This window comes from Nicotiana sylvestris, chromosome 12, assembly GCF_000393655.2.
Source record: "Nicotiana sylvestris chromosome 12, ASM39365v2, whole genome shotgun sequence".
In the NCBI taxonomy this organism is placed as follows: domain Eukaryota; kingdom Viridiplantae; phylum Streptophyta; class Magnoliopsida; order Solanales; family Solanaceae; genus Nicotiana; species Nicotiana sylvestris.
In genome coordinates this window covers 145,646,259-145,718,347 of record NC_091068.1, presented here as the reverse complement: position 1 = coordinate 145,718,347, position 72,089 = coordinate 145,646,259, and the positions used below count along the sequence as shown (strand labels likewise).

Below are 72,089 nucleotides of genomic sequence, written 5' to 3'. Positions count from 1 at the left end.
TTATTTACCACCGGTTGGGTAGTCATGCATACGCATTTACCATCGAGCTGCGGCCGGTTGGGCAGTTACACATTTATCACCGAGCTACGGTCGGTCGGGAAGTCATGCATTTACCACCGTGCTACGGTCGGTCGGCCAGTTACTACTGATCAGTTGTGCAGTCATGCATCATACGATACGGATGATAGAAATAGTCTTAAAGAGAAGCATTATATAGGTAAATATAATAAGTATGCATAAATGGTTGCACTTTAGATATTAAGGTTGATTCTTATATGTTTTTAATTAATGTTGACTTATTGTTATGTTTCAGTTCTGCCTTACATACTCAGTACATTATTCATACTGACGTCCTTTTGTTGGGGACACTGCATTCATGCCTGCAGGTATAGACAATCAGTTTGACGAGCCCTCATAACAGACAAGATTGGCATTCAACGAAGGATCGGTAAGACTCCACCTCATTCGGAGTGCAGCCGAGTCTATGAGTCATCATGTCAAAGTTTTGCTACAGACTTATGGGTAGGCCGGTACCCTTTCCCATTTGATGTCAAATAATCTTAGAGGCTTTGTAAACAGAGGTTCATTTTTTTCCAGTATGTCAAAGGCCTTGACGACCCATATGTATTCATATTTTAAGAAAAATGGTCCGATGAAATAGTGTTTTTCACTTACAGTTGTATATTATGAGTTGTGGTCATGTGAGCGCATGATAGTTACAAAAAGGAATAAGTCCAGCTAACTCGAACTATGTATATTCTAGTTTTGGTCGAACGATAATGAGTTACAGAGTCGTTCGCTTGGGCCAGCACGACACCGGGTGCTAGCCACACCTCCCTAGGTTTGGGGCGTAACATGACATAATCGAGAAAACAAATTATTTAACTCTTTTTGAACGACTCTTTTTGTTGTTTTGTATTATTGGTTTTTTTCTTTTCAATTTTCAACATTTTTTGAAAATATTTTGGCAGAGTTTCGGGACATTTTCGAATACCGGGGTTTTTAAAACCGAGTTTAATTTTTCTCCTACCTCACTCTTGGTTTTTCTCTTGATGTTCTTTTCCTAGCCGATCAACATGCAAGCCGAAGCAAATAAATGTACGAATAGCACGTAAGATGCATCATGATGGTCTTTTATTTCGGGTACACCTGTTCTAGACGGACCCAACCCCTGTGTTAAGTCCCTAAAGTCAAATGCACGTGATGCAAACAAGCATTCCTACTAGAGATCCGTCATGGAATTATGTTATTATAGGTTTAAACTTGGGGGTTGTGTTCTAGATATGACTTACCCAAGCGGATAGCTTAAGGCGAGGGGGGGCAATGTACAAGGAGCATGAAAGTATACCCAGCCTAGTTGTTGACCCAACTCCGTTATATTTGGTATGACTTCTAATAGAAAAGTGGGTCACGCGTACGTACGCACCATATTTTTAGAAGACTCAGAAAGAAGGCGTAAGAAGACAGTATAATACAGTTCAGATAATATCAAAACGGTAAATGAGCAGCAATTCACACATTAGGCTCACAAACATGGTAATTTCAACAAACAATAAAGCCAAGTATAGATTAATTAACAAGCTCGAATTCTGAACCCTGAACTAGAAATTCTGGGTTCGACCCCCAGCAGAGTCGCCAAAGTTGTCACACCTCTTTTTTCTCGAGGGGGAGATATGAAGTTTTTTCAATTTAAGTGATATTAATCGACATGGAACTAATTATTTAATTTCATAGTCGCCACTTGGAATAATTATGGTTTCCCAAGTCATCAGTTTATTTTAAATCCCAAATCGAGAAAAATTGACTCTATTTTTGGTCCGCGAACACAGAAGACCGGGTAAGAAATTCTGTTAACCCGGGACAAGGTGTTAGGCACTGCCAAGTTCTGTGGTTTTAGCACGATCACTTTAATCATACCTGATTTAATTAAAATTATTTAATTACTCATTTTATGAACCTATGTATATTTTACCTTTTACCGCTTTTAATTATGGTGTTTATGAATTTAATCTTTGAAACATGCTACATGTGTGTAAGTCCGCTTTATTTGAGGTGTTAAAATCATATCCCGCATACGTGTACACAGTTGATCATGCTTTATTAATTTTAAGGTTGTTTGACCGAAGTTTCGCGAATGCATGCCTCGATTTAATTTTGGAAATTGTAACTATGTCACGCGAACGTGTACACAATCTGTCACGACCCCTGTTCGCCTTTTGTAAACATGTCGTGACGGCACCTAGTTCCTACGACTAGGTAAGCCTATCAATGCGGAACAACATAACTTGCAGAAATAAATAATTAAAACTAAACAACTAGAAGAAAAGTTGTATATAAATGTCGTTTGGCATATACAACTCAATATCGCGAAAGTCTACAATATCATCCCCCAACACCCGGAAACTCACGGGAACACAAGCTAACAGAATGTAATACACTGCTCTAACTCCAGAATGTCTAAAAACAATAGTACGAAAGGAAGGCTAACTACTAAGAGGTAGAATAAGATATAGACTCCTTGGTCTGCGGATGTGGCAGATGTACCTCGAAGTCTTTGCTAGATCTCTCCGCCTCGGGGGTGATACGCCTGGGTGGAGGTACTTGGATCTGCACATGAAAAACATGCGCAGAAGGGGCATGAGTACACCACAACGGTACTTAGTAAGTGCCAAGCCTAACCTCGGTCGGGTAGTGACGAGGAAGGTCAGGGCCCTACTGAGATTAAACATAATAATAAATTTGCAATATTATAAATAAACAGTATAAATGAGTACAGTTATGAAGTAAGACAGGGTGCACAAGGCAACAAATAATACATAGAGAATAAGGTAACACAAAGTAAAACAGCTCAATACCAGTAACAACAACGAGGATCTCCCAAGATACCTTCCTGTAGTCCATTTCATCAACTGTCCAAGGTTCTCAGGATACCGTCTCGTAGTCCATCATATGTGTATGTCCGAATGATCTCCTGGGATACCGTCCCGTAGTCCAACTATCAGTGCGCGAGGATCTACCAGAATCCGTTTCGTAGTCCCAAAGTAAATGTACAGGGTGATCTACCGGGAATCTAACCCGTAGTCCCAAAGTAAATGTGCAGGGGGGTCTACCAAAAATCTAACTTGTAGTCCCAAAGTAAACAAACAAGGGGGGAAGCTACCGGAATCCGACATCCGTAGTCCCAATGTAAATACGCAGCCACAACAAGAAAATATTTAGAAATGGAGTACAAAAATACAAGGCAACAGGTAGTTCTAGCCTAACATGCTTCACTTAATACAAACAAAGCAACTTCAGCAAATAGGCAATTTAGTTCAACTAGGCATGATTTTCTAATCTAAAATAGGCTATATTTGCAAGTGGGATAAATCAGGTAAGAAAGAAACTCAGTCTGAATAATTAAAGTAAAACCGGATTTTCAACAATTAGCTCAAGTACGCGACCGTCACCTCGCGTACAAGGCATTCAATTACCAAATATCATGTCATAAGGAGAAAGGTCCCCCACACAAGGTTAGACAAGCCACTTAACTCAAACCGGCTCCAAAATCAACTCGAAACCACACGTTTGCCACGCGTCTACGACTCCTTATGGCCCAAATCTATTCAATTCAATTACGTATCATAAATAACATCTCAAGCAATTGATTCTATGATTTAATTCAAAGTTAAGACGCGAAATAAGATAAAATGACCAAAACGCCCCTCAGGCCAATGTCTTGAAATCGGATGAAATTAACATTTTCAGAATCCTCGTACTCTCACGGGTCTAACCATATAAAAAACTCTCAAATCGGAGGTCAAACACCCAGTCAAAACTCAATAATTCGGTCTATGAAGTTTTACCAATTTTTCATTCATAAATCCAAAATTAGAAGAGGAATTCATGCTTAGATTAGTGGGTTACAAGAAAAACGAAGTCTAGACTTGTTACCCAATCGTTGTCTCTGAAAAACCCTCGAAATCTCGCTCAAATCCGAGCTCTCAAGCTTGAGTTTTGATAAAAATGGCTAAACCCTCGGTTTTGAAATGTTTATAACTGCCCAGATATTTTATGCATGGCGAACGCGGAGGAAGTCACGGGTTCGCGAAGAAGGAAATTGAAGGTTACTAAATTTTGCTTCGCGAACGCGGAAGCAGACTCGCAAACGCGGAAGAGGAAAATATGGTGGCCCAGGATTACTCTTCGGGAATGCGTGGAACTATACGCGAATGTGAAGAGTGGACTTTGCAAAGTACGCGAACGCAAGAGTGGGTATGCAAACGCGATGAGGAAAATAGTGAGAGCCCTCAGCGCCAAATAGAACTACGCGAACGCGAGGGCTTGGTCGTGAACGCGAATGAGGAAAAAGGTGAAGCTTCACGAACGCAGGAGGCTTCATGTGAACGCGAAGGGTTAACAGGTCCTCCTCCAAGATTACTCTACGCGAATGCGTGGAGGAGGATGCGATCACGAAGAAGAAAAAGTCTGCAATAGCTGAAGCCAAAAATCTGTAATTTTAAACAACTCCAAAATGCCCCGTTGAGCATCCGAAACACACCCGAGGCCCCCGAGACCTCAACCAAACCTACAGACATATCCCATAACATCATTCAAACTTGTACCAATCCTTAAACCACCTAAAACAACGATGGAAACTCAAATTAATCAATAATTTAAGCCTAAGAACTTCAAATTCTCTCAAAACATGCTTTCGATCAAAACCCTAACCAAACCACGTCCGAATGACCTGAAATTTTACACGCACATTCCAAATGAAATGATGGAACTACTGCAACTTTCGGAACTCCATTCCGACCCTCAGATCAAAATCTCACTATTGGACCGGAAACTTCAAAAATTCAAACTTTGGCATTTCAAGCCTAAATTAGCTAGGGACCTCCAAAACATATTCCGACCATGCTCCCAACCCCGAAATCACCTAACGGAGCTAACAGAACCATACAATTTCCATTCCGAGTTCATCTTCACACTGTTCTGACTACGGGCAACTTTCCAACACTTAAGCTCTCATTTAGGGACTAAGTATCCCAAAACTCTCTAAAACTCAAAACCGAACATCCCAACAATCCCAATTAGCAGAAAAAGACTTGGGGAAAGCAGTTAATAGGGTATCGGGGCATTAATTCTTAAGACGACCGGTCGGATCGTCACACAGTCACAATAATAAGTTAAGCCTCACCTAAAAGCATTTCTACGTACATGATCACGATGGTTTGATTAATTAAACGCGTCTAAAAGCATATTAATGTTTAATTTCCTCGAATGTCGGATTATAAGAGGGAATTTCAAACCAAAGGCATTAAAGTAAGAAAGGTTGTTGTAATTAACTCACTTAGAAAATAATCGGGCTTAGTCGTAACATTTTATTTTTAGCCAAACTAATGAGATATACAACGTTCCTCCTTCTCTTTATCAAGGTTAACAATTCTTTTTTTGGGGGGAGGGGAGAAGAGGGGTAGATGACATTAAATTCCTACAACAACATGGTCAAAGTCCAAATGGGTTGTCCAGGTTTGTCTACCAGACAGGCTTTCGAATCGGACTCGCTTATGGAGTTTGGGCTCATCCAGCTAAGCCTTAAATAAACTATCAGTTGGGTTCACTATTAGAGCTCAAATTCAATTTAAGGGAGCTCTACTAATTTGGTCTTGCAGAGTTACCGGGCCCAATGCACAATTTTAATTCAGAAACAGATTTCTATAGGATTATCACTCTAAAGCTATAGAATCAAATATGCATGTATTTAACTACAACAGGTTTAGAATAATACAATATGATCAACTATTGAATTAACTTATCAATACAAAAGAGGTATAGAAATTAAATCATTACAAGTCATTAACTAACTACAACCCAGCAAGTTCCATTCATTTTATAAATAAGGAAGCAGATTTGTACATCACTACTCCTAACAACCTTCTTCAAATAATATCCAGAAAGAAAAAAATTATTTAGGCTAGTGACTTTTTAATTCTCTTATTGATCTTGATTTACAATGAGATATCCACTAGGCTACTCTCATAAATCACTTGGCCACCAGCAGTAGCTAAAAACACAAATGCAAAAAAGAATAGTCTAACTGTTGAGTAATTCCTGAGTTTAATTAAAGAACAATTCCATTTAAAAAATCAAAGAGATCAACACAAACTGATTTCACTAATCAGCCCCGCAAACACCATTTCAAATACGAACCACCTATTTCAGGAAATAAGTCATTATACAGGGAACAATCAATCAAACATGGAGATGTTTTGAGCATGAAAGAACCTTTAAACTAGATCAATGACCTATCTATGACATTAGGCTTGAATCATGACTAAACTAAAAGATAACATGTAATTGAAATGATTTAGGAGCACAGTAGGATCAACAAAGTAAAACTCCTCATTTCAGGTTGTGTAAACGTAAAAGCATCACACCAACGCCTCTGAACTTCTTAAGCTCATATTGACACTCGAATTAATAATGACTTTGAACCCAACGAGTCAACATAGCCTACATATTTAGCTTAAAATGAATTAATATAATCATATAACCATCAAGAGAAACATAGATGAATCAGATCTAAGTATACCAATATCAGAAACACATAAAAATAGATGTAGACATGGCATCAATATGTTATTTCTGCATGTCCACATTCACAAAAGTTACAAGAAGGAATCTCACATACCTATTTGTGAAAGACAATCAACAAAAGCCAAAAGGGCTGAAAACTGAAGAATAAGCTCAGCAAACTCAAAGAAAACAGCAGCAAGATAACAGAAGATCAATAAGGAAATCCCAGAATAAAACTTGACCTCAATTCCAAATCAGCTTCAGAAAACCAAGGTTGATCTAGAAAAGAAACCAAACATATGAAACCATTTTTTTCCAATCAGTATATGAAAGAAACTGAAACTTGTAAAAGAAAATTTTTAAGGTAAAATTTTGCCTCCAAATCAGTCTAAAGGTGAGAGAAAAGAAGCTAAATTTCAGAGAGAGGTTTTCGGTGTGTGTAGTCTATATGTAAGTCTGTCTATGTGAGTGATATATGGCCCTTTATATAGAATAAGAGTGTGACTTTGTGAGAAAAATCAGAGGGGTGTGAAAGAATCTTTTGGGAATTCTGTCAGCTGAAATTTAGGGATGGGGCATCTTTTCTATCAAAAAATGGAGATTTTTCTCATGTATTTTAGGTCCATTTACTTCTGAACTTACTCATTTTTTTTACCCCAATATGACGCAGTTTTCAGTTATTTTATTACACTTTAGTCCTTTTTCTAGAAACTTCCTAGACAATTCCAAACTTAGGCTCCTTGATTTTGTTTCCAATTAACCATCCTAAAGTTTCTGTTATTACCCTTTCACTCTCCCAGATTCTAATAAGCATTCAATCATCAGAAATCAAACAATTAAGAGCTTAATAAAGATTAAAAATAACAAAAACAACTTATTAAATAAACCTAGTTAAACCAACTAAATTGATTAAGATTGATTTAATTAACCTAAAGCAAATGATTGAACTAGTGCAATGAACTAATTATTCCTACTTTTACTGAATTTAATCAAATTACTAAACTAATCTAAGAACAAATTAACACGTAAATTCAAAATACAAACAAAAAGAAAAATAGCAAAAGAAGAAAAAGAAAAGAAAAACAGAAACAGAGGAATATGGAAAAAAGGATAGTGATTTTTTCCGAGATGAAGGAGCGATTAAGGCAAATCGATGAACTATGATGGCGACGAGGCTTAGGCCGGTGAATGGTAAGTTGGCCGGAACTCGATGACCTCGAAATGATCCAAAATTGGTATCAATCGGTTGTTCTTGTTGAATAACAGTCGATCATTACGAATTTTAGGCCAAACGGGCCAGAAACTCAAAGAAAACAGAAAGGGAGGCGGATTAGAGTTTTTATTTATTTTTTAGAATCTCAGATTTGAAATTGAATAAAATGGGTGGGGATTTTGGAAAAATTGGTGGTAGGATATTGATGAGGGGAGGTTGAAGATTGTGTGGTTAAAATTTTGGGTGATTTGGGGTGTCCCGCCGCCGCAAGTGATTTCCGACGGTGGTTCAAGGCCGAGTGAGAGAGAGGGGTGAGAGAGGTGAGAGACGGAGAGTGAGGGGTTATTTGGGGGATAGGGGGTCGGTTAGGACATATATAAGGGGTGAAAAATCAGTTCACAGCCATTAGATCTTAATTAATCAACGACAGAGATTAGGAGTATAGTAACGGGGTCGTTTGGTTAGCTGGGGAGACAGGCTAGGAGTGGGGATTGGGTTAGGTGAATGGTTAAGGATTTGGGTAAGTGGATTTAAGACTTTGGGCCATTATTTTTGGCCTATTCCGAACAAGACTAAAAAAAACCCTTTCTTTTTCTTTATACATTTTTTTTAATCTTAAATCCTAATTAATTAAAACATAAATCGATTCCTAAATTAATCTAATTTGTAAAATTAAAATTGTTTATCTATTTTGTACAACTAACTAACTTAAAACTAAAGAAAAAAATACTAATTTTAAAGACTAAAAGCTAAATATGTGAAAATGACCATTTTTGTGATTTTTGCTTAATAATGCAATTAAATCAATGTAATTAATTTCTAAATACAAATAAACCTAAAATGTTATGCAATGAATATTTTAGATATATTTGGTATTTTTTTTAATAATTTTAAAATATTAAACATGCAACTAAAATGCAAACAACAATAGCAAAAAATTCCTAAATATTCTATAAAAATTAAAATAATTAAAAACAAATCTATTTTTTTGTGAATTTGTAAGAGTATTTTTTCATCGAGAAAAATTACGCGCTCACAGTTGTCGTGATCTTCGATACTGGTTCGTAATCGGCCTTCAACTCTAAGTTAGCACGATTTACTGTTGCCTCGTTTAAAACCTTTCCAAAAAATTCATTTGGGACAAAATCGATTCAAGGGAAAAAGAGTGCAACGCGTGCTTTCAGACCTAAAAAATTGTATCATTCTTTGACAGTTGCCTGCAAGTGTTAGTTCGAAATGCAAACAAGTAAAAAGAAAGAATGGGGTCGTACTTTAGCAGTAGTATCGCTTCAAGTGATTTACGTTCCAGTTGTTCGATAATCATTCACCGTTCATTGCTCCAAGTTTGTACGATCCTTTTCCGGTGATCTCAATAATTTGATATGGTCCTTCCCATTTCGGCCCCAGTTTACCTTCGTTCGGGTTTTGGGTGCTTAGCGTGACCTTCCTTAATACTAAGTCCCCGACATTGAAGTGTCGAAAGTTGGCCCTTCGATTGTAATATCTCTCAATCCGCTATTTTTGGGCGGCCAATCAAACAAAGGAGGCTTCGCGCCTTTCATCTAATAGCTCAAGCTTGTATTCATGGCCTCGTCATTTGATTCCTTGGTTGCATATCTGTCACGACCCCGGTTCGTCCTCCATGATCTGTCGTGACGGCGCCTAATCTCTACGACTAGGTAAGCCTAACAAATGCGGAACATAAATGAAACTTGTGGAAGAAATAATCAAAACCAAAATAACTGAATGGAAACAATAAATATAATGTCGCTCGGCATATACAACGTAACATTCTCAAAACCAAGTACATTATCCCAAAAACCGGAAACTTACGGAAACACAAGCCTTTGGAATGTCTAACAGTCTAACTCCAGAATATCTAACAAGAAAGAAAATACAGAAGGGCAATGTTTAACAGCTAGAATAGAAAGGGACTTCTCGGTCTGCGGACGTGGCAGATGTACCTCGAAGTCTCTAGAGTAGTCGCTTCCTTCAAGGATGGTAGGCCTGAGTAGTGGTACCTGGATCTGCACATGAAAAACATGCATAAGAGAGGCATGAGTACACCACAACAGTACTCAGTAAGTGCCAAGCCTAACCTTGGTTAGGTAGTGACGAGGAAGGTCAGAGCCCTACTGAGGTTAAATAAAATAATAAGGTCAACAGTATAGAATAAAACAGTATAAATAAGTACATCAATGAAATAACTCAAGATGTATAGGACAACAACGAGCATACAGAAATAAGGTAAACACCGAAAGGAAAATACAGCTCAACGCCAATGATAACGATCGGGGATCTCCCAGGATACCGTCCTGTAGTCCCATATGTACATATCCAATGGATCTCCCGGGATCTCATCCCATAGTCCAACTCATAGTTCGCGGGGATCTACCGGAATCTTGTTCCGTAGTCCCAAATATAAATACCTAGTACTGGGAAAATCTTCCGGGTGCATTCCTGTAGTTCCATATAACTGTGCAGGGGGATATACCGGAATCCGACATCCGTAGTCCCAAAATAAACAGGCAAGGGGGAGCTACCGGAATCCCACATCCGTAGTCCCAAAACAAATACACAGCAACAACAGGAAATATACAGAAATGGCAATATTTCATATTAAGGCAACAAGTGATTCTAGCCTAGCATGCTGCACATAATTCAAGTAAGACAGGTTGAACAAATAAAGCAATTAAGTCACTTAGACATGCTTTCCTAAGCAAACAACATGCTTAATAGTGTAAGTAATAGAAACAGGAAAGGAAACATGCTAGTAATTACTTAAAGAAAATCGGATTTCCAACAATCATCACAAGTACGCACTTGTCACCTCACGTACAAGGCATTTCAATTACTAAATATATCAATCCTAAGGGGAATGTCCTCCACACAAGGTTAGACAAGCCACTTACCTTGAACCGGTTCAAAGTCAACCCGAAACCACGCTCTTGCCACGAGTACTCAACTTCAAACGGCCCAAATCTATTCAATTCAATCGCATAATGTAAATAACACGTCAAGTAACTGATTCTACAATTAAATTCTAAGCTAATACGCGAAATTAGGTAAAATGACCAAAATGCCTCTCGGGCCCACGTCTCAAAATCGGGTAAAATTTATAGTTTCAGAATTCGTACACTCCCACGAGTCTAACCATATCAAAATTATCCCAATATGATGTCAAATCACCAATCAAAACTCAACTTCTTAGTGTAAGAACTTTTTCCCAATTTTCATACAAATTCTAAAATTAAAAGATGAATTCATATTTAGATTAATAGGTTACAAGCAAAAATGAGTTAAGAATCGTTATCCAATTGATATCTCTGAAAATACCTCAAAATCTCGCTCAAATCCGAGCTCTCAAGCTTAAATTTTGATAAAAATGGCTAAACCCCTCGATTTGAAATCTTATATCTGCCTAGGCGTGTTCTTCTTTGCAAACATGAGGCTACTATCGCAAACACGATGCACAAAAGTCCTGTTGGCCAAATTCCTCTTTCGCGAACGCGTAGCTTACACGGGTAGACCCTATGCGAACGCGAGGACCATGTCGCGAACGCGAAGACCAACGGGTCCTTACCTTCGCAAACGCGGGACAACATCGCGAATGCGAAGCACATTTCAGCTGCTTCACCTAGATGCTTTACGTGAACGCGAGACCCTCTCGTGAATGCGATGAATGTTTTCTCTGCAACACAACAACAGAAAATCTGTTGTCTTTCCAAGTCCAAAAGTGGTCCATTGAGCATCGGAAACACCCCCGAGGCCCCCGGGACCTCAACCAAACCTTCCAGTCAATCCTAAAACATCATTCAAACTTGTTTCAACCTTCAGAATGCTCAAAACAACATAAAAATACCTATTTTTCATCGGATTCAAGCCTAAGAATTCCAAAAACTACAAAAATACGCTTTCGATCAAAAAGTCTAACAAACCTCGTCTGAATGTCCTGAAATTTTGCACACACATCACATTCAACACTATGGAGCTACTCCTACTTCCGGAATTCCATTCCGACCCTCAGATCAAAATCTCACTACGAACCGAAAACTTCAAAAATTCAACTTTCGGCATTTCAAGCCTATATTAGCTACGGACCTCCAAAACACAATCCGAACACGCTCCTAACCCTGAAATAACCCAATGGAGCTAACAGAACCATCAGATTTCCATTCCGAGGTCGTCTTCACACTATTACGACTATGACCAACTTTCCAACACTTAAGCTCTCATTTAGGGATTAAGTGACCCAAAACTCTCCGAAACTCAAAACCGAACATCCCGACAAATCAAAGTAGCAGAAATAAACTTGGGAAAAGTAGTTAATAGGGGATCGGGGCATAAACCCTTAAGACGACCGGCCGAGTCGTCACAATATCGGAACCTGATACTTCGTTCTCCAACTTCGACCGGTAATAGAGCTTCGACGCTGTAAACCAGCGAGAATAGGGTGGCTTCGGTACTGGACATTGAGGTTGTACAGTACGCCCATAGGACTTCAGGCAAGATTTCCTTTCATTTTTCTTTGGCGTCGGTTAACCTCTTTTTGAGGTTTTGGAGTATGGTTTTGATGGTTGATTATGCTTGTCCATTCCCACTAGGGTGTAGATAGTATCCTTTTGATCTTATGGTCTTCAAGAAACTTGCTTACTTTGCTGCCGATGAATTGTTTCCCATTGTCGCACACGATCTCGACCGGCATTCCGAACCGGCATATGATGTGGTCCCAAATGAAATCGATGACTTCCTTCTCCCTGAGCTTATCGTATGCATGGGCTTCCATCCATTTAGAAAAATAGTCTGTCATAAATAATACAAACTGATCCTTACCGGGTGCCCCATAGGAGGGGGACAACGATGTCCATTCCCCACTTCATGAAAGGCCATGGTCACAACACCGAATGCAGCAACTCCCCGGGTTGCTGAATCATCGGAGCATGTCTTTGACATTCATCACATTTTCGTATGAAATCCTTCACGTCCTTTTCCATATCGATCTAGTAATAGCCGGCTCAGATTATTTTTGAACCAATGATTTCCACATACGCCTTCGTGGATTTCCCTCAGAATGTACTCGGTATCTCTCAGTCCAAGACATATCGCGAGCGGGCCATCGAATGTTCTTCTGAACAGGGTTCCATCTTCGGAAAAACTAAACCGGGCTGCCTTCGTATGCAGGGCCCTCGATTCTTTAGGATCCAAGTGCAGTTTTTCGGCTTTCAGATTGTCACAGCTCCCTTTTTACCATCCGAAGGGGTAGTATAAGGGAGTTTTTCCAATTAAATTGACATTATTCAATATGAGATTATTTTATTTAATTTCAGAGTCGCCACATGGGAAAATTTATGGTGTCCCAGGTTACTGATTTAAAACCCCGAATCGAGGAAGTTGACTCTTATTTATGGTCTGCAAACACAAAAATTCGGGTAAGGAATTCTACCCGGGAGAAGGTGTTAGGCATTCCCTAGTTCCGTGTTTTAGCACGGTCGCTTTAACCATATACCTGGCTTAATAAATTGTTTAATTACTCATTTTAGAACTTATGTACATTTTTATCTTTTACCGCGTTTTAATTCTTGATTATTCGTGATGAAAGAATTGAGTCACGCGTACGTGTACTCATTTCGTTTGGGCGTCAAAAATCATGTCACGTGTACGTGTTCACAATTAATCACGCTTTATTAATATTAAGAAAGTTGGCCGAAGTTGCGCGAACGCATACCTCGATTTATTTGTCGGAAATCATAATCATGTTACTCGAACGTATATATAATCACGATAGGTGAGTTGTTTTCTACTGCACAAGAGATTAATGTACGGTTATAGGAGTATGGAAGCCATTGTAGGAAAGTATGAAATAGATTAATTAGTCATGAAATGGTAGGCTAACTACATGTGTTTGAGCAAAATTGGGCCAATAGCATATGCATGAATGTGGACAGGGACATCCTTGTTTCTTTTTGGGCTTCTAGCATCAAATAAAGCCTAATCTTTCCTCCACGAAACAAAATTATTCTTTGTATCCCAATAAATCAACGGTTCAAGGACTTAGCTCAACAGACTGCCGTTAACGGCCAAGTTTGGTCAGTACCGGCTCTTTTCTTGCATTTTTTGAAAAGGAACCTTTTTACTGTCTTGAGGAAGCTCGGCATGATTTTAATCTCTTAAAAAAGTTAAGAAATGGCTCAACAGAGTAATAAAAGTTTACTAACTCCTTGCAACATATTTATAGAAAATACAATTGAAAATACTAAGTCAAATGGATCACATAAATTACTATGATACAAGATGTGGAGACATTTATCACTTTTTCTTAATTATAAAATATGACCATGAGGTAGTGTATATATTGCAGAAATGTGAGTCTTGTGCACATCATCGTAGCTATGTCAGTTGCTTTTATTTTTACATTACTGTGTTTATGCTATAAAAGATATTTGGTGCCTATATGATGCGTACAGTATGTAACAATCACCATGTTATGCATTTTGTAACTTCAAATGAATCTGACACATTCCCGTTCAAGCGATGTACACTCTAAGTCATGCTGAGATTCTTTTGGTTATCCAGGTTGAAGATCATGGACAACGGTCCCTTTCAAATTCTTATAGGCAATTAATACTAACAAATCTAAACCAAAGTAAATTGTAATCATGAGGGATAAATCAAAATTGTAGATAAAAAAAATTGCGACGTTATTCAGCAACATTATATTAACAAATGTAATCTAAAGAAATCACAAAAACATGGAATCTAATTATAAATAAAAGGATGTCAAAAGCAGAGCATCTTACGCTTAATCAAAATTCAAGTATTATTCCAACTAAAACAAGGTACTGTTTTGAAATAAAGAACAAAGAGAGGATAGGGAATGAACCTTAAAATTGAATCTGAACCTTGATTAATTAATAATATTGACAAGCAGAAATAGACAAGACCATGGACAAGCACCTCGCTCAGAACTCACGACGACGAACTTCGACCAACACCTCTCGAAACACCATTTGAACCCCTGACGGAACTCGAACCGGAACCCAATAGACAATACCTCAACGTACGACTGAAACAGACTCCTTGGACAACGACCTCCGATGACCACGAAGCTCACCGGAAAAACTCGAACTAAACCGACCTCACTCAAACTCCATCATGTTCTCTCTTTTCCCTAGCTATTTTGTTATTAATTGTATTCTGAATGCTATCAAGTAATGTTCCAATTTGCCTAGCCAAATCAGTAGACATATGAACAAGCCTTTGTAGGCGCTTTTCCTTTGCACTCTTCAGAACCCAAAGCCGTGTGACAATGTTAGAGGAAGGCCAAGGTATTTTCGAATTGAGTTTCCTTCACCGAATGGAAAAAGAGATCCCCGATCTCTACCGGTGTTGTCGTTTTTTAGCTTAGAGTCTAGATCTCTTTTTTTAATGGGAAACGACGCTACTCTAGGTTGTAGGGATTGAAAACTTGGATAGGGTTTCTATAATTGGGTATTTATATGGAGGTTGAAAGGGATGATGATCATTGGATTAGAAGGAAATAGATGGCTAGGATTAAATCTTGCACTTAAGTGGGCTAATGAGTTGGGAAGAATGGGCTAAGAGTAATTGGGTTGGACCATGTCTTTTGGGTTTGAACTTAGGCTAAAAAGGCCAAATGACACAATGTATCTATAAAAAAGTAAAAATCATTCTAAATTAAAATAAACTAACATAAAATTAAATACTACGAGTGAAACTATTATTTTGTATTTTCAAATGTTATAATACTATGAATATAAATATACTAATTGACTTTAACCTAAAAATGAAAATATTTATTTTATTTTTTTGTAATTTTTATTTTTTGTGATAAAATAAAGTAAAAGAGTCTAAACTATTTAAAATAACAATATTAAACCTAAACCAAATATTTTATGTAAAAATGTGTAAAATCTTGGGGAGGGTCAAAAATTACATGTCTACACAGATGTTATGTATATTTGTTTCTCTAATCCCAAGTTAGGCTCGCTGAATTTATCTCGGCATGGCCTTCTTCCACTACCAAACTCATGAGTTGTACGACTGCCCCCGAGTCGAACTCGTCGTCCTCGACCGACAATCCTAAGTTAGCAAGGCATCGGCCTCACTGTTTTGATCCCAAGGTACGTATTGCAAAGTCCACTCCTTGAACCGATGTAATGTTACATACAACTTATCCAGGTACCTTTGCATTCGTTCTTCTTTGACCTCGAACGTCCATTAACTTGGTTCACCACGATGAAGGAGTCACACTTAGCTTCGATCATCTTCACCCCCAAACTTTTGGCTAGTTCAAGACCTACAATCATGGCCTCATATTCGGCCTCGTTGTTAGTCATTTCACAGTCTTAATAGATTGTATAACTACATTGCTATTGGTGGCTTCAATACGATACCAAGTTCAGACCCTTTTGCATATGAGGCACCGTCCGTAAAGAGGGTCCAGATCTCCGAAGACATCTCCGAGTTCACCAACAACTCTCTTTCAACCTCGGGTAGTAGGATCGGCGTAAAGTCAGCCATGAAGTCTACCAAAATTTAAGATTTAATGGCGGTCCGGGGTTAATATTCAATATCGTAACCGCTGATCTCTACGGACCATTTGTCCAATCATCTCGAGAGCTCAGGTTTATGCATTATATTTCGCAATGGGTAAGGAGTCACAACATATATAGGATGACGTTGAAAATATGGTTTCAGCTTCCTAGAGGCGCTTAGCAGAGCGAGCGCTAATTTTTCTAGGTGAGGGTACCTAGTTTCTGTCACGACCCCGGTTCGCCCTCCGTGAACCATCATGACAGCACCTAGTCTCTACGACTAGGTAAGCCTAAAATGCGGAAGATAAACCAATTTGTGGAAGAATACAATTTAAAACAGAAATAATATAATAAAACAACGTTTAAAAGTGTCGCTCGGCATACAAAATATAACTCTCAAATCTAATATATGTCTCTCCTAAAACCCGAAAACCCATAAATCACAAACTAAGAGATACATAAGAAGCTCTAACTCTAGAAATGTCTAACAAAAGGGAAGTACTGAAGGGCTATACTATTACAGAAAGATAGAAAGAGACTCCTCGGTCTGCGAACGCGGCAGATATACCTCGAAGTCTCTACAAAAGCGCCTCGCCTCAAGGATAATAAGACCGAGTGAAAGTACCTGGATATGCACATGAAAAACATGCACAGAAAGGGGCATGAGTACACCACAGCGGTACTCAGTAAGTGTCAAGCCTAACCTCGGCCGGGTAGTGACGTGGAAGGTCAGAGCCCTACCGAGGTTAAATAAAATACAAAGTATAACAATATAGAACAAGATAATATAATTAAGTGAAACAACAAGAAATAACATAGAATAGAAAGAGCAACAACAACTAGAACAGAGGCAAAATACTCATCGAGGGAACACAACTCAACACAGAGATAGCAACCGGGGATCTACCAAGATACCACCCTGTAGCCCCCGAATGTAAATGTCCAGTGGATCTCCCAGGTGTTGTCCCGTAGTCCAACTCATAATGCGCCGGGGATCTACCAAAATCTCGTTCCGTAGTCCCCAAATGTAAAAACCCAGTACTGGGGGAATCTATCGGTATAGTCCCGTAGTTCCATATAACTGTGCAGAGGGATATACCGGAATCCCACATTCATAGTCCCAAATAAATATACAAGGGGGATCTACCGGAATCCCACATCCGTAATCCCAAATAAACAGACAAGGGGGAGCTATCGGAATCCCACATCCGTAGTCCCAATGTAAATACATAGCAGCAACAAGAAAATATTCAGAAATGGCACATTTTATATTAAGGCAACAAGTAATTCTAGCCTAGCATGCTGCACAGAATTCAAGTAAGACAGTTTGAGAAAATAAAGCAATTAAATCACTTAGATATGCTTTCCTAAGCTAACAACAGGCTTAATAGTGCGAGTAATAACAATAGGAAAGGAAACATACTAGTAATTACTTAATGAAAACCGGATTTTCAATAAGTAGCACAAATACGCACTTGTCACCTCATGTACAAGGCATTTCAATTACCAAATATACCAAATCCTAAGAAAAGGTCCCCTACACAAGGTTAGGCAAGCAACATACCTCGAACCGGCTCAATAATCAATCTGAAACCATGCTCTTGCCATGAGTACTCGACTCCAAATAGCTCAAATCTATTCAATTCAATTTCATAACATAAATAACACTTCAAGTAACTGATTCTACAATGAAATTCTAAGTTAATACGCGAAATTAGGTAAAAATGACCAAAACGTCCCTTGGGCCCACGTCTCGAAATCGGATAAAATTTATATTTTCAGAATCCTCACGCTCTCACGTGTTCATGCATACAAAAATTATCCAAATCCAAGGTCAAATTCCCAATCAAAAGTCGAATTCTATGTCTAAGAACTTTCTTCCAATTTTTCCCCAATTTTCATCTCCAATCCGAAATTAAATGATGAATTCATGTTTAGATTAATGGGTTACAAGCAAAAAGGAGTGAAGAATCCTTAACAAATCAATTTCTCTGAAAAACCCTCAAAATCTCGCTCAAATCCGAGCTCCCAAGCTTAAGTTTTGATAAAAATGGCTAACCCTCGATTTTGAAATTTTATATCCTGCCCAGATGTTTGTACATCGCGATCGCGTAAAATGATGTTCGATCGCGAAGAGGAAAATCTGATGGCTCCTAAACTGGGCTATGCGAACGCGTGATGAAGCACACTAATGCGGAAGAGGAAAAGGTCAGGCTTACGCATTCGTGGACGGGACAATGCGAACGTGAAGGGGAAATGGTCATAGTACCCCCGTCTCCTAGTTCTACTACGCGAACTCGAATGGATGGATGTGAATGCGAAGGAGGAGGGGGGAAGACTTCCACGATCGCGATCCAAAACTTGTGATTGTGAAGAACAATTAAATCATCCTCCGAAATTACACTACATGAACGCGGAGGGAAGGGCGCGAATGCGATTAAGGAAATCAGATACCAGCAATTCTGCAGTTCCAACAATTTCCAAAATGACCCATTGAGTATCCGAAACACACCCGAGGCCACCGGGACCTCAACCAAATATTCCACCCAATCCTAAAGAATCATTCAAACTTGTTACAACCTTCGGAACGCTCAAAACAACATCAAAACACCTATTTTTCATCGGATTCAAGCCTAAGAATTCCCAAAACTTTAAAAATACGCTTTCGATCAAAAAGTCTATCAAACCTCGTCCGAATGACCTAAAATTTTGCATACACATCACATTCAACAATACGGAGCTACTCAAACTTTCAAAATTCCATTCCGACACTCGAATCAAAATTTCGCTATCAAACCGGAAACTTTAAAATTCGACCTTTTAGTATTTCAAGCCTAAATTAGCTATGGACCTCCAAAACACAATCTGAACACGCCCCTAAGCCCAAAATCACCCAACAAAGCTAACGGAACCATCAAACTTCCATTCCGAGGCCATCTTCACACTATTCCGACTAAGGTCAACTTTCCAAAACTAAGGCTCTCATTAGGGAGTAAGTGTCTCAAAACTTTCCAAAACTTAAAACCGAACATCCCGGCAAATCAAAATAGCAGAAATAAACACGGGAAAAGCAGTTAATAGGGGATGAGGGCTTTAATTCTTAAGATCACCGGTCGGGTCGTCACATCCTCCTACACTTAAACATTCGTTCATCCTCGAACGAGCATAAAAATATACCTGAAGTAGTGAAAAGATGAGAGTGACGGTTGCGTATATCCTGCTCGGTCTCCCAGGTCGCCTCCTCGACCGGCTGACCCTGCTATTAAACTTTTACCGAAACAGTGTTCTTTGACCTCAGCTCTTTAACCTACTTATCCAATATTGCCATTGGCTCCTCAACATAAGATAGATCCTTGTCCAACTGGACTAAACTGAAATCCAACACGTGCGTCGGATCACCATGATACCTCCGGAGCATCGAAACATGAAATACCAGATGAACTCCTACCAAGCTGGGAGATAAGGCAAGCTCATAAGCAACCTCCCCAACACGCCTCAATATCTCAAAAGGACCAATAAACCTCGGACTCAATTTACCTTTCTTCCCAAATCTCATAACGCCCTTCATAGGCGAAACCCAAAGCAGAACCCGCTCTCCAACCAAGTAGAAAATATCACGAACCTTCCGGTCCGCGTAACTCTTCTATCAGGACTGGGCTGTGCGGAGTCTATCCTGAATCACCTTACCCTTCTCCAAAGCATCCCTAACTAAGTCTGTGCCTAATAATCTGGCTTCACCCAACTCAAACCAACCCATCGGGGATCTACACCGTCTCCCATATAAAGCCTCATACGATGCCATTTGAATGCTGGACTGATAGCTGTTGTTCTAAGCAAACTCCGCCAATGGCAAGAACTGATCGTAAGACCCTCCAAACTCAATTGCACATGCACGGAGCATATCCTTAAGAATCTAAATATTTCACTCGAACTATCCGTCCATTTGAGGGTAAAATGTTGTACTCATCTCCACCCGAGTACCTAACTCATGCTGAATGGCCCTCTAGAACCATGATGTGAACTGAGTACCTCTATCTGAAATGATGGACACTGGAATACCATGCAGACAAATAATCTCCCGGATATAAATCTCCGCCAACCGCTTTGAAGAATAGGTAGTACACACAGGAATAAAGTGTCGACTTGGTCAGCCGATCCACAATCACCCAAATAGCATCGAAATTTCTCAAAGTCTGTGGGAGCCCAACTACAAAGTCCATGATGATCCGCTCCCACTTCCACTCCGGAATCTCTATCTGCTGAAGTAACCCACCCGGTCTATGGTGCTCATATTTTACCTGCTGACAGTTGAGGCACCGAGCTACAAATCCAACTATATCCTTCTTCATCCGCCTCCACCAGTAGTGCTGCCTCAAATCCTGATACATTTTCACGGTACCCGGATGGATGGAATACCGCGAAATATGGGCTTCCTCTAGAATCAACTCTCGAAGCCCATCGACATTGGGTACACAAATCCCACCTTACACCCTCAACAACCCATCATCACCAATAGTCACATCTCTGGCGTCACCGTGTTGAACCTTGTCCTTAAGGACAAGCAAATAAGGGTCATCATACAGACGCTCCCCGATACAATCAAATAAGGAAGACTGAGAAACCACACAAGCTAGAACCCGACTGGGCTCCGAAAGATCCAATCTCACAAACTGGCTGGCTAAGGCCTGAACATCCATTGCCATAGGCCTCTCCGATGCTGGTAAATAAGCCAAACTCCCTAAACTCTCTGCCCGACGACTCAAAGCATCGGCCACCACATTGGCCTTGCCCGGGTGATACAAAATACAGATGTCATAGTCCTTCAGCAACTCTAACCACCTTCTCTAGCGCAAATTTAGATCCTTTTGCTTGAACAGGTGATGCACGCTCCGTTGGTAAGTATAAATCTCACAAGGAACCTCGTATAAATAATGGCGCCAAATATTCAGGGCGTGAACAATGGCAGCTAACTCAAGGTCATGAACAAGGTAATTCTTCTCATGTATCTTCAATTGTCTAGAAGCGTAGGCAATCACCCTACTATCCTACATCAACACCGCTCCGAGGACAATCCTCGAGGCATCACAATAGACCGTATAAGACCCCGAACCTGTAGGCAATATCAAAACTAGGGCTGTAGTCAAAGCTGTCTTGAGCTTTTGAAAGCTTGCCTCACACTCCTCCATTCACTGAAACGGAGCACCTTCTGGGTCAACCTGGTCATAGGGGTTGCAGTCGATGAAAACCCTCCATAAAACGACGGTAGTAACTCGCCAAGACAAGGAAACTACAGATCTCGGTAGCTGAGGATGGTCTGGGACAACTCTGCGTGGCCTCTATCTTCTTCAGATCCATCTGAATACCCTCACTCGATACCACGTGGCTTGAGAATGCCACTTAATCCAACCAAAACTCTCATTTCGAGAACTTAGCATATAACTTCTACTCTCTCACAGACTGAAGCACAGTCCTCAGGTGCTACTCATGATCTTCTCAATTCCAGGAGTACACCAGAATATCATCAATAAAAACAATGATGAACGAGTCAAGAGATAACTGGAGCACACTGTGCATCAAATGCATAAAGGCTGCTGGGGCATTGGTCAGCCCAAATGATATAACAAGGAACTCGTAGTGACCATACCGAGTCCTAAAAGTAGTCTTCGAGATATCTGGCTCTCGAATCTTCAACTGATGCTAACCTGAGCGCAAATCAATCTTAGAAAACACTCGTGTGCCCTAAAGCTGGTCAAATAGATCATCAATACGAGGCAAAGGATAACAGTTCTTCACTGTAACCATGTTCAACTGACGATAATCAATACACATACGTATAGAACCATCCCTTTTCTTCAAAAACAAGATAGGAGCACCTAAGGTGATACACTAGGCCAAATAAAACCCTTATCAAGCAATTCCTGTAACTGATCCTTCAACTCCTTCAACTCAGGATGAGCCATACGATACGGAGGAATACAAATAGGCTCAGTGCCCGGTAATAGATCAATGCCAAAATCAATATCCCTATCAGGCGGCATGCTTGGAAGTTCAACTGGAAACACATCGGGAAAATCCCGTACTACTGGGACTGAATCAACTGAATGGTTATCAATACTGACATCTCTCACATAAGCTAACTACATGTCACACCCCTTCTCAACCATACGATGATCTTTAAGAAAAGAAATAACTCTACTAGGAGTATGATCTAAAATACCCCTACACTCAACATGTGGTACAACTGGCATAGACAACATCACGATTTTGGCATGAGAATCAAGAATAGCATAATGGGGAAACAACCATTCCATGCCCAAGATAATATCAAAGTCAACCATGCTGAGTAACAATAAATCGACTCTGGTCTCAAAACCACTAAGAGCAACCAAACACGATTGATAAACGCGGTCCACAATAAGAGTATCTCCCACAAGAGTAGAAACATAAACATGGGAACTCAAAGAATCCCGAGATACACCCAAGTGCGGAGCAAAATAAGAAGACACATAAGAGTAAGTGGAGCCTGTATCAAATAAAATCGATGCATCTCTGTGACAAACCAGTATAATATGTGTGATGATAGAATCGGAGGCAACAACCTCGGTACGGGTAGGAATGGCATAATATCTGGACTGGCCTTCCCCTCTAGCTGGTTGAGTAGGTGGGGTAGCAACTAATTCTGTGATCATATCCTGAGAACTCTGCGGAGCGCGCTGTGGCTGAGAAGTCTGTGAAGGTGCACTCCTCCCAAGTCTAGGGCAATCCCTCACCACATGGCATGTGTCACCACACTCAAAACAATCTTTGGGAGGATGTGACCCCTGAACACCTGAAACACTGTGTGAAATCTGAGATGCAAACTGAGCTAGCTGACCCACAAAACTTCTACCATGCCATACTCTTCCTCCAAAATAAGGACCAATGGGTCTCTCTACTCTACGAGATCTCCTCACTTCACTATACTCTCTCTCCTAATTGGGAAGGGCGCGTGTATCCACCTGTTCTCTACTCGACGAGAGGTCCTCACCACCCGCTGAACTAGGACCACAGGCTATGTCGCTGACACCTGGAACCCGACCAATGAGAAATCGCTACTCCGGAGTGGTGGTGGTAGAAGTCTGGGTCCCTTCCCCGATCTGTGAAATAGTTGGTACAACCTGAATCAACCCCGCCTGAACTAACGTACCAAACATGCTCAGGAATTGTGCTAATGTCTACTAAAGCGCTAGAGCAGTAGAAGCAGTAGGCGCATCCGGTGCTTGGGCTCTGGCTGGAACTGCTGGTGGCTCCTCGGTGGCAGCTCGTGCGGGTGCTCTAGCTGCACCGCATGCGCTTCCTCGGCCTCTACCTCGACCCTGACCTCTGACAACTCTCGCAGGGGGCGCGGGTGTATGAACATCTCTGGTAGCACGTGTCCTCACCATTTATAAGAGAATGGAAGACAAAAGTTTAGGATTCGCGATGTCAAAAATCTCACACGACAGGAAAATCAAATGAAGTGGAATATTCCTAACGGTTACATAGTCTCTCATAGATAAGTACAAACATCTTTGTACCGATCAACGAGACTGTAATATACCGGCTTGTGATTCATGACTCCTATGAACCTAGAGCTCTGATACCAACTTGTCACGAACCCGGTTCGCCCTCCGTGAACCATCGTGACAGCACCTAGTCTCTACGACTAGGTAAGCCTAAAATGCGTAAGATAAACCAATTTGCGGAAGAATACAATTTAAAACAGAAATAATATAATAAAACAACGTTAAAAAGTGCCGCTCGACATACAAAATATAACTCTCAAATCTAATATATGTCTCTCCCAAAACCCGAAAACCCATAAATCACAAACTAAGAGATACATAAAAAGCTTTAACTCCAGAAATGTCTAACAAAAGAGAAGTACTGAAGGGCTATACTATTACAGAAAGACAGAAAGGGACTCCTCGATCTGCGGACGCGGCAGATATACCTCGAAGTCTCTATAGAAGTGCCTTACCTCAAGGATGATAAGACCGAGTGAAAGTACCTGGATCTGCACATGAAAAACATGCGTAGAAAGGGGCATGAGTACACTATAGCGGTACTCAGTAAGTGCCAAGCATTAACCTCGGTCGGGTAGTGATGAGGAAGGTCAGGGCCCTACTGAGGTTAAATAAAATACAAAGTATAACAATATAGAACAAGACAATATAATTAAGTGAAACAACAAGAAATAACACAGAATAGAAAGAGCAACAACAACTAGAACAGAGGCAAAATACTCACCGAGGGAACACAACTCAACATAAATATAGCAATCGGGGATCTACCAGGATACCGTCCTGTAGCCCCCGAATGTAAATGTCTAGTGGATCTCCTAGGTGTTGTCTGTAGTCTAACTCATAATGCGCCGGGGATCTACCGGAATCCTGTTCCATAGTCCCCAAATGTAAATACCCAGTACTGGGGGAATCTACCAGTGCAGTCTCGTAGTTCCATATAACTGTACAGGGGGATCTACCGAAATTCCACATCCGTAGTCCCAAATAAATAGACAAGGGGGATCTACCAGAATCCCACATCTGTAGTCCCAAATAAACAGACAAGGGGGGAGCTATCGGAATCCCACATCTATAGTCCCAATGTAAATACACAGCAGCAACAGGAAAATATTCAGAAATGACACATTTTTATTAAGGCAACAAGTAATTCTAGCCTAGCATGTTGCACAGAATTCAAGTAAGGTATTTTGAGCAAATAAAATAATTAAATCACTTAGACATGCTTTCCTAAGCTAACAATAGGCTTAATAGTGCGAGTAATAACAACAGGAAAGGAAACATACTAGTAATTACTTAATAAAAACCGGATTTCCAATAATTAGCACAAGTACCCACTCATCACCTCATGTACAAGGCATTTCAATTGCCAAATATACCAAATCCTAAGGGGAAAGGTCCCCCACACAAGGTTAGACAAGCCACTTACCTCGAACCAGCTCAATAATCAATCTGAAACCACGCTCTTGCCACGAGTACTCGACTCCAAATGGCTCAAATCTATTCAATTCAATTTTATAACGTAAATAACACTTCAAGTAAGTGATTCTACTAAGAAATTATAAGCTAATACACGAAATTAGGTAAAAATAACCAAAATGCCCCTCGGTCCCACATCTCGGAATCAGGTAAAATTTATATTTTTAGAATCCTCACGCACTCACGAGTTCATGGATACCAAAATTATCACAATCCAAGGTCAAATTCCCAATCAAAAGTCGAATTCTAGGTCTAAGAACTTTCTTCAAAATTTTCCCCAATTTTCATCTCCAATCCGAAATTAAATGATGAATTCATGTTTAGATTAATGGGTTACAAGCAAAAAGGAGTGAAGAATCGTTACCAAATCGATATCTCTGAAAATTCCTCAAAATCTTGCTCAAATTCGAGCTCCCACGCTTAAGTTTTGATAAAAATGGCTAAACCTTCGATTTTGAAATTTTATATTCTGCCCAGATGTTTGTACATCTCGATCGTGTAAAATGATGTGCGATCACGAAGAGGAAAATATGATGTCTCCTGAACTGGGCTATGCGAACACGTGATGAATCACGTGAACGCGGAAGAGGAAAAGGGCAGGCTTACACATTCGCAGACGGGACAATGCGAACGCGAATGGGAAATGGTCACAGTACCCCCGGCTCCTAGTTCTACTACGCGAACGCAAATGGAGGGATGCGAACGCGAAGGAGGAGGGGGAAAACTTCCGCGATCGCAAGCCAAAACATGTGATCACGAAGAAAAATTAAATCATCCTCCGAAATTACACTACACGAACGCGGAGGGAAGGGCGCGAACGCGATTAAGGAAACCAGATACCAGCAGTTATGCAGTTCCAACAAGTTCCAAAATGACCCGTTGAGCATTCGAGACACACCCGAGGCCCCCGGGACCTCAAACAAATATGCCAACCTATCTTAAAACATCATTCAAACTTGTTCCAGCCTTCGGAACGCTTAAAACAACAACAAAACACCTAATTTTCATCGGATTCAAGCCTAAGAATTCCAAAAACTCTAAAAATACACTTTCGATTAAAACGTTTATCAAACCTCGTCCGAATGACCTGAAATTTTGCACACACGTCACATTCAATACCACAGAGCTACTCAAACTTCCAGAATTCCATCCCTATCCTCGGATCAAAATATCACTATCGAACCGGAAACTTCAAAATTCGATCTTTTAGTATTTCAAGACTAAATTAGTTATGGACCTCCAAAACACAATCCGAACATGCACCTAAGCCCAAAATCACCCAGCGGAGTTAATGGAACTATCAGATTTCCATTTCGAGGCCGTCTTTATATTGTTCCAACTATAGTCAACTTTCCAAAACTAAGGCTCTCATTTACGGACTAAGTGTCCCAAAACTTTTCAAAACTTAAAACTGAACATCTCGGCAAATCAAAGTAGCAGAAATAAACACACGGAAAGCAGTTAATAGGGGATCCGAGCATTAATTCTTAAGATAACCGGCCGGGTTGTCACAGTTTCGGCCTTACCTAGAGTCCTGCTAACATAGCAAATTGGAAATTACGTACCTTGCTCTTCCCGGACCAGGACTACACTTACCGCTATGTCCAATACCACCAAGTACATGTATAGTTGTGTGACTATCTTCAGCGCGTGAAGCAGCGGTGGGCTCGATAGATACCGCTTCAGTTCCTCCAAGGCTCGTTGGCACTCCGGGGTCCATGAGAAGTTATTCTTGTTCTTTAGTAGTGAGAAGAATTGGTGGCTTTTAACGGAGGACCTCGAGATCAATCGCCCTAGGGCGACTATGGATCCAGTTAATCTTTTCACGACCATTGCGTTGTCCACAACCGTGATATCTTCGATGACTTTGATCTTGTCGGGGTTGATCTCGATTCCCCGATTGGATACCATGAATCCGAGGAATTTACCTGATCTGACTCCGAACGCAGATTTCTTCGGGTTCAGCTTCATATTGTACTTCTTCAATATGTTGAAAGTTTCCTGCAAATATTTTAAATGGTCCTTTGCTCGCAAGGACATAACCAAGATATCGTCAATGTAAACCTCCATTGATTTCCCTATTTATTCCTCGAACATCCGGTTTACTAGGGGTTGATAAGTGGCACCGACATTTTTTAATCTGAATGGCATCACGTTATGGCAGTATGTCCCGTACTTAGTGATGAAGGAGGTTTTTTCCTGATCACCGGGGTTCATCCGTATTTGGTTGTACCAGAGTAGGCGTCGAGAAAACTGAGGATCTTATGGTTGGTCGTGGCATCGATCATGCGATCGATATTGGGGAAAGGGAGGGAGTCCTTAGACATGCCTTATTCAAATCCTTATAGTCCTTAGACATTCTTAATTTATTCCCTTTTTTAGGGACTACCACTATATTTGCTAACCAATCGGAGTATTTAACCTTCCAAATGGACCCATTTTAGGGAGTTTGGATATTTAACCTTCCAAATGGACCCATTTTAAGGAGTTTAGATACCTCGTACTTGATGAAAACATGTTTGACTTTGGACTGGGGTCTCCTCTTCTGCTTGACCAGGTGGAACTTCGGGTCCAAGCTTAGCTTGTGAGTGGTTATCTCCGCCGGGATCCCTGTCATATCAAGGTGGGACCAAGAAAAGCAATCTTCATTAGCTATAAGAAATTTAATGAGGTTTTTCCTAAGCTCGGGGCTCAAACCCGTGCCCAGGTATCCTTTCCATTAGGCAAGTATTCGATTAGTATGACTTGTTCCAATTCCTATACCGTTGATTTTGTAGCGTCAAAATCGTTGAGGGCTATGAAAAATCTGGGGACTCCGTAGTCGTCGTCTTTTACCCCTTGTTCCTCTGACTCTGTCGAGGGTGGTATCGGTAATTGCTATTTGGCCCCGTCTTTTACCATCCGATTCGGATACTCCAATGACGAGAGTGTGGATTCCGAGATCACTTAATCGACTGCGAACATCTCCTTGGAGGCCAGTTTTTCCCCGTAAACTATTTTGACTCCTCCAGGTGTTGGGAGTTTCAGCACCTAGTGCAATGTCAAAGGTATTGCTCTCATGTTATGAATCCATGGCCTCCCAAACAGAGCATTGTATCTCATATCACCTTCAATTACGTAGGACATGGCTTCTTGTATGGTTCTATTGACGTTCACTGGTAATGTTATATCCCCTTTAGTGGTCATGCCATGTTGAACCCGTTCAGGACTCAGACCGCAGGTACGATCTGATCTTGTAGGCCGAGTTGTCACATGACCCTTGATCTGATAATGTTGGCTGAGCTACCTGGATCAATTAACACACACTTAATTCGAGATTTATTTATGAGTACCGATATTACTAGTGCATCATTGTGAGGTTGCACGATCCCCTCAGTGTCTTCGTCATTGAAAGACAAGGTTCCTTCCGGTACGTAATTCCGAGTCCATTTTTCCCTTATGATGGATACTTTGGTGCGTTTCAGCATCAGATCCTGGGGAATGTCGACTCCATCGATGATCATGTTAATGACGCGCTGAGGCTCTTCCTGCTCGGTCTGCTTATTAGAGTCCCTATTCTTGAAATGGTTCTTGGCCCGATCACTCAGGAATTCTGAGAGATGTTCGTTGTTGAATAGCATGGCCACCTCTTCTCTTAATTGTAAGTAGTCTTCTGTTCTCTGGCCGTGAGTGCCGTGATATCTGCACATTAGGTTAGGATCCCTTTGGGCTAGGTCGGACTGTAAAGGTCTAGGCCATTTTGTATCTTTGATGCATCCGATGGTACATATGATGGCGGCAGCGGCGACGCTGAAATTGTATTCTGATAACCTCGGCGCTTTCTTGGGCCCGATAGGCCTGTCGAAACCACTTTTGCTCATGAATCCCTGATTGTTTTGACTTTGATCATTTTTCCTTTCACTTCTCATAGGTTTTCGCCGAGACTCACTGTCTCTTCGGTCTCCACTGTATGGTCGATATCGATCCCTATCCGATCTTGGTTCACGATCAACGTCTCTTTTGACTCTGTCAACAGATCTGATTAGATAAACGGAGCCGGAAGAGGCCCCAAGTTGATCATCTTCAATCGTGATTTTAGATTGGTACCACTTATGCACGTCGGCCCAAGTAACAACAAAGTATTCCACCAATTTTTTTCAACTATTATGAAACCACCGAGTTTCGAACATTAAGTCCTTAGGTGAAGGCCTGAACGACCCAATGATCAGCAACTGGTGGCAGGTCCATCCGTTCCATTTAAAACCGGGACACGAACTCTCTTAGCATCTCATTATCCATCTGTTTTACTTTGAAAAGGTCCGACTTCCTGGTCTTGGCATGTGCTTTCACGAAAGAATCTGCAAGCATAGGAAATGAGCCAATAGAATTAGGAGGCAAGTTGTGATACCATATCATATCTCCTTTTGACAGGGTCTCTCCGAACTTCTACAACAAGATGGACTCCATCTCATCGTCCTCCAAGTCGTTCCCTTTGATGGCACATTTGTAGGAGGTTACATGCTCATTTGGGTCGGTCGTTCTATTGTACTTAGCAATCTCGGGCATGTGGAACTTCTTAGGGATCGGCTCTGGAGCCGCACTCCGAGGAAAAGGTTTTTACACGAACTTCTTGGAATCTACGACTTTTAATAGCGACGGTGCTCCTGGGATTTGGTCGACCCTGGAATTGTAGGTTTCCACCTTTTTATCATTAGCTTTGATTTTCTTCTCCCCTGATTCTACTCGTTTTGTCAGTTCCTCGAGCATCTTTATGATCTCGGGGTTAGTCCCCGATTCATTTTCGTTTAACCTCTCTGCGACCGGTACACCGCTTTGGTTCTGTAACCGAGCAATCGCCGCCTGTTGAGGCTATAACATTTCGAAGATCATCTATTAATTGATCCCGTATCCTCCAATATTTTGTTTATTTTGAGCTGTTGATCGGGATCCACCACAGACGCTATTCTCGGGGTCGATAGGCAGATTAGTGTCGATAGTCACATGCAAGTCAGCGCCAATCGGGTCCGCAACCAGAATTATGATGGGATTGACCGACAGTACCCTATCACTGGGCACTATGTTGTTATTTTCATCGTGATGGCCGGACTCATTATCAACATGCAGGGTGCTGATTCTGAGTTTGACATTTTGAGATTTAACCTGAAATTAGAGGCACTTTAAAGAATAAGTGTAAAGTAGTGTGTTATGAAAGATTGTATCAAATAACCACTATTATCCTTAGCCCCACAGTGAGCGCTAAACTGTTTACCCTCAAAATCAGATAACAATTGAATTTGTAAGTGGTTTTAAGGATACGTGGATTAACTTGACACAAGCGATAAATTAAGTTTCAATTGAAATAAAAAATGTTAAAGTAAATGCAAACCACACGAATTGAACAATTACTCTTGGAAGGCCAGTCACACTCGAACTGGATGCGCTTCGATAGATATCAAGATATCGAAGAATAAGAGCTTAAAGAGAGAAATAATAATATATTGCTTTGGAATGCATGTTACAATGTGATAAACGAATTATCAGACCCCCTTTATATAATGGAGGAGTCTTACTTTAGGTACAATTTTCATAAAAGGTAAAAAATCTCTTGATTTGCTGATTGCCGGTTCCTTATTGATACGTGCCGAGATTCCCGCCGAATATCCGACCGATCACAGATATTTCGGTCTTTTTGGTTATGCTAACAATGTTTCTTCGAGCTTGTCGATTCCGGGATCACGGGCTCAATGTTCTCGAAGGCAGGCGTTCTGACATCAGGTTCCAATTCGGTGAGACTTGGAGTCGATCTTCAGTCCTTTATTGCCAAGTTCCGAGCATAACCTACCATGTCGTAGGGGAGCTCGATTTCGACCGTATACTCATGTCTTGTAGGCTAGTACTTCTTTGTTGAATAACTTTGCTTTCCGAATTCCGAGAGGGGATAATTCTATTCACCAAGTCCTATGGGGTAAATCGTTTAACGTTTTTTTGGCTTTACTAAAATTTGTATCCTGATTTCTCATAATTTTTATACTTCATTAACTGTAACTAGACTACCCATTTGGATGTTCTTGTGGGCTAAGTACTTAGGCTTACTTACTTCCTTCCTTTGGCAGACTTGAGTGAGAATCTTGAAAACTGCACACCTAGTTCAGCTCACATACACCTTAAAACTAAAGTCTTGACCTGTGTGGGTGTGTGCAACATGGTAATTTAGGTTCCAATGACTTTACCATATTCTAATTATAGCCAAAGATAAATTCAAAATTTAAATTTGATGAATTCAATATTTAAGTTATTATTGCGTAACATACTCTTATAAAATTTATAGATTCAGAATTTAATATTTATTTCATGTCCAAAACACTGTGTTCATTTCTAACCCATTTATTACATCCTACATGCATGTGATTGAGCTCGTGTTAGAGATCTTTTCTCTCACTCTCTCTTACTTCTCATTCTCATCCGGTCTCTTTTTAAGATTAGATAAACTAAACATAGCACATGATAAAGAGGCTATAGTTGACTGCCTCATTCTCCTCGACGTTACGCTGTTGATGAATAAGGTCTTAGTCTATATGGATAGTTTAAATATATCATTAATATATAAGTTTATATATAAAGGAAGACTAATTGAAACTCGTGTCCATCCCAATCTCAAAGCAATGCGAGTTTATCTTAAAGATATAAGCAGCCTTAAAAAATAAAAAGTCGTCAGAATCGTTCACTGAAACCAAATTCCCAACTTTTCTTAATGACCTTTACATCACGAGTTCGTGGGTCAACGAACGGAGAATAGTTTATATATCACATTTGGAAATTGGCTTTCTGCATCAAAATTGAAGAATGTCCGTGGCGTTGAAGGTGATGTTGGATCCTCTTGCTATTTCTTTACTAATTCTAAAGCTTAAGAAGCAAACTTAAAAACATTAATACTATAATACAAAATGAATTAATGAAAAGACGTAAACGATATTTGTTTCGGTTAGGATCGAAAAAGTTAGATTTCATGCGAAAGCTAGTAAAGAAAACCTTAAACGACGATAAACCACACAATAAAATAGAAATCTACCAAAGGAGACACAAATATTTAACATGGTTCGGTCAACTGACCTACGTCCACGGCGGAGATGAGCAATCCACTATATAAAGAGAGTACAAAATAGCGAGAGAACAACCTCACGAAGAGGCAAACACTAGTGACACACTAACACTTGTCCCATAAAGTTCTCCCCCCTAAACACGACTCTCAAGCCCCCTATGACTACATTATGAATGCTACTGAATGAGAATGAATGATCCTGAATTTATAGAAATCAAAATCTTTTCCTACAAGAAAAAGGAATAGCCAAATATGGAAGTCTTATATTTTCTATCTAGGAAAAGAAAAACCCTCTTATGGTAAATATGTTATCTTTTCCTTCCTGAGATAGGAAAAACAAAATATGGTAAGAAAATCAGGACAACACCGAACAATTCTCCTCCTTGGCCTAAATTTTTTGACAAAACAAATTTGATCCACCTTCTCCATATAGCCTTCAACAGGTCGCATCTCCAAATCTCCACTGCTAAGTTTGTCTCAACGCGAGTAGTACTCCGGTCAAATTTCTCAAATAAAAATCATGATTATCGTCAAATAGGATGCGACTAGGACTAAACCCGACAAGATGAACCTGTCTTGAACCTCGCTCTGATACCACTTGTTAGGACCGAAAAAAGTCAGGTTTCATGCGGAAACTAGTAAAGAAAACCTTGAATGACGATAAACCACACAACAAAAGAGAAATCTACCAAAAGAGACAAACATTTAACGTGGTTCGGTCAACTGTCCTACGTCCACGACGGAGATGAGTAATCTACTATATAAAAGTGAATACTAATTATAAAGAGAATAGCCTCACGAAGAGACAAACACAAGTGACATACTGTCACTTGTACCATAAAGTTCTCCCTCTAAACACGACTCTCAAGCCTCCATGGATACATTGTGAATGCTACTGAATAAGAAGGAAGGATCCTGAATTTATATAAATCCAAACTTTATCCTACAAGAAAAGGACTAGCCAAATATGGAAGACTTATATTTTCCATCTAGGAAAAGAAAAACTTTGTTATGGTAAATATGTTGTCCTTTCCTTCATGAGATAGGAAAACAAAAAATAGTAAGAAAATCAAGACAACACCTAATAATTTTATTAGAAAATTCAGGCCAATGGGGAGAATTGTTAGGTGTTTGTCTAGATTTTCTTACCATAATTGATTTTCCTATCTCATGAAGGATGTGACAACATATTTACCATAATTAGATTTTTCTTTTCTTAGAAGAAAAATATAATTCCTCCATATTTGGCTAGTCCCTTTTCTTGTAGGAAAAAGTTTGGAGCTCTATAAATTGAAGATCTGTCCTTCTCATTCAGTAGCATCCACAATGTAGCCATAAGGGGCTTGAGGGTCTTGTTTAGGGGGAGAACTTGACGGGATAAGTGTTAGTGTGTCACTTGTGTTTGCCTCTTCGTGAGGTTGTTCTTTCAATATTTTTGTACTCTCTTTTATATAGTGGATTGCTCGTCTTCGCCGTGGATGTAGGTCGGTTGACCGAACCACGTTATATGTTTGTGTCTCATTTGGTATATATCTCTTTTGTTATCTGATTTATCGTCGTTGAAGTGTTGCTTTACTAGCTTCCGCATGACACCTGACTTTTTCGGTCCTAACAGTTTTCGTAGCGCAATATCATTTTAAACCAATGAAGTGTTAATGTTCCTCCTAATATGAGTAATCTTGTTATTAATCAATAATAGATGATTGAATTGTATTATTCAAAGGATGGGGAGTGAAAAGATCAATGCAGCAGAGAATAACCTCGGAAGTCACTTAGCGTGAGAAAGAAAAGCTTCACATTCGAGCATTGGTTGATCTTAGCTTAGTGTGCTAGCTGTTGCTTCATTTCGTATGGTGATCGATAACGCTTTACAGTAGTTTCAACGGTTGCTTCTAGAGTCGAAATTTGAGAGATCTTTGACGTTTTCGCCGAATAAATGGTAAACCCAGCATCATTATTACTTTGTTACATTGAACTGTAGCTTAAAATTTGACATAAACAATAAAGTATTCTACCTGCAGATTATTACCATAACAACGGGTTGAATCCAAAATGTCCAAATTTCTTCATCATCATAAAATTGCAGTGATTCTTTCCCCTAAATTAAACTGGGATGTTCACGTATCGCGGACTTGAATGTTGAGCCTTCTAAGCCAAATAGAATGAAGAATCATATGAAAAACATCATACCTCTTAGGAGGGAAATTGACCTCAAAATGCCTCCTTACTTGAAGTCCTCTCTTCTGCATTTTAATGTACTGTTTTTGAGATATTGCCATCAAAATCTTCTTCAAATTAGGTATATCATTTGAAGTCATTTCAACAGCAAAACTTTTCCAATTCAAAACATCACTAAAAGGTGCAACATAATGATCTTTCAATAGTACAGGAACACATCCCATGTAAAGTGCTTCAACCATTCTTGGACTAGCCACTTCCCATCCACTAGGACAAATACAAAACTTACTCTTTCTAATCATACCATAATATGAAACATTCTTAGGAAGATACTCATGAATTTGCACTTCTTGATCATCATTCTTTCCCCATTTTTCCATTAACACTTGCCTTATGTAGCCATGAATACCTCCCGCGTGAAAGACTAAAACAGAACGTTGGGACGGAGATGGCCCTCCAATTAAGCCTTTCATTGTACCTTGAGGGAGATAGATTTCTGGCAAAGTTACATCCTTTGAGGGATTAAATCTTTCAGAAGTGTTCGCGTTGCATAGTACTCTAATCGAGTTCTTGTACAAGTATGGAACCGCTGTGGAAATTTCAGGAGCCTGCAATATATCTATCACTCAGAAAAACGACTTGAGATGTAATATACACCAACTCATATACATTCAAGAAAATATCAAAATGATCTCGAGACCTTCCATTTACCAAGGAAATGCTGTCCAAAAAGGGCTTAATGAACTGTGATTCTTAGGCCTTTGGTTAATCATCAGTCTTTGAATTAGGAAAGTTTTTCTTTTGTGTGTTGATGCTTTTCTTCAACTTTCAGTACTTGAGTAGTTTAAAAGAAAAGGGAAAAGGTAGTCATTAGCTAATCGTCTCGTATTTGCTCTTGACTTTAACTCCAGTATGGACCAGCTAGATTCTACGTCCCAAAAAGATTTCAAGAAAATATCCAAATTTACTCATCTAATTTTTTACTATGTTTGAGATTATCATTCGTTATGTTTCAGGTTGGAACTCTGTTAAAGTCAAGAGAATACGAGATGATTTGCTAACGACATGTATGAATGACCCTAAAATATAACTGCTAAAATTAAAATATTTCGTATAGATAGGGGTAAATTTGACCATTTTCCCCTCAGAAAAGGTGGTGATTCCTTACCCAATCATGGCAAGCAAGCATGAAATGATCAGATCCAAGGCTTCTATTCCAATAAGGGTATTTTGTGGAGATACCATCAATATAATCAGCAACTGTATTCTTCATAGGACCCCATTGGTGAGAATCAACAACATAAACATAGCTTACTATGGAAAACACACTGAATGGAAGGAAGTAAACATGAGCTTTCTCAGGATCATTCGTCCGAAATTTGCTTATCTCAATCTGATGAATCATAATTCCTTCTATTCCAAGGATACCTTCACTTGAACTATAATGAAAAACAGGGGGTTCACCTTTCTCGTATACATAAATCTTGAAATGTTTTTCCATTTCTATATAGCTCCTGCAAAATTCCAAGTAAAGAATCTTAATTCAATAGCCAATAAGGTTGACAATGATGAAATAGTGACTTCCCTGGAGGAGTATTACATAATTTACTCTGTTGAAAAACTTATGTAATCTTGTATTTTTGCAACCTAGGAACCAAAGACTCAAAACATTATTAATCTAGAGTTTTAGGTAAAGTCTTTTAGGCAAATAATCAAATGGCCTAATACTACATATGTTTATTAGATATAACAGTATCGGATCCAAGAATGGGTTGGCGGGTCCGGCATAACTTAGTGTTATCAGGTCAAAGGGGATGCAAAAAAGCAAGTATAAGTAGAGTTAAATATACATTTCAAAACTCACACTTTCAACATCTAAGTTTTAAATTCTGAATTCAGAGCTGAGATATAACATACCGAAAAGATATGCTAATCCCTAGTTACCTGTGGAAGGCACTGGGGTTCCAGTAACATGGACCTCTAGGGACATATTCAGAGTCATCAAATGTTTGATTATTACTATTACTTTGAGCTTCTCTTATAGCACCCCTCACTTTTCCCAACCCAGCTTCAACTCTCCCTAAATTGCTCAACTTTTTCTTGGAAAAAATCATCTGGGGTTCCTTCCTTGTAACATGATCTACACCATCTTGCTTCTACATAAACATCAGAAAACTATAACTAATTACAACGTGAAAAAAATAATGAATATATACAAGAAAGAACAATTCTCTTATATCCATCTTCCCGGGAAACAATTGTTGGTTGAGCGAACAAAGTCCCCAACTCCCAGTTGAAGAAGCTACATATAAAACGTAAGACATCTTTGTCTGGTTTAGCCCAATAATATTTAGCATATGTAGCTGAAAAAAAGAAGAAAATAGGCTTACTGGTAGCTGGTCCTTTTTCAATTCTGCTGCAAATTTTGGTGGAGAAAACTCTACAGTAGCAGAGAGATTAGTCGATGTAGTCACATTTTTTGCAGAAGGCTGAGAAGAAAGGACCAAAAGAGAGTTTTTTGAACTCTGTACACCCAAATACCATGCAGCTAATAGAACTAATGGCACTATAATTAACCATACAGCACTTGAAGGAGGACGATAATACATTAATCCCATTTCCTTTTCTAACTTCTTTTCTGTCAGTCACTAATTATTAAACTCAAATACACAAAAAAGACAAAATTTGTGCATGTAAATATATACACTTCTTGGCGTGATACTTTTGGTATGACTTTGAGAGGGTAAAGTGAAACAGAAGTAAAAAACTAGATTCCTAGGTTTTCATATCACACTATATATGGGTCCACGCCATAGGCAGAGCGACTCTAAAATTTAAATTTAAAGAGTTCACTTTTAGCTTTGGACTCATTATAACATTTAAAATTATGGGTTCAAATTTATTGAAACTTTAGTAGGTTTATTTTATATATAAGTTCAAACTCCGTATCGGAAGAGCCTTGGTTATTTCAGCCACCGACTTGGCCGCTTTAAGCTCCTTGGCGAACAACCGAGCCTAGTTGAGATTGGAGTTCCTCGGCTTTCTGGGACTGTGCCTAAGCCTTCTCCCTCAACATTCGATGTTAAGCCTATGCAGAGGCCAATTGCGCCCGGGCAGTTTCCTTTTCCGAGGCCAAACGGTCCATTTTGCCTTTTCACTCCTCGGCCTCGACCTTGATAACGTCCATCTCGGCCCGAAGTTGGTCGATCCGATCGATCACCTGTTGGACCTGCAGGTTATGACTGTTAGTCACCAGAGTCTAGCTAATCATCACTAACCTCAAAGACTTTTACCTGTTCCACCAGGTCGGCATGTTCTTTCTGAGCCGCATCCAACTCAGACCGAAGACTCTTAGCCTCTTCCTCACGTTGTTCACTGAGAAGTTTGTACATGTCTCTCTTCTCAGTAAGCTCTTTGGCTTCGGCCTTGAGGAGGCTCAACTCTTCTCAGTATCGGAGGAAGGTCTCGTGGTGAAGCACCGAGGCCTGCGAATATAAGGAGAAATATTAAAGATCACTAAGTAACCAAAGTCGGAAAATGAAAAGGTTTGTAATACCTTACCGGATTCAGTGCCTGTTATGCTTCGTTGAATAAGCATGGGGAATCCACCCCATTCATCTTTGCCTGGTCCTCTTCAGTCACCAGGCACTGAAGGTAACTATCTACCCCCAACGGGTGCGAAAAGGACCCGGGCATCCTCCGGAACGCAGATAATAATCGATCGCTTTCGACCGGGATCGTCAATCAGGGCAGGGAACCGGTTGACCAGTCTCGGTCTAGAACTATATCCACCTACCTCCGAGGGTGGACTTTTCCTTGGTACTTCTAAGTCAACCAATCTAGTGACATCCTCTGTTGTGGTCGAGTCCATGCCATCAAAAAAGCTTTGGAGGGGATCGACCACTCCATGGACCCCCTCATTCGACTGCTTCTTCATCGTTTGAGCTTCAACAAACATCGAGTCCGTGTACGAAGGTGATCCCATTATGTCAATAACACCGGGTGGTGCAGAGCCGGCATCTTGAGGGTTCTCGACCCTTACTATTGCATCAGCCTCTTACATATGTGAGGGATTGGCCTCTATTGTTCCCTCCTCGGATGGCACTCGTACCTCGATGGCCGATGGCTCTCAGGCCACTAAAATTTCATCCTCCTTAGACTCGTCCCTGAGTCGGTGGAGTACACTCGAGTCAAGTACTCGGGAGCTGGAGGTTTCCTTTAATTTGTGGACCAACTTCCTCCTCGGTTTCTTTTTCTCCGAGCTTGGGAGCTCGGAACCCTCCTCCTTTTCTTTTTGCCAGCCTTCCTGAAGCAGGAGACTCAACGGCAAGTCCTCGTCTACAACCGGAGGCCTAAGCTCGACATCCTTAGACAAACCTGAGAGAGAAAGTAAGGGGAATAAGGACTTGATAATAAAAGGAGAGGCCTAACACGACCTGATCGGAAAGCGGATCTTACCATGGGAACGGGCCTCCCAACAGCCCTTCGAGAGTTCGCGCCACAAGCGCTCGAAGTTGGGCATATGAGAAACGATACCCTAGACCCACTTCTCAACTCGAGGAATGGCATTTGGAACCCAAGCAACGACTGCACCATCACGAACACCAATAAGAAAAGGGGAAGTAAACATAAAAATCAATATTAGAAGGGAAGTTCCACTTATGTCTTGTATTCCAATTCTCGGGAATGGCATGTATTCAGCCGTAATTAGGTCTGAAGTCCTCACTTGGCCAAAACGGCCTTGCCAGCCTCGATCTTGATCCTCATCGATACTAGAGAACGGGGCTTAGCTAGCCCAGCGCACAAGCTTTATGGAGGATCACGATCCTCCACATTGAAGGATGGATTTGACCGAGGCACACCTCGTACCTCTTGTAGAAGTCTATAATGATCAATTCCACCGGTCTCAATGTGAAGGGATAAGTGTAAACACTCGGTATCCTTCGACATGGGTGGTAATGGACTCCTCGGGGTCAGGGACCACTACAATTTTATCGGCCCTGTTGCAATCTATCCGAACCGTAGGGAGGATCTCTTCGGTAATCGAATAGATGTATCTGGAGAAGTCTTCGCACCGGCCAGGTACGGAAGAGGGTTTTTCAACCTTAAAATCGTTATTTACTGAGCATTCTCCGGGGATGAAAAGTTTCAAAGGGTGTTCTTGTACTGGTTCATCGACGGCAGTATGCGAAACAGTTTCTTTGGCTTCATTAGCTGGCCGCGAAGTAGAAGGTGTTTCTTTTTGGGAAACGGTATTTCAGGTCTTTGCCATTTCTTTAAAAATGGAGGATAAATAGAGGAAGAGACGAAGTTGAAGGAGTGCACTTGTTGGATTGAGAATGTACAAAAGTTCTTGCAAAGGATCTCAAATAAGTTAGAGTATTTAAAACTCACTGCCCAACTGCCTCCTTCAACGTGAACATGGAAGGGGCCTCACATTCGCGAAGGCAAATGACTCAGACCCACTGGAGGCTCTACTTCGCGAATGCGACCAGTGTCTCATGAACACGAAGGCTGGCTTGGCCTACCCTTCGCGAACGCGAGGGCTCCTTCGCAAACGTGAAGAACAAAACGGCCCAGCCCAACCCAGGCTACTCTACGCGAACGTGAGTTACCTCACGCGAAAGCGAAGGTCCCCGACCCCAGACCTTCGCGAACGAAAATTCTTTCTACACGAACGCGATGGTCCCCTCACATTCGCGAAGAAGGAAACCAGAACTGGGAATTTCTGGTTTCTCACACTTTGCTCCGAGGGGACTGAAACTCACCCGAGCCACTTGAGACCCCGTCCAAAGGCACTAACAGGTCTGTAATCATAATACGGACTTGCTAGAACTCTCGAAACACAAAAAACAACAACGAAACCTAGAATAATACCCCAAAACCAAATTGAATCAAACTTTGAACTTCAAGTTTTCCAAATTCTCCTTATGCGCCGAATCATAGTTAGACTACTCGGAATAACACAAATTTTGTGTGCAAGTCTTAAATGACATTACAAAACTATTGCTGGTCTCAAAATTCCATTTGGACCTTGATATCACCAAAACTCACTCCAAACCAAATTTAAAGAACTTCAAAATTCTTCAAGAACCAACTTTCATTATTAGGCGCCAAAACGCTTCCAAGTCATCCAAAACCCGATCCGAACATACGCCCAAGTCCGAAATCATCATACAAACCTATTGGAACCATCAAATCTCAATTCCAAGGTCGTTTACTCAAAACATTGACCGAAATCTAAATTGGCCTTTTAAGCCAACCTTAAGGAACCAAGTATTTTGATTTCAACCCAAACGCTTCCAAACCCCGAACTAACTACCCCCAAAAGTCATAAATCAGTAAAAGTAAGTACAGAAGTCTTATTTAGGGGAATAGGGTTCTAGAAAGCAAAATGACTTGTCGGGTCGTTATAAAAATAGTGTGTGTTATGGAAATTTGTATCAAATAACCACTATTATCCTTAGCCCCACGGTGTGAACAAAACTATTTACCCTCAAAATTGGATAACAATTGAATTTGTAAGTGGTTTTAAGGATACGTAGATTAAATTGACACAAAGCGATAAATTGAATTGCAATTGAATCAAAGTATGATAAAATGAATTCAAACCACAAGACTTGAACAATAATAGCCTTGGGAAGTGAATCACCCTTGAACAGAATGGACTTTAATTAGTATTAAAACACAGTTGAATAAGAACTTTAAAGAGAAAACAACAGTATATTGCTTTGGGATACGTGTAACAATGTTTTTACAAATAATCAGACCCCATTTGTATAGTAGGGGAGTCCCACCTCAGGTACAATTCTATAAAAGGTAAAATCCCATGATTTGGTAATTGGTCGGTTTTTTATTGATACGTGCCAAGATTTCCGCCGTGATACCCAACTGGTTACAGATATTTCGCCTTCCGTTATTCGGTCTAGCAACGTTTCTTCGAGCTCATTCAAGGTTAGGGTCGATTATGGGGTCATAGACCTGATGTTCTCGAGGACGGGCATTCAAACCTCGTATCTTGGTTCGATAGAACCCGGGGTCGATCTTTAACCCATCATGTTTCAATTTCAATCTTTCGTGTAATAGACGAGCCCGATTTCGACGGTATACAATTGTAGCTTGGAACATAGAGCAATTTGAGGCGAGTTAAGTCTCTTTTCTAACCTTGTAAGAGGAAAATTTCCCCATAGGTGAACTTACTTAATATATAATTATATGTGGGGGCTACATACGTACGAAGTGACGAGAGTCCATACGTAGCTACTATTCCTGTTATGTCCGGGTAGTTTTAGGCTTACACCATGCTTTGTGGATACTGTAATCTGAACATATTTATTGATTTGCATTGAATGGAACTAAGTTGATGATTTCAAGATTTCAAAGGGTTCAAGTAAATTATTATTTTGAAAAGAATTGAGAAAAGTTACGTTATATTTATATTTAACCGCATTGCAAGTATATTCCGCGATTGGGGTGACTATTTCCACTACTCTCATGGGAGCGGGCTATTCGCCATGGCAGGCTAATAGATGCATCCATGGTTTGCGCTGTTCGACCCTCGGCAGTGCATAGTTTATAGTTTTATGTTGGATCGAGCCGAACGTCCTCGATGAAATTTGTGTATGATAATAGAATTGGAAGCCCTTTTTATAATTGGCATGAATTTACTGTTTTAAAGAACATTTTTTAAATGAAGGAGGTGTTTTGGATTTCTTAATTATGATGAACGAATCGTTCAGTTATTTCTTGTTCTGAGTTTATTGTTGGCTCTATATATCATGCCTAATTACAATTACATATATTTATATTATTGGCCCTAGTAAGTGTCGGAGTCGAACTCTCGTCACTACTTCTTTGAGGTTAGATTAGATACTTATTGGGTACATACTTTTATGTACTCACGCTACACTTTTGTACTTGATTGTACATGATTTGAGTCAGGTGCATCTGGCCACCAGTCCGGCGCATAGACTTGATTCCCCAGCTCTTCCCGGTGACCTTCCTTTTTGAGCCGTTCTACAGCAGCTGGAGTCTCTCTTATGATTTTATTTTCTGATTATTTCCTTTCAGACATTAGGCTAGCATTTGTTTTGTATATTCTACTAGATTACCCACATACTTGTGACACCAGGTCTTGACACACACACTAGTAGACTTATGATTTTAGGTTGCCTACATTATTACGAATCGTATTTATTGTTTCCTTTTATTTATGTTAAGATTGCAAATCTCCTAATTTTTTTTACAAATAAGGAAAAGCTATTACTCACTAATTCATTTAAACGGAAAATCACTAGTTGATCAGTGTTGGCTTGCCTAACAACGATGTTATGTGCCATCACGATATATAATGGAATTAGGTTGTTACAACATGGTGTTATAGCACTAGGTTCACGTAGGTCTCACAAGTTATGGGCAGGCCTAGTAGAGTCTTGCGAATTGGTGCGGAGACGTCCGTACTTATCTTCGAGAGGCTATAGGGTGTTAGGAAACTTCTCTTTATTCATATCCTATCGTACAGTTGATGGTATACTAAGTTTCCTTCTTCTATTCTCTCACAGATGGTGAGGACGCATACAATGGACATTCCATGTCACGACCCAAACTGATGGGCCGTGACGGGTTCCCGAATCCTACATATCGAACATCTTTAAGCATGCGTTTAAGATATAAATATGAATAACGTACATGAGGGTAACCTATCAAAAAGACATATGTATATATACATACAGAATATAGTGGGTGAGCCGGCAAGGCTGCTATTGATACTATATACCCAAAACTGGATGCCGACAAGGCCACATAGTTTCCAACTATACATAACTATCTATAGACCTTTAATAAAAAAATATAACTGTACAAGGACGGGACTGGGCCACGTCATGCCCATATATGTATACTAGCATATCGCACCAAAATCAAAAGCAGCTTCGGATCAAGTGAAGCACGCCAACCCTCGTTGATCAAGGATCCTAAGTAGAGGGGACCGTCATCTTGCCTACCTGCACCTGCGGGTATGAAACACAGGCCCCGGGAAATAGGGTGTGATGACCCGGCCGGTCGTCTTAAGAATTAACACCCCAATCCCCTATTAACTACTTTCCCTGTGTTTATTTCTACTATTTTGATTTACCGGGATGTTTAGTTTTGAGTTTCGGAGAGTTTTGGGACATTTAGTCCCTAAATGAGAGCTTAAGTGTTGGAAATTCGACCGTAGTTAGAACAGTGTGAAGATTGCCTTGGAACGGAATTCTGATGGTTCTGTTATCTCCGTTGGGTGATTTCGGGCTTAGGGGCGTGTCAGATTATATTTTGGAGGTCCGTAGCTAGTTTAGGCTTGAAATGCCGAAAGGTCGAATTTTGATGTTTCCAGTTCGATAGTGAGATTTTGATCCGAGGGTCGGAATGGAATTCCTAAAGTTAGAGTAGCTCTATAGTGTTGAATGTAATGTGTGTACAAAATTTCAGGTCATTCGGACGATGGTTGGTAGATTTTTTTACCGAAAGTTTTTAGAGTTTTGGAGTTCTTAGGCTTAAATCCGTGGCTGATTCATCATTTTAATGTTTTTAGGTGTTTTAAGAATTGATATAAGTTTAGACAGGGGTATTGGACTTGTTGGTGCCTTTGGTTGAGATCTTGGGGGCCTCGGGATGATTTCAGGTGGTTAACGGGAAGTTGGAAAGTTGGAAATTGCAGCTGAAGACGTTGGGCTGCTGTCATAACCGCATCTGCGGTTGGTAGGCTGCAGATGCGACTACCGCAGATGCGGAGTTTAGCCACAGAAGTGGCTAAGAAGAATTTAAGCAGGGACCGCAGAAGCAATAGGATTACCGCACCTGCGGGAACATAGATGCGCCATCTGGGTTGCAGGTGCGGAGATGGAACTTTAAGTGAGAACCACAGAAGCGGTTCCCCAACCGCAGAACTGGTATCGCAGATTCTATGGGTGGACAGCAGATGCGAGATTGCTGGGCAGAACATATACATAGTTGCCTTCGCGAATTTGAGCTATTCTTTCACCATTTTCATCCGGGAAGTGAGCTTTTGGGGAGGTTTTTGAGAGGGAATTCAAGGGAACTTCGAGGAGGTAAGATTCTTGGAACCTAAACTCGTTATTGCGGTGATTTTTACCATTATAAACATGAAAATTTAACGAAAATCAGTGGTAAATTTGGGGGTTAGGGCTTGACTAATTAGAGATCTTTGAGTGATGATTTGAGGGACCATATGAGGTCCGATTTTGGTACTTTTGATATGAATGAACTCTAGAGAGTGTGAGAATTCTGGAAATGTAAATTTTACCTAATCCCGAGATGTGGTCCCGAGGGGCATTTTGGTCATTTTACCTAATTTCGCGTATTAGCTTAGAATTTCTTTGTAGAATCAGTTACTTGAAGTGTTATTTACATTATGAAATTGAATTGAATAAATTTGGGCTATTTGGAGTTGAGTACTCGTGGCAAGAATGTGGTTTCGAGTTGATTTTGAGCCGGTTTGAGGTAAGTGGCTTGTCTAACTTTGTATGGGGGACCTTCCCATTAGGATTTGGTATTATTGTTAATTGAAATGCCTTGTGCGTGAGGTGACGAGTGCGTACTTGTACTAATTGTTGAAAATCCGGTTTTTCGTAAGTAATTTCTAGTATGTTTCCTTCCCTATTTATATTACTTGCACTTTAAGTCTGTTGTTAGCATAGGAAAGAATGTCTAACTAATTTAATTGCTTTATTTGCTCAAACTGCTTTACCTGAATTTTGTGCACAATGCTAGACTAGAATTACTTGTTTGCCTTAATATGAAATTGACATTTGCTGAATATTTTCCTGTTGTCGATGTGTATTTACATTTGGACTACGAATGTGGGATTCTGATAGATCCCCCTTGTCTGTTTATTTGGGACTACAGATGTGGGATTTCGGTAGATCCCCCTAGTTTGTTTAATTGGGACTACAGATGTGGGATTCCGGTAGATCCCCCGACACAGTTATATGGAACTACGGGGCTGCACCCGGTAGATTCTCCAGTACTGGGTATTTATATGGGACTATGGATTGGGATTCCGGTAGATCCCCACACACTGATAGTTGGACTACAGGACGGGGTCCCGAGAGATCCTTCAGATATATATGATGGACTACGGGACGGTGTCCCGGGAGATCCACTGGCTAGATGTAATTGAGACTACACGATGCTATCATGGAAGGTACCCCAATTGTTATCTCTATGTTGAGTTGTATTTCCTTTCCCTGATTATTTTATCTCCGTACTAGTTGTTGTTGTTCTTTCTATTTTACGTTATTTCTTACTATTGCACTTAATTATACTGTCTTATTCTACACTATTATATCTTATATGTTATTTAACCTTAGTAGGGCCCTAACCTTCCTCGTCACTACCCGACCGAGGTTAGGCTTGACACTTACTGAGTACCGCTGTAGTGTACTCATGCCCTTTCTGCACATGTTTTTCATGTGCAGATCCAGGTATTCCTATCACCCTTGAGGCGATGCGACTGTTCCAGATACTTCGAGGTATATCTTCCGCGTCCGCAGACCGAGGAGTCCCTTTCTATTCTATCTTATAGTGATAGCCCTTCTATTTTCTTCTGTTGATGTAGACATTCCGGAGTTAGAGTATTTTTATTATATTCATAGCTTGTGATTCTTGGGTTTCTGGGTTTTGGAAAAAATGTATTGGTTTTTAAGATTTAATATTGTATATGCCGAGCGGCAATTTTAAACGCTGTTTTATTACTCTATTCCTGTTTTAAATTATTTTCTTACGTAGATTTGGTTTATCTTCTGCATTTTAGGCTTATTTAGTCGTAGAGACTAGGTGCCTTCACGATGGTTCACGAAGGGCGAACCGGGGTTGTGACAAGTTGGTATTAGAGCTCTAGGTTCATAGGAGTCATGAATCATAAACCGGTTTATTAGAGTCTCGCTGATCGGTACGGAGATGTCTATACTTATCTACGAGAGGCTATGTAACCATTTGGAAAATTTTTACTTCATTTGATTTCCTTGTCGTACGAGATTTGATATCACAATTCTAAACTTCTGTCTTCTATTCTCTCACAGATGGTGAGCACATGCACTACCCGAGATGATCAGGCACTCACGCCCCCTACTGTAGCTGTCAAAGGCCGGGGCCGAGGTAGAGGCTGAGAACGCGCACGTGGTGCAGCCAGAGCACTTGCGCGAGCTGCCACTGAGGTACCATCAATAGTTCCAGCCGGAGTCCAGACACCTGGTACGCCTACTGCTACTACTACTCCAGCACTTCAGGAGACTCTGGCATAGTTCATGAGCATGTACACCACTTTGGCTCAGGCAGGGTTGCCTCCCCTTGCTGCAGCTACGTCTCAGGCCGGGGGAGGAGCATAGACTCTTGACGCCTGCACTCCTAATTAGTGAGTGCATGTTGAGCTGGTCCTTAAGATTATTCCTGTACAACCTACATCCCGAGATCAGCCCGAGGATAGGGCAACGTTTTTCAAGGACGACCAGGTGAGGCTTGAGAGGTTCAAGAAGTACAAGCCTCCTATATTTAGTGGTCTAGCATCGGGTGATGCTCTGGGATTTCTAGACGAGTGTTACCGTATTCTCCATACCATGGGTATATCAGGATCGAGCGGGGTTTCCTTCACTACTTTCCAATTTCGAGGAGCTTCCTATGAGTGGTGGCACACCTATGAGTTAGACAGTCTGGATGAGGATGCTTCACTGACTTGGAGTCAGTTTTCAGATCTGTTCTTGAGAGAGTATGTTCCTCAGAGCCTCAGGGACGCATGACGCACAGAGTTTGAGCATTTGTGCTAGGGTGCTATGACTGTCTCAGAGTATGCCGTCAGTTACACTAGTTTGGCTAGACATGCACCAGCCTTGGTTTCTACTATTCGCGAGAGGGTTCGACAGTTTATTGAGGGCCTTATTCCCAACATCAGTTATAGCATAGCTCATGAGTTGGAGATGGATATTTCTTATCAGCAGGTGGTGAGCATTTCTAGAAGGATTGAGGGTATGCATGATAGGGAGAGAGAGGATAGGGAGGCCAAGAGGTCTCGAGAACGGGCCATTATTCTGGCGCCCGTGCCCCAGCTGCAGGTCATCATGGTAGGGGTCATATAAGTCGCCATTTTCAATCAGCTCTTCCAACAGCCAGTAGTATTCCAGCTCCTCCTAGGCCTTAGGAGCCTTATTATGCACATTCAGTTTCTAGCGCGCCTCTTACGCGGGGTGCTTTCAGAGGTTAGTCCAGTAGACCTGGACCAAGCCAGTCACAGCCGCCATGTCCTCCCACCGCTTGTTTTGAGTTTGGTGACACATGCCATATGGTGAGGGATTGCCCCAAACTTAGGAGGGGTGAACCTCCGTAGACTTCTTAGCTACAGCGTGCTCCGCTAAGTTCTCAGGCTATGATTATAGCTCCAGTTGCTACCCCACCTACTCAGCCAGCTAGAGGTGAAGGTCGGGGAGGTAGAGGTCGCCCTAGAGGGGGAGGCCAGGCCTGATACTATGCTTTTCCTTACTGTATCGAGGTTGTTGCCTCCAATTTTGTCATCACAGTATTATATTGATTTGTCAAAAAGATGCATCGGTTCTATTCGATCCAGGCTCCACTTACTCTTATGTGTCTTCTTATTGTAATCCGCATTTGGGTGTACCTCGGGATTCTTTGAGTTCCCCTAGTTATGTTTCTACTCCTGTGGGAAATTCTTGTGTTATGGACCACATTTATTGGTCGTGTTTCATTGCTCTTAGTGGTTTTGAGACCAGAGCCAATTTATTTTTGCTCAGTATGGTAGATTTTGATATTATCTTGGGCATGGACTGGTTGTTGCCCCATTATGCTATTCTTGATTGTCATGCCAAAACTATAATGCTGGCTATGCCAGGTGTACCGCGTGTTGAGTGGAGGGGTACTTTAGATAATACTCCAAGTAGAGTTATTTCTTTTCTTAAATCTTAGCGTATGGTTGAGAAGGGGTGACACACATTTAGCTTATGTGAGAGATGTTAGTGTTGATACCCCTTTAGTTGATTCAGTCCCAGTAGTACGGGGTTTTCCCGATGTGTTTCCAGCTGATCTTCTAGGCATGGCACCTGATAGAGATATTGATTTTGGAATTGATCTGTTGCTAGACACTCAGCCTATTTCTATTCCTCCGTATCGTATGACTCCTCCTGAGTTGAAGGAGTTAAAGGATCAGTTACAGGAATTGCTTGATAAGGGTTTTATTAGGCCCAGTGTATCACTTTGGGGTGCTCCTATCTTGTTTGTGAAGAAAAAAGATGGTTCTATGCATATGTGTATTGATTATCGCCAGTTGAACAAAGCTACAGTGAAGAACAATTATCCTTTGCCTCGTATTGATGATTTGTTTGAGCAGCTTCAGGGCACCCGGGTGTTTTCTAAGATTGACTTGCGCTCAGGTTACCATCTGTTAAAGATTCGGGAACCAGATATCCCAAAGACTGCTTTCGGACTCGGTATGGTCATTACTAGTTCCTTGTTATGTCATTTAGGCTGACCAATGCCCCATCATCTTTTATGCACTTGATGCATAGTGTGTTCCGGCCGTATCTTGACTTGTTTGTCATTGTCTTTATTGATGATATTCTGGTGTATTCCCAGAGTCGGGAAGATCATGAGCAACACTTGAGGACATTGCTTCAGACCTTAAGAGAAAAGAAGTTATATGCTAAGTTCTCGAAATGTGAGTTTTGGTTGGATACCGTGGCATTCTTAGGCCACGTGGTGTCAGTAAGGGTTTTCAGGTGGATCCGAAGAAAGTAGAGGCTTTGTAAAATTGTCCCAGACCATCCTCAGCTATAGAGATCTGCAGTTTTCTTGGCTTTGGCGGGTTATTACCGTCATTTTGTTGAGGGATTTTCATCGATTGCAACTATATGACCAGACTGACCCAGAAGGGTGCTCCGTTCCAGTGTACGGAAGAGTGTGAGGCGAGCTTTCAGAAGCTCAAGACAGCTTTGACTACAACCCCAGTTCGGATATTGCCTATAGGTTTGGGGTCTTACACTATTTATTGTAATGCCTTGAGGATTGGCCTTGGAGCGGTTTTGATGCAGGATGGTAGGGTGATTGCCTACGCGTCCAGACAGTTGAAGGTGCATGAGAACAACCACCCTGTCTATGATCTAGAGCTTGCTGCCATTGTTCACGTCCTGACGATCTGGCGCCATTATTTGTATGGTGTTTCTTGCGAGATTTATACTAATCATCGGAGCTTGCAGCAACTGTTCAAGCAAAAGGATCTTAATTTGCGCCAGAGGGTTGGAGTTGCTGAAGGACTATGATATCACTATTTTGTATCACCCGGGCAAGGCTAATATGGTGGTCGATGCTTTGAGTTGCCGGGTAGACAGTTTGGGGAGTTTAGCTTATTTACCAGCATCGGAGAGGCCTATAACATGGATGTTCAGGCCTTACCCAGCCAGTTTGTGATATTGGATCTTTCGGAGCTCAGTCGGGTTCTAGCCTGCGTAGTTTCTCGGTCTTCCTTATTTGATCGTATCAAGGAGCGTCTGTATGATGACCCTCATTTGCTTGTCCTCAAGGACAATGTTCAGCACAGAGATGCCAAAGATGTGACTATTGGTGAGGACAGGGTATTGAGGATGCATGGTCAGATTTGTGTACCCAATGTTGGTAGGCTTCGGGAGTTGATTCTAGAGGAGGCCCATAGTTTGCGGTATTCCATTCATCAGGGTGCCGTGAAGATGTACCAGAATTTGAGGCAGTACTATTGGTGGAGGCGGATGAAGAAATATATAGTTGGGTTTGTAGCTCGGTGTCTCAATTGTCAGCAGGTGAAGTATGAGCACCAGAGACCGGGTGGGTTGCTTCAGCAGATAGAGATTTCAGAGTGGAAGTGGGAGAGGATCACCATGGACTTTGTAGTTGGGCTCCTACGGACTTTGAGAAAATTCGACGCTATTTGGGTGCTTGTGGATTGGCTGACCAAGTTCGCGCACTTCATTCCTGTGTGTACTACCTATTCTTCGGAGCGCCTAGCGGAAATTTATATATGGGAGATTGTTCGTCTTCATGGTATTCCACTTTCCATTATTTCAGATAGAGGTACTCAATTCACATCATCGTTTTGTAGTGCCGTTCAATATAAGTTGGGTAGTCGGGTGGAGTTGAGTACAACATTTTACCCTTAGACGGACAGACAGTCCGAGCGCATTATTTAGATTCTTGAGGATATGCTCCATGCATGTGTGATTGAGTTCGGAGGGTCTTGAGAGCAGTTCTTGCCATTGGCGGAGTTTTCTTACAACAACAGCTACCAGCCCATCATTCAGATGACACCGTATAAGGCCTTATATGGTAGGCGGTATAGGTCCCTGCTGGGTTGGTTTGAGCCGGGTGAGGCCAGATTATCAGGCACAGACTTGGTGCAGGATGCTTTGGAGAAGGTCTAGGTGATTCAGGATAGACTTCGTACAGCCCAGTCCAGATAGAAGAGTTATGCGGAGCAGAAGGTTCGTGACATTTCCTATATGGTTGGAGAGCGGGTTCTACGTCGGGTTTCGCCTATGAAGGGCATTATGAGATTTGGGAAGAAACGGAACTTGAGTCCGAGGTTTATTAGCCCTTTTGATATATTGAGGCGTGTTGGGGAGGTTGCTTATGAGCATGCCTTACCTCCTAGCATGGCAGGAGTTCATCCGGTATTTCATGTTTCGATGCTCCGGAGGTTTCACGGTGATTTGTCTCACGTGTTAGAATTAAGTTCAGTCCAGTTGGACAAGGATCTATCCTACGTTGAGGAGCCATTGGCAATATTGCATAGGCAGGTTAGAAAGCTGAAGTCAAAGAACATTGCATCAGCGAAGGTTTAGTGCCGTGGTTAGCCAGTCGAGCAGGCGACCTGGGAGACCGGGCTGGATATGCGCAACCGTTACACTAATCTTTTCACTACTTCAAGTATGTCTCTATGATCGTTCGAGGACGAACAAATGTTTAAGTGTAGGAGGAGGTGACGACTCGGCCAGTCGTCTTAAGAATTAATGCCCTGATCCCTTATTAACTGCTTTCCCTGTGATTATTTTTTCTATTTTGATTTGTTGGGATGTTCGGTTTTGAGTTTCGGAAAGTTTTGGGACACATAGTCCCTAAATGAGAGCTTAAGTGTTGGAAATTTTATCGTAGTCGGAACAGTGTGAAGACGGCCTCAGAATGGAATTCCGATGGTTCTGTTAGCTCCGATGGGTAATTTCGGGCTTAGGGGCATGTTCGGATTGTGTTTTGGAGGTCCGTAGCTAATTTAGGCTTGAGATGACGAAAGGTCGAATTTTGAAGTTTCCGATTCAATAGTGAGATTTTTATCCGAGGGTCGGAATGGAATTTCGAAAGTTGGAGTAGCTCCTTAGTGTTGAATGTGACGTTTGTGGAAAATTTCAGGTCATTCGGACAAGGGTTGGTAGACTTTTTGAACGAAAGCATATTTTTAGAGTTTTAGAGTTCTTAGGCTTGAATTCAAGGTTGATTTGTCGTTTCGATGTTGTTTTAAGTGTTTTAAGGATTGGTATAAGTTTGGACAGGGATATTGGACTTGTTGGTGCCTTTGGTTGAGGTACCGGGGGCCTCGGGATGATTTTGGATGGTTAACGGTAAGTTGGAAAGTTGGAAATTGCAGCTGAAGTCTTTGGGCTACTGTCATAACTGCATCTGCAGTTGGTAGGCCACAGATGTGACTACCGCAGATGTGGAGTTGAGCCGCAGAAGTGGCTAAGAGGAATTTGAGCAAGGACCGCAGAAGCGATAGGATTACCACACCTGCGGGAACGCAGATGCGACATCGGGTCGCAAGTGCGGAGATGGAACTTTAAGTAAGAACCGCAGAAGCAGTATTGCAAATGCGATGGGTGGACCACATATGCGGGATTGCTGGGCAGAACATATACATAGTTGCCTTCGCGAATTTGAGCTATTCTTTCACCATTTTCATCTGGGAAGTGAGCTTTTCGGGAGGTTTTTGAGAGGGAATTCAAGGGAATTTCGAGGAGGTAAGATTCTTGGAACCTAAACTCATTATTGAGGTGATTTTTATCATTATAAACATGAAAATTTAAGGAAAATCAGTGGTAAATTTGGGGGTTAGGGCTTGACTAATTAGAGACTTTTGAGTCATAATTTGAGGGACCATTTGAGATTCGATTTTTGTACTTGGGGTATGACTGAACTCGTGAGAGTGTGAATATTCTGGAAATGTAAAATTTACCTGATTCTGAGACATGGGTTCGAGGGGTGTTTTGGTCATTTTACCTAATTTCGTGTATTAGCTTAGAATTTCTTTGTAGAATCAGTTACTTGAAGGATTATTTACATTATGAAATTGAATTGAATAAATTTGGGCCATTTGGAGTCGAATACTCGTGGCAAGAACGTGGTTTCGAGTTGATTTTAAGCCGGTTCGAGGTAAGTGGCTTGCCTAACCTTATGTGGGGGACCTTCCCCTTAGGAATTGGTATTATTGTTAATTGAAATGCCTTGTACGTGAGGTAACAAGTGCGTACTTGTGGTAATTGTTGAAAATCCGATTTTTCTTATGTAACTTCTAGTATGTTTCCTTCCCTGTTTATATTACTTGCACTTTAAGCCTGTTGTTAGCGTAGGAAAGCATGCCTAAGTGATTTAATTGCTTTATTTTCACAAATTGCTTTACCTGAATTTTGTGCAGCATGCTAGACTAAAATTACTTGTTTGCCTTAATATGAAATTGACATTTGCTGAATATTTTGCTGTTGTCGTTGTGTATTTACATTGGGACTAAGGATGTGGGATCCCGGTAGATCCCCCTTGTCTATTCATTTGGGACTACGAATGTGGGATTTCGGTAGATCCCCCTTATCTGTTTAATTGGGACTACGGATGTGGGATTTCGGTAGATCCCCCTGCATAGTTATATGGAACTACGAGACTGCACTCGGTAGATTTCCCCAGTACTAGGTATTTATATTTGGGACTACAGATTGGGATTCTGGTAGATCCCCGTGCACTAATAGTTGGCCTACGGGACGTGATCCCGAGAGATCCTTCAGATATATATGATGGAATACGGGATGGTATCCCGGGAGATCCACTGGATATATGTAATTTGGACTACAGGACGGTATGTTGGAAGGCACCCCGGTTGTTATCTCTATGTTGAGTTGTATTTCCTTTCCGTGATTATTTTGTCTCTGTTCTAATTCTGTTGTTCTTTTTATTCTATGTTATTTCTTACTGTTGCACTTAATTATACTATCTTGTTCTACACTGTTATATCTTATATTTTATATAACCTCAGTAGGGCCATGACCTTCCTCGTCACTACCCGACCGAGGTTAGGCTTGGTTCTTACTGAGTACCGTTGTAGTGTACTCATGCCCTTTCTACGCATGTTTTTCATGTGCAGATCTAGGTAACTTCACTCAGTCCTATCACCCTTGAGGCAAGGCGACTGTTCCAGAGACTTTGAGGTATATCTGCCGCATCCGCAGACCGAGGAGTCCCTTTGCATTCTATCTTGTTGTGATAGCCCTTCTATTTTCTTTTGTTGATGTAGACATTTCGAAGTTAGAGCATTTTTATTATATTCGTATCTTGTGATTTATGGGTTTTGGGAAAAATGTATTTGTTTTTAAGAGTTAATATTGTGTATGCCGAGCGGCACTTTTAAACGTTGTTTTACTATTTCATTCCTGTTTTAAATTGTGTTCTTTCGCAGATTTGGTTTATCTTCCACATTTTAGGCTTACCTAGTCATAGAGACTAGGTTCCGTCACTATGGTTCACGGAGGGAGAATCGGGGTCGTGACATAGGGAGTCAGTACGAATAAAATGTACTGAGTATGTAAGGCATGAAATTTAGTACATAAGTGACATAGATGAAACATACAATAAGGAATTCTGCCTGTAAGTCTAAATAACTTTGCAAATCCTGAAATAGTTATAATATCATACACGTGCATGTAAATGTCGTGACATGCATAGGTATAGGTGTACATAACATCATCAAGCCTCTGAGGGCATCCCATCATATCATCTCGGCCACTATAGGCAAAATCATCAACATATACCAACTGATCAGGTGATGATGCGTATATAATGCCGTAGCCTTTTCCCATATCCCATATACATACATATATATATATATATATAAATACGCGTATATAATGCCATCTGGTCATGGGTCAATGTACATGTATTAATGAATAAAATTCATGAAAATATGTTAAAAATCTCAACATTCCTTTCGAATAAACTTTATCAACTGCGTATTATTCTGAGACCCATGAACATAAGATATAATAATATGTCACATGGGGAATCAATAACATAGAGACCCCTAGTATTTCTTTGAATAGAGTCATTTATGAAAGATGTGCGTTTGCTCGTTTCTTTTTGTATCATTTGGACCACGCCAAAAAGAAAGAAGGGGTAGACTTAACATACATGGAGTAGGGAAAAATCCGTATGATATTCTTGGAAAAAGGTTGCACCGTATTCCTTAGAATCACAAAATCTCATGTTGCAAATGTAGTGTTTTAGAATCTGATTTTAATGAGTTGTTGTGTCCAGTTCTTGAATCCTACGTGTTGTTTCTAAGTTTGTGTGTGAGCTGCATTGTTTTCCACCCTTTTCTCAATGGCTTCCATTAATTAGTGTTTACTCATTATGTAGGCTGCTGAATACTCATTGAGAAAGACGAGCTAACAATGTTATTTAGTTTTGGTTTGTATAAGAAGTTAACTTTTGGTTAACAATGAAGATCCATTGTTCATGTACTAGAGCTTGATTGAAGACCTTACTGTCTGAACCATTTCTTGAATGTCTTACACATTAATATCTTGTTACTTTAGATAGCCACCTAAGAAAATATGACTAAGAGTCATATGTCTTAGTAGTGACTCGCTGCCACGCGGGTGTGGTTTTTTTAACCTTATCTTATAATTCATTATTTAATTAGGTAATGTCCCGTTACCCTATAATTAACCAATTACCCATATAATTAAGAACTATCTCAAATTACTTAAATTACTACTTATTTTTAATATACTTTATACATCATACTATCATGGTCATATGGTATCTTGTATGGTACTAGTCCATAAATATCGGGTATTATAGCTCGGACCGTAATTTATCCCAAATTGACAACCTTCAACGAAACTCATTTTTTTGATTCGTGTACTCTTTCCCCTTTATGACACTTACTTATCTCTTGTTATAAATATCATAAATATGTTAACCTCAAGATAATCTCATCCCCGAGTCTACGTCGATTAACTGAAGACGAAACTTTAATGTACGAAAATGCGAGATGTAACATCCTCCCCCCTTTAGAAACATTCGTCCTCGAATGTTTATCTCCCCGGGATCTATATAACTTTGGCAGAGTCGCCTTTGTAACAATACTACTACCAACTCTTCCTGTAGAAACTCAATAATTTAACGCCACATAGGGCCACAATCATCAATAACAACTATGGCCTCACACGACCAATGACAATGACTAACAGAAGAATCCATACAAGTACCTTAAGGTTTTGATGTCTCAGTCGGACCCTTCTCTGGATGAGGAAATAAGTAGGGATATCTAGACTTCATGTCTTCCTAGGCCTCCCAAGTCATTTCTTCCACATTGTTGTTTCCTCAAAGTACTTTCACCGAAGCTACGCCTTTAGTTTTCAATTTCCGAACCTGTCTGTCTAATACAACACTGGTAGTTTCTTCATATGATAGCTGCTCTGTGACCTGAATGTTGTCAATAGACACAATTCTGGAAGGATCTTCGATACATTTACGGAGCATAGGCACATGAAAGACTGATGTACAGACTCCAAGTACGAAGGCAAGTCTAACTCATATGCTATGTAACGACCTGGACGGTCGTTTTAAGAATTAATGTCCCGATCCCCTATTAACTGCTTTCCCCGTATTTGTTTCTTCTATTTTGATTTTCCGGAATGTTTGGTTTTGAGTTTCAGAGTGTTTTGGGACACTTAGTCCCTAAAAGAGAGCTTAAGTTTTAGAATTTGGGCCGTAATTGGAGCAGTATGAAAACAGCTTCGGAATGGAATTTTGTCTATTCCATTAGCTCTGTTGGGTGATTTCGGCCTTAGGGGCGTGTTCGGATTGTGTTTTGGAGGTTCGTAGCTTATTTAGGCTTGAAATGCCGAAAGTTGAATTTTTGAAGTTTCCGGTTTGATAGTGAGATTTTGATATCGGAGTCGAAATGGAATTTCGGAAGTTGAAGTAGCTCCATAGTGTTGAATGTGATATGCTTGCAAAATTTCAGGTCATTCGGAAGAGGTTTGATAGACTTTTTGATCCAAAGCGTAGTTTGAGAGTTTTTGGAGTTCTTAGGCTTGAATCCGATGTTAAATTGGTGTTTTGATGTTGTTTTGAGCGTTCCGAAGGTTGGAACAAGTTTCATTGATGTTTTAGAATTGGTTGGCATGTTTGGTTGAGGTTTCGGGGACCTTGGGTGTGTTTCGGATGCTCAACGGACCATTTTTTGACTTGGAGAAGGATAAGATTTTTGTTGGTTTTTGTTGCAGACTTTTCTTCATCGCGATCACGTGAGGAGGCTCGTGATCGCAAAGGCTTAGATGGGGTAGAGAGGATTTTGTTCTATGTGATTGTGGAAAAGGGAGTGCAAACGCGTAGTTGGCAGGAGTTGAATCGTGAACGCGGCGTAGCCCTCTTCACAAAGAGGAAGAAGTGAGGCAGCTGAGGAGTGGAAGATTTTCTCTTCGCGATTGCGTAAGGTCAACCGCGATCGCGTAGAGATGAGCAGTGGAACATTGCGATCGCATAGGGTTTATCACGTTTGCTTAAGGTTATTTTAGGGGTCAGCGAAATTGATCTTCACGATCACGTGGGAGTTTCCACAATTGGAATTAAGGACGCGTCTAGGAAGAACATAAATTTCAAAATCGAGGGTTTTGATTTCATATCAGAAAATTGAATTGGGAGCTCGGTAGGAGATGAATTTTGGAGATATTTTCAGAGGGAGTTTATAGGTAATGATTCTTAACTCCTTTTTTTCTTATAATCTATTAATCTAATTATGAATTCATCATCTAATTTTGGATTTCGGGTGAGAAATTGGGGAAACATTTGGAAACGTTCTTAGACCTAATTTTCGAGTTTTGATTGGGGATTTGAAATCGGATTTGGATAATTTTGGTATGGTTAGACTCGTGAGTGAATGAGGGTTCAAAATTTGTAACTTTTACCCGATTTCGAGACGTGGGCCTGGGGGACTTTTTGGGCAATTTTCTTAATTTCGCGTGTTAGCTTCGAATTAATTAGTTGAATTAGTTACTTGAAGTTATATTTTCATTAAGAAATTGATTTGATTAGATTTGGGCCATTTGGAGTCAAGTACTCGTGGCAAAAGCATGATTTCAGGTTGATTTTTGAGCTGGTTCGAGGTAAGTGGCTTGCCTAACCTTGTGGGGGGGGGACTCCCCTTAGGATTTGGTATTGTTGATATTTGAGATGCATTGTACGTGAGGTGACGAGTGTGTACTTGTGCTAATTGTTGAAAATCCTATTTTCATTAAGTAACTATAACTGTGTTTCCTTTCCTGTTTATTCTACTTGCAATTTAAGCCTACTATTAGCTTAGAGAAGCATGTGTAATTGACTTAATTGCTTTACTTGCTCAAACTGCTTTATTTGAATTATGTGCAGCATGCAAGGTTAGAAATACCTGTTTACCTTGGTATGAAAATTGGATTGAACTGAATATTCTATGTGTTACTACCGTGTGTTTACTTGGGGACGATATCCTGGGAGATCCCCCTGCATGTATACTTTGGGACTACGGATTTGTATTCCAGTAGATTCCCCTGCACATTATATTGGAACTACAGGACTGCACCCAATAGATTCTCCCAGTACTGGATATTTACATTTGGGACTATGGATCGGGATTCCGGTAGATCCCTCCACACTATGAGTTGGACTACGAGACGACACCTCGGGAGATCCACTGGATATTTACATTTGGGGACTACAGGACGGTATCCTAGGAGATCCCGATTGTTACCCCTGTGTTGAGTTGTATTCCTTTTGTGATTATTTTGTCTCTGTTATAGTTGTTGTTATTCTTATTATCTTGTGTTACTTCATACTGTTAGCATTTAATTATATTGTCGTATCTATACTATTTTACCTCATTTTCCAGCTATAATCAGTAGGGCCCTGACCTTCCTCGTCACTACTCGACCGAGGTTAGGAATGACACTTACTGAGTACCGCTGTGGTGTACTCATGCCCTTTCTGCGCATGTTTTTCATGTGCAGATCCAGGTATTTGAGGCAAGGCGATTCACCAAAGACTTCGAAGTATATCTGATGCGTCCGCAGACCGAGGAGTCCCTTTCCATTCTCTCTTACAATATTAGCCCTTCTGTATTTACTTTTGTTTAGACATTCCGAAGTTAGACACTTGTAGTTATTCAACAACTTGTGATTTCATGAGATTCCAGGTTTTGGAAAGTTGTTCAATTTTTGAGATCTTGTATTAGTATATGCCTAGCGACATCTTAAATGTTTCTATATTTTCTTATATATTCAGTTTTTATTAGTTTTTCCATATTTTGTTTCTTTTTTCGAAATTGGTAGGCTTTCCTAGTCGTAGAGACTAGGTGCCATCACGATAGTTCACGGAGGGCGAACTTGGGTCATGACAAGTTGGTATCAGAGCTCTAGGTTCATAGGAGTCATGAATCACAAGCCGTTTTATTAGAGTCTCGCGGATCGGTACGGAGACGTCTGTACTTATCTACGAGAGGCTATGTAACTATTAGGAAAATTCCACTTAATTTGATTTCCTTGTCGTGTGTGATTTTTGATATCAAAATTCTAAACTTCTGTCTTCTATTCTCTCACAGATGGTAAAAACACATGCTACCAGAGATGGTCAAGCACCCGCGCCCCCTATTAGAGCTGTCAGAGGTCAGGGCCGGGGTAGAGGCTGAGGACGAGTACGTGGTACAACCAGAGTACCTGCGTGAGCTGCCACCGAGGTGCCACTAGTAGTTCTAGCCGGAATCTAGGCACCTGATACGCCTATTGCTACTACCATTCCAGTTCTCCATGAGACTCTTGCACAGTTCATGAGCATGTATACCACTTTGGCTTAGGTAGGGTTGTTTCCCCTTGCTCCAGCTACATCTCAGGCTGGGGGAGGAGCACAGACTCCCGCCGCCCTCACTCTCGAGCAGCGAGTGCATGTTGATTAGGTCCTAGAGATTATTCTTGTATAGCCTGCAGTTCGAAATTAGTTCGAGGACAGAGCAACGACTTTCGTGGATGAGCAACTGAGGATTGAGAGGTTCAAGAAGTACAAGCCTCCTGTATTCAGTGGTCTAGCATCAGATAATGCTTTGGGATTTCTAGATGAGTGCTACAGTATCGTCTATACCATGGGTATATCAAGATTGAGCGGGGTTTCCTTCACTACCTTCTAGCTTCGAGGAATAGCCTATGAGTGGTGGCGTACGTATGAGTTAGATAGTTCATATCCTCCCTGACTTGGACTCAATTTTCAAATATGTACTTGAGAGAGTATGTTCCTCGGAGCCTCAGGGACGCATGGCGCATAGAGTTTGAGCATTTGCACCTGGGTGCTATGGCTGTTTCAGAGTATGCTGTCCGTTTCATTAGCTTGGCTAGACATGCACCAACTTTAGTTTCTACTATTCGTGAGAGGTTTTGCCGGTTTATTGAGGGGCTCATTCCCAGCATCAGGTCTAACATGGATCGTGAGTTGGAGATGGATATTTCTTATCAGCAGGTGATGAGCATTGCTAGGAGAGTGAAGGGTATGCATGCTAGGAATAGAGAGGAGAGGGAGTCCAAGAGGTCTCTAGAGTCGGGCCATTATTCTAGTGCCCGTGCTCCAGCTGCAGTTCTTCATCGTAGGGGTTATATGAGTCGGCCCGTTCATTCAGCGCTTCCAGCAGCCAGTGGTATTCTAGCTCCTCCTAGGCCTTTGGAGCCTTATTATGCACCTCCAATATTTAGTGCACCTTCTGCGCGGGGTGCTTTTAGTGGTCAGTACAGTAGACCTAGCCTGAGCCAGTCACAACCACCACGTTCTCCCAGAGCTTGTTTTGAGAGTGGTGACACCCGCCATATGGTTAGGGATTGCCCCAGACATCTCAGCCATAATGTGCCACACATAGTTCTCAGGCTATGGTTACAGCTCTAGTTGCTACCCCACCTTCTCAGCCATCTAGAGGTGGAAGTTGGGGAGGTATAGGTCACCCTAGAGGGGAAGGACAAGCCAGATATTATGCCCTTTCTGCCCGTACCGAGGCTGTCGCCTCCGATTCTATCATCACAAGTATTGTCTTGGTTTGTCATAGAGATGCATCGGTTATATTCGATCCAGGCTCCACCTATTCTTATGTGTCTTCTTAATTTGCCCCGAATTTGGGTGTATCTCGGGACTCTTTAAGTTCCCCTATTTATGTTTCTACTCCTATGGGAGATTCTCTTGTTGTGGATCGCATTTATCGGTCGTGTGTGGTTGCTTTTAGTTGTTTTTGGACCAGAGCTGATTTATTATTGCTCAAAGTGGTAGATTTTATGTTATCTTGGGCGTGGAATATTTGTCGCCTCATTATGCTATTCTTGATTGTGACGCCAAAATTGTGACGATGGCTATGCCAGGTGTACCGCAAGTAGAGTGGAGGGGTACCTTAGATCATACTTCAAGTAAAGTTATTTCATTCCACAAGGCTCAGGTATGGTTGAGAAGGGGTGTGACGCGTATCTAGCTTATGCGAGAGATGTTAGTATTGATACTCGCACAGTTGATTCAGTCCCAGTAGTACGGGATTTTTCTAATGTGTTTCCAGCTGATCTTCCGGGCATGCCGCTCGATAGGGATATTGATTTTGGCATTGATCTATTGCCGGCCACTCAACCCATTTCTATTCCTCCGTATCATATGGCCTCTCCTAAGTTGAAGGAGTTGAAGGATCAATTATAGGAATTGCTTGATAAGGGTTTTATTAGGCCCAGTATATCACCTTGGGGTGCTCCTGTCTTGTTTATGAAGAAAAGGGATGGTTTTATGCGTATGTGCATCGATTATCTCCAGATGAACAAATTTACAGTGAAAAACCACTATCCTTTGCCCTGTGTTGATGATTTGTTTGACCAGTTACAGGGTGCACGAGTGTTTTCTAAGATTGACTTGCGTTTAGGTTACCATCAGTTGAATATTCGGGATCTAGATATCCCGAAGACTGCTTTTAGGACACAGTATGGTCATTACGAGTTCCTTGTTATGTCATTTGGGCTTACCAATTCCCCAACAGTCTTCATGCATTTGATGCACAATATGTTTCGGCCATATCTTGACTCGTTCGTCGTTGTCTTTATTGATGATATTATGGTATACTCCGGAGTCGGGAAGATCATGAGCAACACCTGAGGACAGTGCTTCAGACTTTGAGGGAAGAGAAGTTATATGCAAAGTTCTCAAAATGTGAGTTTTGGTTGGATTCTGTGGCATTCTTGGTTCATGTGGTGTTGAGTGAGGGGATAAAGGTGGATCCGAAGAAATTTGAAGCACTGCCGAGTTGGCCCAGACCAACCTCAGCTACAAAGATCCGTAGTTTTCTTGGGTTGGTGGGTTATTACCATCCATTTGTTGAGGGGTTTTCATCTATTGCAACACCTATGACCAGGCTAACCCAGAATGGTGCTCTATTCTAGTGGACGGATGTAAGGCAAGCTTTCAGAAGCTTAAGAAAGCTTTGACTATAGCCCCGGTTTTGATATTTCCTATAGGTTCGGGGTATTATACCATCTATTGTGATGCTTCGAGGATTGGCCTTGGACCGGTATTGATGCACGATGGTAGGGTGATTGCCTACGTGTCCAGACAGTTGAAGGTACATGAGAAGAATTATCCTACCCATGATCTCGAGTTAGCTGCTATTGTTCACACCTTGAAGATCTGGCGTCATTTTTTGTATGGTGTGCCTTGTGAGATTTATACTGATCACCAGAGTTTGCAGCATCTGTTCAAGTAGAAGGACCTTAATTTGTGTCAGAAAAGGTGGCTAGAGCTGCTGAAGGACTATGATATCACTATTTTGTATCACCCGGGAAAGGCCAATATGGTGCCCGATGCTTTGAGTCGCCGGGTGGAGAGTTTGGGAAGTTTGGCTTATTTACCAGCAACAGAGAGGCCCATGGCGATGGATGTTCAAGCCTTAGCTAGCCAGTTTGTGAGATTGGATCTTTCGGAGCCCAGTCGGCTTCTAGCTTATGTGGTTTCTCGGTCTTCCTTATTTGATCGTATCAGAGAACGTCAGTTTGATGACCCTCATTTGCTTGTCCTCAAGGACAAGGCTATGCATGGTGATGCTAGAGATATGACTATTGGTGACGACGGGGTATTGATGATGTAGTGTCAGATTTGTGTACCCAATGTTGATGGGCTTCGGGAGTTGATTCTAGAGGAGGCCCATAGTTTGCGGTATTCCATTCATCAGGGTGCCGTGAAGATGTACCAGAATTTGAGGAAGCACTATTGGTGGAGGCGGATGAAGAAATATATAGTTGGGTTTGTAGCTCGGTGTCTCAATTGTCAGCAGGTGAAGTACGAGCACCAGAGACCAGGTGGGTTGCTTCAGCAGATAGAGATTTCAGAGTGGAAGTGGGAGAGGATCACCATGGACTTCGTAGTAGGATTCCCACGGACTTTGAGGAAGTTCGATGCCATTTGGGTGATTGTGGATTAGTTGACCAAATCCGCACACTTCATTCCTTTGTGTACTACCTATTCTTCGGAGTGATTGACGGAGATTTATATCTGGGAGATTATTCGTCTGCATGGTATTCCAGTTTTCATCATTTCAGATAGAGGTACTCAGTTCACATCACCATTTTGGAGGGTTGTACAACATGAGTTGGGTACTTGGGTGGAGTTGAGTACAACATTTCACCCCCAAACGAACGGACAGTCCGAGCGCACTATTAGATTCTTGAGGATATGCTCTGTGCGTGTGTGATAGAGTTTGGAGGTTCTTGGGATCAGTTCTTTCCACTGGCGGAGTTTTCCTACAACAACAACTATCAGTCCAGCATTTAGATGGCACCGTACGAGGCTTTATATGGTAGGCGGTGTAGATCCCCAGTGGGTTGGTTTGAGCCGGGTGAGGCTAAATTATTGGGCACAAACTTTGTTCAGGATGCTTTGGAGAAGGTTAAGGTGATTCAGGATAGACTCTGTACAGCCTAGTCCAGACAGAACAGTTACGCAGACCAGAAAGTTCGTGATGTTTTCTATATGGTTGGAGAGAGGGTTCTGCTTCGGGTTTCTCCTATGAAGGGTGTTATGAGATTTGAGAAGAAAGGGAAGTTGAGTCCGAGGTTTATTGGCCCTTTTGAGATATTGCGGCATATTAGGGAGGTTGCTTACGAGCTTGCCTTACCTCCCAGCTTGGCAGGAGTTCATTCGGTGTTTCATGTTTCGATGCTCCAGAAGTATCATGGTGATCCGTCGCATGTGTTGGATTTCAGTTTAGTCCAGTTGGACAAGGGTCTATCTTAAATTGAGGAACCCGTGGCAATATTGGAAAGGCAGGTTAGGAAGTTGAGGTAAAAGAACATTGCATTAGTGAAGGTTCAGTGGCAGGGTCAGCCGGTCGAGGAGGTGACCTTGGAGACCGAGAAGGATATGCGCAGCCATTACCCTCATCTTTTCACTACTTCAGGTAGGTCTCTATGCTCGTTCGAGGACGAACGAATGTTTAAGTGTAGGAGGATGTAACGACCCGGCCGGTCGTTTTAAGAATTAACACCCCGATCCCCTATTAACTGCTTTCCCATGTTTGTTTCTGATATTTTGATTTGCCGGGATGTTTGGTTTTGAGTTTCGGAGTATTTTAGGACACTTAGTCCTTAAAAGAGACCTTAAGATTTAGAATTTATACCGTAGTCGGAGTAGTGTGAAGATGGCCTCAGAATGGAATTCCATCAGTTCCGTTAGCTCCGTTGGCTGATTTCGGGCTTAGGGACGTGTTCAAATTGTGTTTTGGATAGTTTATTTAGGCTTGAAATGCCGAAAGTTTAATTTTTGAAAATTCCGGTCGATAGTGAGATTTTGATATCAGGGTCGTAATGGAATTCCGGAAGTTGGAGTAGCTCCGCAGTTTTGAATGTGACGTGCTTGCAAAATTTTAGGTCATTCGGATGAGGTTTGATAGACTTTTTGATCGAAAGCATAATTTGAGAGTTTTTGGATTCAATTCGATGTTAAATTGGTGTTTTCATGTTGGTTTGAGCGTTCCGAAGGTTGTAAAAAGTTTGAAAAATGTTTTAGAATTGTTTGGCATGTTTTGTTGGGGTCCTAGGGGCCTCGGGCGTGTTTGGATGCTCAAAGGACCATTTTTGGACTTGGAGAAGGATATGATATTTGCTGGTTTTTGTTCTACATGATCAGGGGAAAGGAGTGCTAACGCATAGTATTGGTAGAAGTTGAATCGCGAACGTGGCGTAGCCCACTTCGCAAAGAGGAAGAAGTGAGGCAGATGAGGAGTGGAATATTTTCTCTCCGCGATCGCGTGAGGTCAACCGCGATCGCGTAGAGCTGAGAAGTGCAACATCGCGATCGTGTAGGGTTTATCGTATTCGCATAGGGTTATTTTGGGGGTCAGCGAAGTTGCTCTTCGCGATCACATGGGAGTTTCCCCGATCGCGATTAAGGACGTGTCTGGGTAGAACATAAAGTTCAATATCGAGGGTTTTGAGTTCATATCACAAAATTGAATTGGGAGCTCGGTAGGAGACGAATTTTGGAGAGATTTTCGGAGGGAGTTTGCGGGTAATGATTCTTAACTCCTTTTTGCTTATAACACATTAATCTAATAATGAATTCATCATCTAATTTATGATTTGGGGTGAGAAATTGGGGAAAATTTTGGAAAAGTTCTTAGACCTAATTTTTGAGTTTTGTTTGGGGATTTGACATCGGATTTGGATAATTTTGGTATGGTTAGACTCGTGACTGAATGAGGGTTCATAATCGGTAACTTTTACCCGATTTCGAGACATGGGTCTGGGTGATGTTTTGGGCAATTTTTTTAATTTCGCGTATTAGCTTCGAATTAATTAGTGGAATTAGTTACTTGAGGTTATATTTACATTATGCAAATGATTTTAATAGATTTTGGCCATTTGGAGTCGAGTACTCATGGCAAGAGCATGGTTTCAGGTTAATTTTTAAGCCGGCTTGAGGTAAGTGGCTTGCCTAACTTTGTGTGGGGGAACTCCCCTTAGGATTTGGTATTATTGATATTTGAGATGCCTTGTACGTGAGGTAATGAGTGCGTACTTGTGCTAATTGTTGAAAATCCTGTTTACATTAAGTAACTATAATTGTGTTTCCTTTCTTGCTTATTCTACTTGTAATTTAAGACTACTATTAGCTTAGGGAAGCATGTCTAATTGACTTAATTTCTTTACTTGCTCAAACTACTTTATTTGAATTATGTGCAACATGCTAGGTTAGAAATACCTATTTACCTTGGTATGAAATTTGGATTGAAAAAAATATTCTCTGTGTTGCTGTTGTTTGTTTACTTTGGGACTACGGAACAGTATCCCCGGAGATTCCTCTGCATGTTTACTTTGGGATTACGGATTTGTATTTCGGTAGATCCCCTGCACATTATATTGGAACTACAGGACTGTGCCCGGTAGATTCCCTCAGTACTGGGTATTTACATTGGGGACTACGAATTGGGATTTCGGTAGATCCTCGCACAATATGAGTTGGATTACGGGACAACACCCGGGAGATCCACTGGATATTTACACTTGCGGACTACAGGACGGTATCCTGGGAGATCCCTGATTGTTACCTCTATGTTGATCTATATTCCTTATGTGATTATTTTGTATCTGTTATAGTTGTTCTTATTATTATTATCCTGTGTTACTTCATACTGTTAGCATTTAATTATTTTGTCGTATTCTATACTGTTTTACCTCATTTCTCAGCTATAATCAGTAGGACCCTGACCTTCCTCTTCACTATTCGACTGAGGTTAGGTTTGGAACTTACTGAGTACCGTTGTGGTGTACTCATGCCCTTTTTGCGCATGTTTTTCATGTGCTGATCCAGGTACTTCGACTCAGCCCTACTACCTTTGAGGCGAGGTGATTTTCCACAGATTTCGAGGTATATCTGTCGCGTTCGCAGACCGAGGAGTCCCTTTCCATTCTCTCTTACAATATTATCCCTTCTATATTTACTTTTGTTTAGACATTCTGGAGTTAGACACTTGTAGTTATTCAATAACTTGTGATTTCATGAGATTCCGGGTTTAGAGATCTTGTATTAGTATATGCCGAGCGGCATCTTAAACGTTTCTATATTTGCTTATCTTCTGTTTTATTAGTTCTTCCGCATTTTATTTCTTTTTCAGAAATTGTTAGGCTTACCTAGTCGTAGAGACTAGGTGTCGTCACGACAGTTCACAGAGGGCAAACATGGGTCGTGACATGCTACCTCGCCTACCTTGCGTATGATCCTATATGGTCCAATGTACCGAGGGCTTAGTTTCCCTTTCTTACCGAACCTCATAACGCCTTCCATCAGTGATACCTTTAGGACTACACAATCGTCAACTTGGGAATCCAAGTCTCGTCGTCGATTTTCCGCATAAGACTTCTAATGGTTTTGAGTTGCTAATAGCCTTTCCTGTATAAGCTTAATCTTCTTGATTGCCTGTTGTACCAATTATGGTTCTACTAACTTAGTTTCTCCAACATCGAACCATCCTATAGGTGACCTACACTTCCATCCGTAAAGAGCTTCATATGGAGCCGTCTGAATACTATAATGGTAGATATTATTATATCCGAACTCAATAAGCGGCAGATAATCATCCTAGCTATCCCTGAAGCCTATCACAGAAGCCCATAACATATCCTCAAGGGTTTGAATAGTACGCTCAGCTTGTCCGTCAGTCTGGGGATGAAATGTTGTACTAAGACTTACCTGAGTCCCCAATCCTTTTTGGAAAGACCTCCAGAAATTAGCTGTAAATTGAGCTCCTCTATCTGAGATAATAGATACAAGGACACCATGCAGTCGTACTATCTCCTTAATTTAAAGACTTGCATAATCCTCTACAGAATATGTAGTCCTGACGAGCAAAAAATGGGCTGACTTTGTAATCCTATCAACAATCACCGATGTCGAATCGAACTTACGCTGGGTACGAGGTAAGCCTATGATGAAATCCATATTGATTACTTCCCATTTCCAAGTAGGAATTTCCATAGCCTGCAATAATTTATCGGGTTTTTGATGCTCAATCTTGACCTGCTGACAATTAACTCAGCTATATCATTTTTCATTCCGTCCTACCAATATACTTCCCTGATATCATGATACATCTTTGTTGCTCCTGGGTGGATAGAATAATTAGAATAGTGAGTTTCTCTCATAACCTACCGACGCAACCCTGCAACATTGGGGACACATAATAGTCCTCGATATCTGAGGACCCTTCTTCTATAATCTCAAACGGTATCTTCTCCTTGTGAGGGGTGGTATTCCTACCATGAATTAACATGGGATCCTAGTACTGGCATTTCTTCACTTCAGTTACTAAAGAAGATATTACCGTATCCTGGATAGTAATTCCAATATCACCTAAGTACAATAACCAAACTCCAAGACTAGCTAACTGATGAATCTTATGGTCTATTCCACTATTCTCTGGCTGTAAATATAACAGGATACCCATAGATCTATGGCTGAGGGCATCGGCTACCACATTCGCTTTTCCCGAATGGTATAAAATATCAACGTCATAATCTTTAAGCAGCTCCAACCATCTCCTTTGACGTAAATTTTAATTCTTTTTGCTTGAAGATATACTGGAGGCTCTTATGATCCACATAGATATCAACATGAATGCCATACAACTAGTGCCTTCACATCTTTAGTGCCTAAATCACTACGGCTAACTCTAAATCGTGGGTCAGGTAATTCTTCGTGGGCTTTCTTAGTTGTCTAGAAGCATAAGCTACAACCTTACCCTGCTAAATCAGTACACAATCCAATCCAATGCTTGAAGCATCACAATAGATAACATAACCATCGGTCCCTTCTGGGAGCATTAGAACCGGTGCTGAAATTAGTCTATTCTTTAATGCCTGGAAACTCTATTCGGAAACATCCGCCCACTGAAACTTAGCTCCCTTCCGAGTCAACTTACATGGGTATTCTAATATTTTACAATTCATGAATTTCCTCCTTTTGAAAGCCAAAACGTTATCCTTTATCTATCATAATTACGACCTTATTCCACTAGCAGGGCAGCATTCTATCTCTTCTAAGTGCTACTAGTCTTAGACTCCTTTGGGTTCATTCAGGCTATACTGATCTATGACTTTAGAGAAACCATCAGCTCTCTTATTTTCATGAGCTCAATCCCAAGGACTTATCCATTCTCGTTGCCTTCTCACTCCCCTTTTCTTATACTTACTCATGTCTTTCTAAAACCTTGTCATTCTACCATACTTTAGATTGCGACCTACACATATCTATTTATACTTATTCGCAACTTTCCTTTAACTTTCTTGCAACATAGATTTTCTTATGTTATTCTGGGACGTTAAGCAAGACATTCGTTTGTCAAAGGTGCTAAAAGAGAAGAGAATCCATTTACAAGTCTCGTGTAATAATCTGCCAAACCGAGAAAGTTACGAACCTCCGCTGGTGTCATGGGTCTAGGCCAGGTCTTTACTGCCTCAATCTTTTGTGTATTAACCCAGATACCTTCACCCGAAATGGTATGACCAAGGAAAGCTATAGAGTTCAACCAGAATTCACATTTGGAGAATTTTACATACAACTTCCCTTTCTATAGAACCTTGAGCATAGTATGCAAATGATTCGCATGTCCGATCTCTGAACGAGAATAAACCAATATATCATCGAAAAATACAATCACGAATAAATCTAGAAAGGGTTTGAACACACGGTTTGTCAAATCCATGAATACAAAACCAAAAAACCCTAAAACTAAGAAAAAGATCCGCCCCCTCCCTTGGCTTCTTCTTCTCCAAAATACCAAACACCCCAAGCATCCATGGCAGCCCTCCCGCCTCCTCCGACTCGAACACACAACCACCACCATCGTCCAGCCCCGTCATTGCAGCCCCGTCTTCTTCGCGACGTCCTTCACCTCCGGCGACCATGGCTGCCCGTTCTAATGCTTGGCTTTCGTCGGAGTAGCCATCTCCTCCACGTCCAGCCGAGCTCCAGCCATGTCCGCCTAGCTCCACGGTTGCAGCTTCTTCTTCTTCACCTCATGCTGTCATGAGCATTCCACTGCTCCATCGCCATTGCTTCCACTGTTACACCCAGTCGACGACAGCGAACAACTCGTCGAACAGCTCGTCGACCAGCCATGTCTGCCATTTGCTTCATCTTCCCCATCCGAACGACCTCCATTACTACTTCGTCTTCGACTGCGAACAGCTCGAACAACCACTCCTTCCTGCGACCACTCGTTTCCAGCTCAGGTATGCGGCTTCTGCTACGTCCAAACAGAAAATAAAATGGTTGTCGTTGCATCGCCTCACTACTGCTACTGTTTCGACGTGTTCGTCGTCGTTTGTTCGAGCTTTGGTCGACGTTCGTCAAAATAGTCCGTACATATTTCTTTCGATCCGGTTAGTAGATTTTGAGTTTTATGTTTGTCCGTATTTCGTTTTGATATTTCTCGAATCTAAAATCGTTAGAAATGATTTTTTGTTTTGTTCATGTTCATATGTTTTGTCGAATTAATTTTTCAGATTTCAAATGAAAGATTAATTAATTATTTTTCATGTTATTTCATGTTTGTATTGTTGTTTAGATAAATATTTGTTAGTTTAATGTTTGTTAGATTCAAATTGAAATTTAATTAATTATTTCTTCAATTTGTTTCATGTGTTATGTATTTTCCAGAAATTATTAATGTTGTTTGAATCGTTTGAATCCGTCATGTTTGTTGTTTGAAAAATAGATTTAGTTCATGTTCATCTTTGTTTGAAGTTCATGTTTAAATCCAGTGATTTAATGTGAGTTTATGTTTGTTTGTGATTTGTTGATTTAATTTGAATCATGCACATTGTTGTTTATATTGTTGTCTCTTTGTTTATCCATTGATGGTCTAAATTAACCAGGATTGGTTCCCGATATGGTTGATTTATTCCCATTAATTTGGAGTTGTGTTGTTCATCGTGTTCATATAATTGTTGTTGAAAATTGTTGAGAAATTGGTCATCTTGACTATATTTTGGTCAAGTTATGATTAATTGAGTGTTTAGAGCTGATGGGGGTAATTTGGTAAATTGCATTGCACACGGGGGGTAGATTTGTAATTGCAATAAGGTCGGAGGGGTAGTTCGGTAATTGAACATTATTTTGATTCTTTTTTTAAGCATGGGGGACAAAATATAATGGTTTGGGGTTTTTGAGGTACTTGTTTAATATAATGGGGGACAAGACAAAACATAATGGGGGGAATATTGCATTTGTTTATGTTAAGCATGGGGGACAAATTATAATGGGATTGGGTGGAAGCATTTATTTAATGTAGGCATGAGGGACAAAGTTTAAAATAAAGAAAAACATTAAGTAGTGGGACAAAGCATGCCATTGGGGGAATAATTTGGGGTTGGGAATTCAAGACAAGGTCTTGCTATATATATATGGTCATTTGACACATTAAAGACGACTGGGAACATTGAGAGAAAAAGAGGGAGGAATAAGAGGAGAGGATTTTGGGGAGAGAGTTTTAATACTTGAGATTGAACATAAAACAGATTTTTACACTTGAGAGCAGACAGACTTGAAACATTTTGAGAGTAAAAGAGAAATGCAATTTGAACTTTCACTCGAATAAATTCCGTTTGCTTTTCTTCGAATGTTATTCAAAAATGAGAAACTACTGCATCTTGTATCTTTTCTCTCCTCTGCTTTGATTGTGATTGCACTTTGGTATTGCTGAGTTTTCAATCTGTTACTGGGTTATTCTACTGGTTGTTACTGGTTTGCGGTGTTGCTGAATCTGCTGTTGCTGTGGTATTATTGCTGCTGACTTCTCCTTCTTTTGTTCTTGTACTGCTGTTTCCAGGTACACATTTGTACAATCTCGGCTTGAAGCAAAAAATGAAATATTAATCAGGCTTTGTTCCTGTTGAATTCCTCCTGTTTAGATTTGTGGTTGAATATAATTTTTCTTTCTTCGTATAAAGATGTAGTTGAATGATTAATGAATAATGAGGTTGCATATGTATACTTTCTTCATCTAATAATGTTAGTTTAAATTAATCGGAGAATAATTAATCTGTTTTGATATTATGGTCAATCTCATGTTCTAGTATTATTGAATAACAGAATATAAAATGAAAGCAGTTTTT

General features: G+C 40.8%; 1 protein-coding gene across 1 annotated transcript; it reads right to left on the bottom strand.

Annotated features, from left to right (window-relative positions):
* Positions 1-34,319: 34,319 nt before the first annotated feature.
* On the bottom strand, positions 34,320-37,345 carry LOC104225918 (probable glycosyltransferase At5g03795). The gene is made up of 4 exons (XM_009777796.2): positions 36,996-37,345; positions 36,550-36,761; positions 35,774-36,119; positions 34,320-35,213 (listed from the first exon to the last, which is right to left on the bottom strand). Exons 1-4 carry the CDS (start codon positions 37,221-37,223, stop codon positions 34,545-34,547), a joined length of 1,455 nt encoding a protein of 484 aa, XP_009776098.1. The 5' UTR covers positions 37,224-37,345; the 3' UTR covers positions 34,320-34,544.
* Positions 37,346-72,089: the final 34,744 nt, after the last annotated feature.

Excerpts from the sequence above, each read along its gene's own strand:
- LOC104225918 (XM_009777796.2), bottom strand. The coding sequence starts at position 37,223 with ATGGGATTAATGTATTATCGTCCTCCTTCAAGTGCTGTATGGTTAATT. Across the intron at positions 36,762-36,995 it reads TGAAAAAGGACCAGCTACCA|AAGCAAGATGGTGTAGATCA; the intron begins GTAAGCCTATTT and ends ATGTTTATGTAG. Across the intron at positions 35,214-35,773 it reads TGCTTGCTTGCCATGATTGG|GCTCCTGAAATTTCCACAGC; the intron begins GTAAGGAATCAC and ends GATATATTGCAG.